Here is a 72,089-nt window from a genome sequence, read left to right as displayed (position 1 = left end):
GTGTAGATTTGGTTTTGCATTTGTATTCATGACAGGTTGATGCCAATGATAGAACTGTTCTAGAATCTAGATCAAATGATTGATTCCTTGAATTCCTTGGTAGTGTTAATAAGGATTGAGGAAATTTCAATACAAACCGGAATACATTCTATGTGAAGTTTGGTAAGGTCAGTGAGAGTGTGGCGGAGGAGGGAGACTACACAGCACATTTCCGTACATTGTTCTCTTGGAAGAGTAATATGGTCTTAGTTCATTTGTGCTTTCAAATGATGTGGTACGTATTTCCCGTGTTGATATGGGAGCGACAAAAAAAAAATATTTAGCGCCCCTCAATTTAAAAACCCGGCTCCGCCACTGATTCCAGTCAAACTTCTGGTCATATTCAAGATGCTAAGTTACTGACGTATCAGCTCATTAATTTGAATACTTGTTGAAAGATCAGTTTGAGTTTAAGATGAGTTTAAGATTTTTGCTTTATCCATATCATTGCATTGTGGGAAGGATACAAACCTCGGTTTCTTTGTCAGATAACCTGAGCTGAGCTGACTATTAGATTTATGATAAGATAATAAAAGAGATACAAGAGAATTAAAGTGGTTCGGTCACTCGACCTACATCCACTGATGAAACCCCATAGGGATGATTGTTTATTGATCAATAGTAGTACATATTGAGATATCTTTACAATTACATTATGTTTCCTATTTATAGGAGTAATAGGAATCAGTAAATCCTAAGACTAGCTAGATTAAGCTTATGTAACTAGATTACACAATCTTGTTACTGACTTGATATTCTCGTTACTGACTTGGTTTTCCAATCTTGTCATTGACTTGCTGGCATGCCATATATTCCAACACTGACATATGTATTGTGCAAATGCAAACAACTTAATGTAGAGCTTTAGACGAATGGAAGATAGCAAAGATGGAACATATAAGCATCATTGGTAATCATTGGAAAACGAAAAAGTATCAGGGGGTTAGTCGTGGGAGAGTTCGAGAGATTTTAATGTATTTGGGTTTTCTCCTGTTAGTTCTGAGGGAGTTTGAGGAAGTCTCTCCAAATCCCCGTTAGTCGTGGGGGAGTTTAGAGGAGTCTCCTAAACTCCCTAGAAAACACCTGTTAGTCGCTGGGGAGTTTAAAAAAAGCTCTTGAACTCTCTGTTAGTCATAAAACCCTACAATATTAGGGGGTTGGTTTCTTTGGGGAGTTTGAAGGAGTTTTTAGTGTATTTTGGTCTCACAACCAAATTTGGTTCAAAATCTTTCTTTTCAAATCATACGGATTTCTCAAATCTCAGCAACAAAAATGTTGTTCCCAACATGATGAAATGATTATCAGATGATGGCCATTATGATACGGTGAAACATCTCTATGAAAATATTAAGATAGTGATCTAGAGTTCATGAAAACGTGTGGATATATAGATTTGTTTAGATCTACATATCCCGTAAGATGCACCAGCAAAAAAAAATGTAGAAGTCTTCACAATTAGCGCTTCCCTGAGTTGAATTACATTACCACTTCTGCAACCACCGTCAAAACTATTTTCTCACCACCACCATCACCACCTATAACCAACCACTATTCCCTTAACCACTCCAAATAAGAACCCTAATTTCAGAAAAAGGGAGTTAGAATTGTATGGAGACCGTTAAATTGAAGGGGAAATAAATTATCTCGTTGCACAAAATAACATACTATTGATACAGAGATATGATCATTTTCATTTATTTTTTTTCTTTTGATTAAAGATCAATGTTATTTGCAAATGAGGGTTTATTATTTCCTAAAAGAGAATGAGTTAGGAGTGAAATCTCTCAAACTCCCCCAAACTCCCTCTAATAAACTCTCTCAAACTCCCTACACTCCGCCAAACTCACTGAACTCAAAAGCACCAAACTCTCTCAAACTCCCTACACTCTCTCAAACTCTCTCAAAATTCCTGAGATTTAAAATACACTCAACTCCCCGGAAATCACTCGAGGACTAACCCCTGATACATATATATGCGTTCTTTCTTCCCACAAACTTGACTGTAGGACTAGGACATATAGCAGACGACTAAATCATATAAAACCAAAATAAATTTCTTTTTTTCAAATTCAATCCCAAGCAAAATAGATCATTGAGTTTGCTAATCCCGACTCCTCGAACGTTTGCTTGCTTTCGAAGTCAAGAATCTTTGATGCACCTGGGATGGCTTGAGTCAGCTGGAAAGGCCGAGACTCTGCTTCGTCAAGCTGGGAGCTACAGAAAGACCATAACAACTGAAGCGGATCTGTTCGAAGGAAATTCCGCTGAAGTCTACGTCCATCAGGAAGGCGAACTCCAACTCTGCAGAGAAGTGCTTTCTCCACCATTGGCTCTTCAGGGAGATCAGGATATGTAACCTTCTTGCTTGAGGAGGTTACTGGTTCGTCAATCATCAATTCATCTATGTCAATAGAAGCTGGAGCTACAGGTACTGTGGCTTCTTGTTTTTCACTAGTCTGGGAGGTTTCGGATGGACGTTTAGGATACAGTTGAGCGTAATGATGTTTAGGACCTGCATCCATGAAAGGTGCTAAATCCTCCAACAACTGCACAGCTTCAACCATTCCGGTCCATGATTTCACGTTTTGCCCTGTGATTGGGTCCAAAACAAGGATTGCAGGAAAAGATGTCAACTTATAATAGGTGCACAACTTCTGACCTTCAGTAACATCATCATAAACTTGCCAAAAGATGAAATTAGCGCCGATAGTCTGGGCGACAGCTTCGTTTCCCCATGTATGCAGGTCAAGCTCATGAGAGCTGAATTCTTTTTTAGACTGCACATTTACAATCAACCACCGGTCTTGTGTTTCAGCAACTTGTTTTGCCACATGGAAAGTATTCTGCCAAGCACCACCACCACTATCCTCATTATCATCTTCATCTTGATAGGAGTTATCACTTTGACTAGAACCCCAAAGACCACCACGCACGTCTTGACTATAATATAACCTAACTGCGTCTTCAACCTTCCAGTTTGTTGCTTGTAAATAATCTACAGCAGTCTTGACCGTCTGCCCAGCAACAACTTCAAGAAACGAAGAAACCAAAGGCTGTTGTTGCTCATCAACTTCAATTTTCTTCTCCGTCTCCATCTCCATCTCAATCTCTTCCACTTCATCTTCCTCATCAGCATGATTCTCCTCCTCTTTCTCATCATCATCACTCACCCACTCTTCCTCCTCCTTTTCCTCCTCATCATCAGTCTCCCACTCTTGCTCATCAATATCAATAATCTTCATCTTTTTCTTTTTCTTATCAAGAGCACTCTCGTGCTCATCAATATCAATAATCTTCATCTTTTTCTTTTTCTTATCAAGAGCACTCTCGTGCTCATCAATATCAATAATCTTCATCTTTTTCTTATGAACAGCACTCTTTTGCTCATCAATATTATCGCTATTCTCCATCACTTGTATTCTTGTATTCACTAAGAAAAAAACCTAACTCTGCAAAACAAAAAAAGCAGGCACCAATTGAAGTGTTGATTCGCTCTATATATTTATAGACTTAAATAAAGAGGCAGCCTCACGTAAAAGTAAACCTAAACGAAATTAAATCGCGACTCGGAAATCTCTTATATAAACTTTTCAATCCCGACTTACGGGGAACGTAGGAATTACCTATAGGTATTAATATAGTGATACTAATTAGTGGCAGGTCCACCCACTAAAGTCCATTAACCGGAGGTCCATAATTAAAAGAAAACATAAAAATGGACCCAATTTTTTTAAGCCCAGGTCCTTTACACGTGCGGAACCTATTAAGTAGATATTTAGATTTCCCGAAATAGCCTTCTACTATAACACAAATATAATCTAGGTTTTTTCATTTTTCTTTCCATGCTCAGATCCGTTTTTCTCTCTCCCTCTCATCTTCTCTGCTACTGCCTCTTACGAAATCTTTTCTCCAATTCATTTTTTTATGAAGATTGCTTACGAAGATCTTTCGTGGTTTCCAGGTAATTTTCTCTCTTATTATGCGTACGTAATCTTCTCTCCATTTTCTTTTTGTTTCTCAACTGAAACATGAAGATCTGATCGAGTTCGTGACGTTTTCATCTTCGTATAATGGATGCTTGATTGTTCTTTTAGGATTTTTAATATCTAATCGTTTTATGAATGCTTGATTGTTTATTTTATTTTTATGAAAATATTTCAGATCTAGATGAATAATCACGTCTTTTGTTCATTTCTTCAGTAGATTTGATTATATCAGTTTCATCTTGTTGGTTTTAGATTTGTTTGAGTTTGTTTTTGTGTATGAATCGACAGTACATATCTGCAGTACTGACAAAAACCTAGCTTTACAAAGTTTTTTTATTTGATTCAGAATTACATATACAAAATATATAAATAAAAGTGTTTCAATTCTGTTTTTGCATAGATTCGTTAGTTGTTTTTGACATACAACTGTTTTTAGATTATGAATCAGCAGTACATATATGTCATACTGAAAAATACTGCTTTGATTTTGTTAGTTTTTTATAGTATTATCACTTTTTTTTGTCTGATCCAGAAGTATATATATGAAATACTGAAATAAAAGTGTTCAGATTCTGATTTTTCATATATACATTCATTACTGCTTTGGTTTGTTATTGTTTTTTATAGAATTTTATCACTTTTGTTGTTTAATCCAGGAGTATATATATGGAATACTGAGATAAAAGCTTTTTTCAGAAGTACATATACGTCATACTGGAAAATATTGCTTTTGATTTTCTCACTTTTCAGAAGTACATATATGGCATACTGAAAAATACAACAGTACATAGATGGCATAGTGAAAATTTTGTTAATTTTTACGGTTTTGTTGCCTTTTTTTTTGTTTTATCCAGAAGTACGTATATGGAATACTGAAATACAAGAGTTTCAGAAGTACACATATTGCATACTGAAAAATAATGAAGTACATATATGGCATGTCGAAGAATATTGATTTGATTTTTTTATTTATTTTATAGTTTTATTACTATTTTTGTTTGATCCAAAAGTACATATATGGAATACTGAAATAAAAGTGTGCAATTCTGTTTTTCACAGATTCATTACTTATTTTTGACAGAAAATTTATTTTTAAGTTATGAATCAGCAGTACGTATATGGTATACTGAAAATTATTGCTTTGATTTTGCTATTTTTATAGTTTTATCTTCTTCTTCTCCTTTTTAATTCGGAAGTACATATATGGAATACTGAAACAAAAGTGTTTCAGTTCTGCTTTTTCATAGATTCATGACTTTTCTTTGACATGCAGTTGATTTTTAGATTATGAATGCAATAGTACATATATGACATACTGAAAAATACTGCTTTGATTTGGTTTTGGATTCTCTGAAATCGATTTCCGAATGTTATAGCCTAATAAATATTGAACCTTTTTTTGCAGGTGGTGTTTGTATGGGAAATTAAAGGAGAAATGAGAGTGTGGGATACAAGTCTATTGCTAGTTTGTTTGTTTTTATAAATAGTTTTATCATTTTTTTGTATAATCCAGAAGTACGTATACGGAATGCTGAAATAAAAGTGTTTCAGTACTGTAATTTTATAGATTCATTACTTGTTTTTGACATGCAGTTGATTTTTAGATTATGAATCAGCAGTACATATATAGAATACTGAAACATACTGCTTTGGTTTTGTTATTCTTTATAGTTTTATAAAAAAAATTTTTTTGATCCACAAGTATATGTATATGGAATACTGAAATAAAAGTGTTTGATTTTGTTTTTCATTGACTTATTACTTGTTTTTAACATGCATTTGTTTTTTAGATTATAGATCAGCAGTACATATATGGAATACTGAGAAATATGTTGTTTCACACGTGTTTAGTTGTAGGTTATAGTAGTCATTTTTTTGATTTAAAAAACTTTGGACCTTATGATAAGGATAAAATCCGATTGGACCATATTATAAATAATTATATGGGCCTAGGACCAAACAACAAATTTTCCACGCGGAATTTCATGCCCAGGTGTCATGACTTGCTAAATTTAGGCAGACGGCCGCGTACTCCATGGGCAATGGGTGGCTCTATAGACATCACATGGTCAAACCGGGTACGGGTAAATCATTGACTGAGAAAAAATCATTTGTGATAAAAACTAAAATAATGCACGGGCACAACATTTCAAAAGAAACACCAGTCATTGATTAGGTAGTGAAATAGATATATCTTGAATTTTTCTTTCTGGTAAGATTGAGAGGTTCATCAAAATTTGATGAAATCATGGAGACACCAACACTCGTAAAGCTTGGAAATGGTTTGTCAGTACCAAGTGTTCAGGAATTGGCTAAACAGACGCTTGCAGAAATTCCATCCCGATACATATGCACCGACAAGAACCCGTTGACTACCGGTGCATCTGTGGTAGCTCATGAGACAGTTCCGGTCATGAATTTGCAAAATTTACTGTCTCCAGAGCCTGTAATCGGAAAATTAGAGTTGGATAAGCTTCATTCTGTTTGCAAAGAATGGGGTTTCTTTCAGGTATGTCAATATTGATTGTGTGTAATAGTAGACTATATAGTGCTAATCTGATTTATATATATCAGGTGGTAAACCATGGAGTTAACGATTCATTGGTGGATAATGTAAAATCAGAAATTGAAGGTTTTTTCAACCTTCCGGCGAATGAGAAACTTAAATATGGACAGAAAGAAGGAGACTTTGAAGGATTTGGACAGCATTTTGTTGTATCGGAGGACCAAAAACTTGATTGGGCAGACGTGTTTTACATTGTCACTCTTCCACTCCGTTTAAGGAAGCCTCATTTGTTTCCAGAACTCCCTCTGCCTCTCAGGTTAGTATTTTTACCGGAAGTTCATACTCCAAGGCCGTCCGACCGACATGGGTTTGTGAATTGGTTACCTGTATTGTAAATCCAAACATGCTAAAATGGTAGATGGAATATATATATATGCTAAATTGGTTACCTGTATTGTAAATCTCTGATTAACCCGGTTTTATGCAGGGAGACGTTGGAATCTTATTCATCAGAGTTGAATAAACTATCCATGGTTCTCTTAGAGATGATGGAAAAAGCTCTAAAATTGGTTGAGACGAAGGGTATCACAGAGTTTTTTGAAGATGGGTTCCAGCAAATGAGGATGAATTATTATCCTCCTTGTCCTCGACCGGAGCTTGTAACCGGTCTTACGTCACATTCGGATTTTGGTGGTCTGACTGACTATCCTCCTTCAACTCAATGAAGTGAAGGATTACAAATTAGAAAAGAAGAGAGGTGGATTTCAGTCAAACCTCTGCCTAATGCGTTCATAGTGAATGTTGGAGACGTTTTGGAGGTATTTAGGCAACCACATATATATGGCTTACTGGTATACTGGTTTTGACAACATTGCTTAATGTTTTTCGTTTACAGATAATGTCTAATGGAATTTATCGGAGCGTGGATCACCGGGCAGTAATAAACTCAACAAAGGTGAGGCTGTCAGTCGCAACATTCCATGATCCTAAACTAGAGTCGGAAATAGGCCCGATATCGAGCTTGATCACACCAGAGACACCTGCTTTATTCAAAAGAGGTGTGTTTGAGGATCTTCTCAAGGAAATGTTTTTAAGGAAACTCGACGGGAAATCATTTCTTGACTGCATGAGGATTGCAAAAAGCGAAGAATGCAACAATCGTGTATAATTGGAGCCACATACGTACAACGAATATAAGTTGCTTTTGCAAATTTCGCAATGTGCTTAATTTTTATTGAAATGTACCTTTACTACCAGTAACTGAAAATGAGCTTTCTTGACGATTATGAGCTCTTTAAGAAAAGATGTGACCAAATTTATCTATAATCAGATGAAGAACTCAATGGAGAGTCTAGCCATCTACATCAATATGCAATTTAGAAGTGACACAAAAATAATACTACCTCCGTTTCAGGAAAAGTGATACTTTCACTTTTTCAGTTTGACCTATTTTTAGGCAAAAAAAATAAAAAAATCAAATGAAAATATCACTTTTCCTGAAACGGGAGAGTAACACAAATTAGTACCAAAAATTTGAAGGGGAGGAAATACATTAAGATACCAAATTACCAATGACAAAATTGATTGGTGAACCTTCCGTTCCAGATGGTCGACGAACTAGTTGGGTCGGCTCGATCCACTAATTCATGTGTTAGTGTAAAAACCCGAGGTGCCATGAAAAGATCTTACGATTCCTACCCATCCTACTTTCCTATATTATTGCAGCTAGTACTCTGAATTCAGAGTCACACCCATTGAACACCTATTAAACTAAAATGCTTAAAAAAAGAAAATCTTGAATTCGTGATTGAATATTAGCTCTAAAATCTTTATTTCTTTATCAATCCCGGATGCTACAAAACAGAGACAATAGTATCAAAAATGTCAAAAGAAAAACAACAATAAAAACTTTAGTAACTTGAAGCAAAAAGTAAAAAAAATAAATACAAAGGATCCCAATGCTATCAAGGATTCACTCACCAAATTGTCTACTTAAGGAAGGTCCATCTGGACAGTTAATCAATTTTGCTAAATCAGGAATTTTTTTTAACAAAAATACTGCACTAGACATTGCTGACAGCATAAGTGAGGCCATGCATATCCAAAGAATCAACAACACTGATACATACTTGGGCTCCCCTCTCTTCACCAACAGAAGTAAGATTCAAGCTTTCAAGCCTTGTGTAGAAAAATTGAAACACAGATTTGCTGGCTGGAAAACTAACTTATCAACTGCTGGAAAAGTTACTATGATACAAAGGGACTTCTTCTAGAATAAAGAACAATATAATTCTAAAGTATTATTCTACTTTGCCTAGGATGTTGTTAACAACCAAAGGATTCAAGGGGATTGGGATTTAAGAATATGGAATATTTCAACTTGGCCATGATTTCCAAAATTGCCCGGAGATTAATTGAAGAACCAGACTCTCTCTGAAGCAGTACTATGAAGGCTTCTCATTACCCATAACAAGAAGTTATCAGAGTGGATACAACGCCAAAAAGCATTGATTCTTGGATATGGAAAGGAATTCCGGAAGGCGTTTCAGAAATTCAAAAATACTACATCTGGAGGATTGGGAATGGTACTAAAGTTCACATCTGGGAGGATAGATGGATTGCCAACTATCCTGACATTATTCGAAAAACCCCTCACTGCCCTTCCATCCTCAAAACAGTAAATCAACTCTTCAATAACCAAGGATAATGGGACACTGACATCCTAGCTCTCTGGTTTTCCCAAGATATTCAACACCTCATTACCCAAACCCTCCATTACTCTAATGTTGAAGACATTGTAAGGTGGAATCTTCCTACTACTAGCAAATTTACTGTCAAAGCTCTATATGACAAGCAAATTAATGACAAGTATGCCAATGATCATCGCATAGCCCCATGGAAGAAGTATGGCATCCTTCCAACCAATACCAAGTCATCTAGCATCTTGAGCTACATTGATCCCATATGCACTTTTTGCATTCAGGTGCTGAAGACATTACTCATGTTCTCTTGGCTTATCCAGCTGCCTCTGAGGTTTAGGCTAAACTGTTTGGAGATCATCATCATCTTTTTACTGCACACAGATCTTTTCATGACTGGTTGAACAGTTGGTTTCATCATAACAATAGCACTGCAAGTTGGAATGCTACCTATACTACCATATGTTGGTTCATCTGGAAAGCCATATGTGATTGGGTTTTTAGGAATATTACTCCTACTGCGGCTGCTAATGCTCTGAAAATCATGCAACATCTATGCAATTTCTCTATAGTGAATCATAACCTGGACATATTCTAAACAACCTCTACCATCAGGAAAAGACCAATGATCAGAGCCCAAGAATTAGCAGTCTGAGCAACTATCCTAAAGAAAAAATTTGGAATCACTATTAGCATATAAATACTGGATGTAAACCATAACATAGATAATAGTAATGTACCATCGTATACTAACTTTGCGTTTATGGCAATGTCTTCCACATGCCAATGCATGGGAGCAAGGAACATCAAAGACACTACAATTGGACTCAGTAGAGCAGGAAGAGAAAGTAGAGGATCTCATTTAGAACTGACCTGGGCAAGGACATGCGGCAGACAAACATCAACTTTGCAACAGAGGAAGAAGATGTATTACAAGCCATTCAAACAGGATACAAACTAGAAATTCAGAAAAGATTTCAGGGAGGATATACTCAAGGTGATGATAGGAACAATGAAGCAATTGAATTTGTCTTAGGCAGACTTATCAAAATAGCTCCGCAACAAAACACTACTGTTGCTAACTTAGCTAGATTATCTAGTCACTCTACTTTACTGCAAAACTTTAACTGGAAAGACTAGTCTCCAGTCTCTTTTGGATGCTTTACAGTCTCCTACAAACCATATTCATAAGGATAACTCTAATAGCTATAATCCTATTTTGAGGGGACACTCTGGTGCTAGACATAGCCCAGATGAGTACCCAGTTGTAACCATGAGTAGGCAGCTCAACTGAGCTTCCTGTCTCATTTTTCTATAAATAAGAAAAAGAAAAGGAAGATCCCTCTTCTCAGGTAGACTTATAGCAAGTTCAATGATTATTTGACTGCAGCAGGTCACCAGATGAAAGAAATTTGAGATTAGAGTGAAACTTGATTTTGTATAATAGTACAAAAAGAGAAACGTGACCAAGAATATACCTGGTCTCTGACAAAAGAAGAGGCACGGCTGTCAACCTCATTAACCGTGGAAAGTAGATCTTGCCCTCGACAGATGAAGCTTTGCCCGTCAAAAATATAGGAAATGAGCTAATTTGGTTTCTGTAAACTGCCACAGCTGTCTCAAAATCATACACAAAAACACGGCCAAGCTTATTTGTAAACATAAATAGTAGATATCACAACACTGGTACAGTTATACGACTATGAAGTAATTAGTGAATACAATATAAGAAATTACTTGAATTGAAACACGAAAATTATCCACGAAACCTGGAGGTAAGAAAAGATCTGCTTGTTCTTTAAAAATGCTTGTTTGGCCGTTGCAAATATCCAAAGATCAAAAACATGAAAGAGGGTTTAAACTAATTGGGATAAAGACAATGTTAGGTGCAGGACTAATTGCTAGATATATAATCCATAAAACTAAAAAGAAATGAAGCCAAACAATGTGCAAATTGACAAGGTCTGGAAAAAGGTGAGGAAAGATAGATCATGATACTTTGTACTATATCTTCTTGTTATTTTGTGACTCATGCAAAGCATGCTGCATTTAATCAACCATGCAGATAGAATATCGTGAGCGTGAATCGGGCGATTGAATCGCTTACAAATCGGGTACCGAGTTTCAAAATTCAAGATTCAGATCTGTGATTTTTAATCATGGATAACATGGAAAAATCTTTAATTGAAGGAGCTGTCGAACCAGGAGGGTATAATCTTAACTTAAACACAAGTCATGTTCAATATGGTGTCCAAATGGAGGAGATTCAAGACCATATGAGAAATGAAGGTATGGAAGGGAATATGAAGGGGAATCCTGTGAAAGACTAAATTTCATACAAAGATGCTTTTATTAATTCAACAGAAAGATAGAGTAATAGTTTTCAAGAGTGGGGTATTGAAGATTTAGAATCAAATCTGGATAATTTGAACATTGAAGGGGAAATACCGATTGAACATATATTGAAATTGATTTACAGACCAAAAAGAGAATCATTGAACCATGGAAGTATTGTCTTATAGGGAAGGTTGTAGGGAAAACTGTTGGATACAAGTATATATCTGCTAAGACAAGGGAGATGTGGAAATTGGTTGGAAAAATGCAGATTTTGGATATGGGATGTGATTTTTTTATGTTCAAATTCGAAAAAACTGAAGATTTTAAACATGCGTTACTTGAAGGTCCGTGGTTTATCAATGGAAGACATTTACCTATGAGAAGATGGACTACTAATTTTAAGCCATCTATAGCATCAATTGATAAAACAGTTGTTTGGGAAAGATTGCCAGAGCTGCCATTAGATTATTTTGACAAGGAATTGTTATACAAGGTGGCTGGAAAACTGGGGACTCCGATTAAAATCGATAACATTACTGAATTTGTGTTAAGGGAAAGGTTTGCCAGAACCTGTGTTGAGGTGGATACCGATCATCCATTGAAGCATTCTGTGAGGATTGGGGGATTGATACAGAAAATTGAATATGAGGGTGTAGGACTCATTTGCTTCAATTGTGGCAAAATGTCCCATAGGAAGGACAATTTTCCTATGAATGTTTGTACTAAAAATGTTAATCATGATGATGCAGGTACTAAAGTTCCAATTGAGAAGGTAGATGCTTATGGTCCATGGATGCTGGTAACAAAGAAGAGTCAGAAAGGTAACACAAAGGCAGGTAATCATACTAGTGTGCAGACTACTGAGGCCAATAAGAATGGTAACATGACATGTCAAAAAGGGTTTGTCGCTAATAGTTTTGTTATGTTACAGAATGTTGACAGTGAGTTTAATCATGAGAGTAATAATAGTGATGTTATTAGGGATAACAGACATGCATACCCTTTAAGACAGAATGGTGGAGTCTCTTCAAGTGCTTCCCAATCTGTATTTAAGGAGAGAGATAATTATCCACTACGTGCAAACCAAATGAGTGGTACCAGTCTTCAGTTACAAAATCCCATTATTTAAAGAAGGCATAATTCTGTGCATGATAAGGAAATGCCCACCAATTTAGTGGGAATTACAGATAAAGTAAAGAACGGAATTAATGTTGAGCATGTTAAGAGGAATGGAAATATTAATGATTTCATGAGAATAAATAATTGAAAATACGGGGGTCGAACAACCTCATCCAATATTTCGCTTGGCAATCTGTATGGACTAACTTCGATATATTTTCAAGAGAATCAACTAGGCAGTTAGATTCAATCTTAAGAAAGATATATCAAGGAGTTAAATATCTCTATCTCTAATTCAATCTGAAATCAGCAGATAGAAATATGCGAGCCCGATTGAATATAAGAGATGAAAACTTGAATGATACCAAAGACCAAATTTTCAAGGATCAATCAATTTCAATCAACAACCAAAGGTTGGATTTCCAAATTGATCGATTCAACGCACAACCTGTGATATTTCTATTATATAACAAAATATAATGCGAAAAAGAAATAACACAGAAACCATAAATTTTGTTAACGAAGAAACCGCAAATGCAGAAAAATCCTGGGACCTAGTCCATTTTGAACACCACACTGCATTAAGCCGATACAGACTCTATCCTACTACAAACTAACTTCGGTCTGGACTGTAGTTGAACCCTAATCAATCTCATAAAGATTCAAGGTATAGTTGCGCTCTTTACGTCTCTGATCCTAGCAGGATACTACGCACTTGATTCCCGTAGTAGATCTCACCCACAACCAAGAGTTGCTACGACCCAAAGTCGAAGACTTTAATAAACAAATCTGTCTCACACAGAAAAGTCTACGATAATAGATAAATTTGTCTCCCACATAAATACCTACGAGTTTTTGTTCCGTCTTTTGATAAATCAAGGTGAACAGGAACCAATTGATAATCCAGACTTATATTCTCGAAGAACGGCCTAGAATTATCAATTACCTCACAATAATCTTAATCGACTAGCGAAACAAGATATTGTGGAATCACAAACGATGAGACGAAGATGTTTTTGACTTCTTTTCTATCTTTCCTAACGGAGATATCAATCTCAAGCAAATATTGCGATTGTACTCGTACGATAGATACAACAAGATCAGATCACGCAACTGCAGAGAAAATAGTTGGGTTTGGCTTCACAATCCCAATGAAGTCTTTAAGTCGTTAACCTACAGGGTCTCGAGAAGAAATCAAAGGTTAAAGGAGAATCGACTCTATCTATGCAACTAGTATCACACAAGAAGTGTGGGGATTAGGTTTCCCAGTTGGTAGAGTTCTCCTTTACATAGTTTTCAAATCAGGGTTTGCAATCTAAGTTACCTTGGTAATAAAGAATTCAATATTCACCGTTAGATAAAAACTTGATTAGATTCAAGATAATATCTTTCAACCGTTAGATTGAACTTATCTTTTCATACACAAATGAAATGCACGTTCATTTAGGTTTGGGTAACCGTACCTAAACATGTACACTTAGTTGGTTTAAGAATAGTTAACCGATGGTTATCCATATGAGCACTTTCATTTCAACCATATTCATCTTCACCACAACTAGTTCAAATGACTTCAAAAGAACTAGTTAGAGAGTTGTTCAATGGCTTAGATCTCATAGAAGTACAAGACACAATTGAAGTAAAATCGGTTTGATTCACTTGAATCGATTCATGAACTTTATAGCCACGGTTTACAAAGATTGCATTCCTTATTTTATAAATGTTTAAGTTCATGAACGGACCGATCTTAGAAAGTAACACACTTAAGTATAATGACTACTCCATATGAAGCTTCCCGACCTTCGGATCAGGTTTATATTAAACGTTGTCCCTCTGATAGATTTTATCATCATGGAGACAAACACCATACCTTTTTATAACAATGATTTTTATTAGTCGGTATCCTAAACCAACATAGAATATATTGTAGTTATGGGAGAAACGTTGTCCGTCTGATAAATTTTATCATCATGGATACAAACACCATTGATAGGGTGTAGAATACATCCTATTTATTATCTATTGTTTATGCTTTCTCTGTTATTTTTCTTGTAAATTATGTATTTTACGCATGTTTTTGAGTTATTAGGTATTTGGAGTCGCACGGAGGAAAAGAAGAATAAATCACCCAATTTGTGCGAAATGGGCAATATTGTCATTTCATAGGCGACTCAATTAATGAAGAATTTTCTAGAATCATCTAGACTCATGGATTTGAAGAATTGAGCTTGGATTTGGAAAGAGAAAATGGAAGATTTGAGAAAGACTTAAAATTGGAATTAGGATCAAATTGGGAAAGTGGTGTTATTATGGAATGAGGATTCTATTCCTAAGAGGATTGATAGGAAATTGAAGCCTATAAATAGAGAAGTTCTCTACATAACTTTTTACACTTACACACACAATACTTCTCTTTTCTTTATTCTTTGTGTGAACTCCTTAGCATGAGTAGATAATTTTATTGATTGAGGATAAATTCCTAGTTCTTGATATGTTTTGAGTTTTGGTTTAAATCTACTTTGAACTTTTCACATGATTATCGTTTGTTTTTACTAATAGGAATGTTTATACATTCATGGTTGATTGATAGGTCGTTTAGGAATGCATACTAAATTGATTTGTTAATTGATCTAAAGCTAGTGAAAGTTAGGGGATAGTAATCGTTTCTTGACTCTTTACATAAGTAGCAAACACGAGACCTTGCGGAGGGATTACGTTGAGCAATTGTGTGTGGAGACAACGTTAGCAAGTAGACCTTGAGCTAAGAGTCTAACTACTATATAAACCTAATAAATTCATAAATCTTAATGCGTTTAACTAAATTACATCTTGAGTGAGCTACTACTAGGTGGTTTGGTGAATAGAATCCGGTAGTCGAGAACTTCCGTATCTGGTGATACTAGGGATTTAGGGGTTTAGCACTGAGCTAGCTTCTTTACCTACGGTTGGTGATAATCTGTGACTAATAAAAAGTGGAAAAGAACATAACTTGAATCATTGTTTTGCAACGAAGAAGGATTCCCTGATCTAATCTCCATTATTGATTTCAACTTTATCTTTTTAATTGCTTTGTTTATTCTTTTACTTTATAAAATCTAAAACCCCCTTTTTTGTGACATTATAAGACAACTAAAACCTCTTGCTCCTCGTGGAAATGATCCTTACTATCGCTATATTACTTGTTAATTAGTGAGAAAAATATTAATTAATTTTTTGTGGTTACGACACGCATCAAATTTTAGTGCCGCTGCCGGGGAGCAGCGGAGCAGCTTTAGTTGTTTTTATTTTAGTTTTATTTTTTGTTTTTAACTTTTTTTTCTAGATTTTTTATTTCAGGTACCAGTTTTCCATGTATGGTGGACAAGAGCAAGCATATTACAACAATCAATACGGTTTTCAACCTCAACATTATGTCAACTTCCAACCATCTTTAGGATACAATCAAAACCAATCTTTTGGCTATGATCAATTTCCTACAAAAATTTATGGATATTCTCATACATATCAACAACCTTGTAGTAGGTATGTAAGTCAAGCACCAAGGTGGGGTAAGTCTACTTCTAATTGGCTTCATTCGAGTTGTATGCAGATTATGAAAGAATTGCAAGATATGCGACAAATACTAGATCAACTTGACCGTGATAAAAAGAACGTCGCACAAACCAATTTCTTCAACACTTTTTCTAATCCGACTCTGAATCGTAGTTATGATCATTCACCAATTCAAAGGGAAGAGTCCTGGGAAAGAGAACCTATTGTAGCCAACAGTGGTAAGCGTGTGAACGTCAAGAAACTTGCACAGAAATTATACAAGTTGGAAGATGATGGAACTTCGGAAGAGGTTATCGCAGAAATTAGTAGGACCATTCATATGGAACTTAAACGACGTCTGGATAAAGGTTATGAAACCGATGAAGATTCTTATTATGGTGAGTCTGAAAGTGAAGATGATTTTGTTGAAAAGGACAAACCTTTGGAGACTTTTGATGACGCTAGTGTAGCTTACTCGAGCCTTGATATTAATAATTATCAATTACCTATTCAAAAGGTAGAGCTTGAGGAAGATGCAATTAGTGCTTTTAAAAAATTCCTTAGGGAAAGAAATGAGTCCGGGGTAGTGTATGAGCGTTGCAACAATGAGGAAGTTATTCCAACTCCGGATCATAATAACGATCCTTCACCTATTCAAAAGGAGGAGATTGGGTGTGACTTACCTATTGTTATAAAAGGTGTAACACCCTCACAAGATCTTACAATTTATACCGATGAAAATCATTTTAGTGAATGGCCTGATTCCAATGATGAGAATGTTGAAGAGATGATGCTAGAGGAAGAAACCAAATTCATTGATTTTTTGGAAGACCCAATTAAATCTTCCAATGATTTTAATGATGCGAAGACTTTGGTAAGAAAACGACGAAGAATGGTTGCAAGGTTTGATAGATGACCATGATATACAAGAGGTAAGTAATTCACTTGAATTTTTTAAGGATGAAGAGGATTCCGTAATACAAGAGATTGTGCAAGGTTTGTCTAACTCTTTGCATATTGATTCTTCTCCTTTACCTCTTATTGGTTTGAATGTATGTGCTTCGAAAGTATTTTTGGATAATTTTGTTTCTAGATATCCACCATTGGAAACACTTGATGCTAACACTATGCAGGTTTGCCAAGAGGAATACATGGAAGTTCCCAAATTCTATGTTCTTTATACACAACCAAGTGTGGACAAGAATAAGTGTGGGGGAAGTTTCTATCGAGCGATAATTTCACTATTGTTTTCTTGTGCTAACATTTGTATGGAGTTATTGTTTGCAAAACAGGTATTGTGGGTGGATCCCCAAATTTTCAGATTGTTAGTATATGGGGAGTGAATCTTACAAGAAGCCAAGTCGGGTCGTCGACTTTAAAACAAGCGCTTAATGGGAGGCAATCCATAGGTTTTGTATTTCTTATCCTTTTTTTTTTTTTGTTTATTTATTTTTTCTTGTTCCATATCATGTTAGGATTTCCCACCTTTACTTTACTTGGACGATTCAATTACATTGAGGACAATGTAAGGTTTAAGTGTGGGGGAGTGGTTAAGCATTTATTTATAAAAAAAAGAATAATTGCATAAAACCTCCAACTTGTAGAGATTTTAGAGTCACTAGCATACTTCTAGGTATGTTTACATAGAGAATTCTGACCGACATAACTGAACTTGGAAGTGTTAGGGAACTACGTTCGGATTTCTTGCTTGTTAGAGTGTTAAATAATGGATTTAATCATGCCGGTGATGCAGATTAGGAGCAGGGAGACATGCATTATTAGAGTTGCTGATCAATCATTAGTGGAGACTACCCTATTTATATCATGCGAGGCACCGGCCAGATTTTTTTTTATAAATAACTAAAGAGCTTTTTTTTGAGTGTGTGTCACCGTACGTTAATTCCGGGTAGAATGGTGAGCTACCCAACCTCCCACCAATAGAAGCATTACTATTTGATCTCTTGAGTGCTAATTTTGTCAATCATGAGGGTGACATCTATAGATGAAATCCTCCTTCTTGTAGTTCGATTTACAGTTAGCACCATTCTCTCTCTCAACAACAACGGATCCATAGAAACACCATCATCATCAACAAGGGAGCGACATCAAAATCTATAAGGAAAGTTGAAAACGTTCAAGGTTTACAAGCAACGGAACAAGAAAGGAGTAAATTTCATATCCAAGTAAAGCAACATATAATGAGCGGATTTTTATATATACATGTTGAAGACTTACATATAAGGAGCGTAATTTTATATCCAAGTTGAAGACTTATTTATAAGAGAAAAGAAAAGCAAAAGGTGAGAATTATTGAAGTTTATGATTTCGAGACGATACAAGTTGTGAAGAATCAAGTGGTAAAGTACTTTTCCCAAGGCCATGGTTTGTTTTGTATTTCATCTCTCTAAAAAAAAATGATGGCAAGAGAAAGTTTTGTTTTTATTTATTTAATAAGTCGTGGGGAAGGAAAATCTATAAGGAAGTTTCAAGCGACAAGGATTTTGAGGAAGAAAGTTACAAATTGTCAAGGAATTTCGAAGCTCGAGCATTTATCATCAATAGTTGAAGCTGAAGACGAAGATGAATACGAGGAGTGGAAGACGTTTCTATTGGATGCCGTAAGAGTGGTGTAATCATAATTTGCGATCGGATGTGAAGGTGAGTAAGTAATATCATCCTCGATAATAGTGGTTGATTTCCTTTCTTAGAGATCGTCAGAAAAATGGTTTTTCAAAATGTTAAAAGATGTGGGTTTTTAAAATATTTCGGAAGTTGTCCTTCCCACCATTCAACGTGTTGCAGGATTTTTCTCTTCATTCCAACCTGCACACATGTGAGAACCATAAAAGTACGTCCTTTGAGTGCAATTTTATAAAACTCTTTTTGGTGAGGCAGAAGTCGAGGCGAAATGCTTATTGATCGCTCTCAAACATGCGTTCTCTCATTATGGTGTGGTTATTTCTCACTCAACATTTAAGAATGAGAATATGTTCTTTAGTATTTCTAACTTCTTATTACTAGCATGCAGAAACTCTATGTCTTCATATCTCTTTGGATGCTTGGGACGCTGGAAAGCTTTGAAATTGTAAGTTTTAGTTTGATTTGCTCGAGGACTAGCAAAGTCTAAGTGTGGGAATTTGATAGGGTGTAAAATACATCCTATTTATTATCTATTGTTTATGCTTTCTCTGCTATTTTTCTTGTAAATTATGTATTTTAGGCATGTTTTTGAGTTATTAGGTATTTGGAGTCGCACGGAGGAAAAGAAGAAGAAATCACCCAATTTGTGCGAAATGGGCAATATTGTCATTTCATAGGCGACTCAATTAATGAAGAATTTTCTAGACTCATCTAGACTCATGGGTTTGAAGAATTGGGCTTGGATTTGGAAAGAGAAAATGGAAGATTTGAGAAAGACTTAAAATTGGAATTAGGCTCAAATTGGGAAAGTGGTGTTATTATGGAATGAGGATTCTATTCCTAAGAGGATTGATAGGAAATTGAAGCCTATAAATAGAGAAGTTCTCTACATAACTGTTTACACTTACACACACAACACTTCTCTTTTCTTTATTCTTTGTGTGAACTCCTTAGCATGAGTATCTAATTTTATTGATTGAGGATGAATTCCTAGTTCTTGATATGTTTTGAGTTTTTTTTAAATCTACTTTGAAGTTTTCACATGATTATCGTTTGTTTTTACTAATAGGAATGTTTATACATTCATGGTTGATTGATAGGTCGTTTAGGATGCATACTAAATTGATTTTTTAATTGATCTAAAGCTAGTGAAAGATAGGGAATAAGTAATCGCTTCTTGACACTTTACATAAGTAGCAAACACGAGACCTTGCGGAGGGATTACGTTGAGCAATTGTGCGTGGAAACAACGTTAACAAGTAGACCTTGAGCTAAGAGTCTAACTACTAATATAAACCTAATAAATTCATAAATCTTAATGCGTTTAACGAAATTACATCTTGAGTGAGCTACTACTAGGTGGTTTGGTGAATAGAATCCGGTAGTCGAGAACTTCCGTATCTGGTGATACTAGGGATTTAGGGGTTTAGCACTGAGCTAGCTGCTTTACCTACGGTTGGTGATAATCTGTGACTAATAAAAAGTGGAAAAGAACATAACTTGAATCATTGTTTTGCAACGAAGAAGGATTCCCTGATCTAATCTCCATTATTGATTTCAACTTTATCTTTTTAATTGCTTTGTTTATTCTTTTACTTTATAAAATCTAAAACCCCCTTTTTTGTGACATTATAAGACAACTAAAACCTCTTGCTCCTCGTGGAAATGATCCTTACTATCGCTATATTACTTGTTAATTAGTGAGAAAAATATTAATTAATTTGTTGTGGTTACGTCACGCATCAACCATACCTTTTTATAACAATGATTTTTATTAGTCGGTATCCTAAACCAACATAGAATATATTGTAGTTATGGGAGAATTGCTGCTTTTCTCCACTGTATTAACAATTTCATATGCATACATTGTTTCAAACAAATAATTTGTGCTACTAATCCCTTATCTTGGTTTTATCCATCGGCCTTATTTTTGGTTTCTTTTGTTGGCCTCTTATTTATTATTGTTTCGGTCTATTTAACTTTTTCCTAGTCTGAATCCTAAAACACCTCAGAATGTGTGGCTAATATGGGAGAATAACTGCTCTTCTCCACTGATTCAACAAATCATATTCCTACATTGTTTCAAACAAACAAACAAAAAATCATGCTACTAATCCCTTGACAGGGTTTGAACTATCAATCTCGTTTTTTCTTTTATTTTTGTTTGTTGTTCTTTGTGTTTTTTATCTTTTGTTTATTATTTTATATTTTATTAGTCTGTATCCTAAACCACCATAAAATATATAGCAGTTATGGGAGAATTACTGCTCTTCTCCGCTGCGTTCACAGTTTTATATGCATACATTATTTCAAACAAATAAACTTTGCTACTAATCCCTTATTTGGGTTTTATCTATCCACTTTATTTTTGGTTTCCCTTGTTGGTCTTTTTTTATTCTTTTGGTTATTTTTATTTTTTTGTACTTGTCCAAATACTAAAACAACTTAGAATGAATGAGTAATGTGGGAGAATAAGTGCTCTTCTCCACTATCATATGCTTAAATTATTTGTGCTACTAATACCTTGACAGGGTTTGATTTATCGATATCGTGTTTTGTTTTGTTTTATTTTTTGTTCTTTGTTCTTGTTGGTTTTGGGTTTTTTTTTTTTAATTAGTCGATATACTAAACCACCTTACAATATATTAAAATCATGGGAGAATTGCTGCTCTTCTCCACTGTATTGACAGTTTCATATGCATATATTTTTTCAAACAAATAAACTATGTTATTAATCCCTTGTCCGTGCTTTATCTAACGACCTTAGTTTTGGTTCCTCTTGTTGACCTTTACTTTTTTTTCCTAGTCTGAATCCTAAAATACTCAGAATGTATATGGGAGCATAACTGCTCTTCTCCACCGTGTTGACAGTTTCATATGCATACATTGTTTCAAACAAATGATTTGTGCTATTAATACCTTGTCTAGGTTTTATCTATCGTCCTTATTTTTGGTTTCTCTTGTAGGATTTTATTTATTAAATAAAAAAAGTGGAAAATAAGTAAAAAACGTTAAAAACACTAAATAAAAAAGTTAAAAGTCATTAATTTAGCAATAACAAGAAAGAGTTTATTGAAACAACTTGAAACCAATGCACAGGTTGAAACCATGAAAGCTTCGTCTCCTACTCATATCAAATCACCATATGCTTTCTCTCCATCTGAAGAACATCGTTCTTGGATGACAAGATTTAATCTTTGTTTCTTTGATGATTATTGTGATAATTGTGATTTATTCACGGTTGATACTCAGATTATTCTAGGTTTTATCCGTCATCCTTATTTTTGGTTTCTCTTGTAGGCCTTTTATTTATTATTGTTTCGGTCTTTTTTTTTCCTAGTCTGAATCCTAAAACACCTCAGAATGTATGGCTAATATGGGAGAATAACTGCTCTTCTCCACTGATTCGACAGATCATATGCATACATTGTTTCAAACAAACAAACAAATCATGCTACTAATCCCTTGGCAGAGTTTGATCTATCGATCTCGTGTTTTTTTTTACTTTTTTTTCTTTAATCTTTGTGGTTTTTGTCTTTTTTTATTATTTTATTTTTAGTAGTCGGTATCCTAAATCACCATAGAATATATTGTAGTTATGAGAGAATTGATGCTCTTCTCCACGGTATTGACAATTTCATATGCATACATTGTTTCAAATAAATAATTTGTGCTACTAATCCCTTGTTTGGGTTTTATCCATCGGCCTTATTTTTAGTTTTTCTTGTTGGCCTCTTATTTATTATTGTTTCGGTCTTTTTTTTCCTAGTCTGGATCCTAAAACACCTTCAGAATGTGTGGTTAATATGAGAGAATAACTGCTCTTCTCCACTGTATTTACAGTTTCATATGCATACATTGTTTCAAACAAATAATTTGTGCTACTAATACCTTATCTAGGTTTTATATATCGGCCTTATTTTTGGTTTCTCTTGTAGGCCTTTTATTTATTATTGTTTCAGTGTTTTTTTTTCTTCCTTTTTTCCTAGTCTGAATCCTAAAACACCTCAGAATGTGTGTCTAATATGGGACAATAACTGCTCTTCTCCATTAATTCGACAGATCATATGTATATATTGTATCAAACAAACAAAGCTACTAATCCCTTGGCAGAGTTTGACCTATCGATCTCGTTTTTTTTTTTTAACTTTTTGTTCTTTTATCTTTGTGGTTTTTGTCTTTTTTTTTATTTATTTATTTTCATTAGTCGGTATCCTAAACCACCATAGAATATATTGTAGTTATGAGAGAATAACTTCTCTTCTCCACTGTTTCGACAGTGTCATATGCTTAAATTATTTGTGCTACTAATCCCTTGACAGGGTTTGACCTATCAATCTCGTTTTTGTTTTATTTTTTGTTCTTTGTTCTTGGTGGTTTTTTTTTTTTTTTATTATTCGGTATCCTAAACAACCTTAGAATATATTGAAATCATGGGAGAATTGCTGCTCTTCTCCATTGTATTGATAGTTTCATATGCAAATGTTAGAGCATTGCTCGTTCGAACTCGCATGCGTTGCTATCTCAAGCATGTTTGTCAATGTTAGTGATCAAAACTATAAGTCTTGATTTCTAGTTTATAATAGCTAAGTCTCGGACTAGGATAGAAAGTGTAGGTTAGCTCAAGGACTTAATGAAGATTCATCATACAATAAGAAGAACTACTCAAGGAACCGGTGGAACTTTCCGACAAAAAGGTATGTGAAGACTTGAACTTATCTGTCACTCAAAAGTCTATCTACTCTATGTCCTACTATTTGAGACAAGAAGTCGTATGCTATATATATAGACTTGGATTATACGCATTTGGTATTTCGAGCCAAGTATACCTCGCCAATATATATCTCGAAATATGTGTTGGTAAGCTTTTCTCTTTAACCGAGTTTATCTTTACCTTGTAACGAAAGTCATAATATGTTTCAATCATCTTGAAAATTTCTTTGACGAGAAATGGTGTAACAACTGTATAACGTCCTCTAAGAATGTTTCAATGATTGAAATGCGAGTTTAGATTACATAACCAATGGTGGACATAAGCATTGTTGTGGAAACACATTTATGTATAAGTCATATTCCTTGAACCAAAGTTTGCGAACTTTGTTGATCAAGAGAACCGGAAGAATGGCATGATCCAAGTCCGCGAACTGCCGAACTTCTCAAACCCGAGAATTTCTGCTGGAGTTGACAAACTACTTGCGTGAAGCTAAGTTCGTGAACTCAGTCCGCGAACCGACGAAGTTCTCAAACCCGAGAATTTCTGCTAGAGTTTGTAAACTTTGCCCGGTAACTTAAGTCCGCGAACCTAGTCTGCGAATTTGAGAAGGTTATATATCTGAAAATGATTTCTGAACTTAAACTTTAAAAAGACTAAGGAATGCAGTTTGCAAAACGTGGCTATAAAAGTTCATGAACCGATTCAAGTGAATCAAATCATCTTTTCCTTGCAATTGAACAACTCTCTAACTAATTCATTTTGAAGTCATTCGAACTAGTTATGGTGAAGAAGAACATGGTTGATATGAAATGCTCATATGGCTAACCTTTTGGTTAACTATTGTTGAACCAACAAGTGCATACGTTTGGGTACGGTTAACAAACCTAGAAGCGTGCATTGTCAAGTGTGTGTAACAAGCTAAGTTTTAGATCTAGCGGTTGAGAAGTATTAGCTTGAATCTAAATCAGGTTTTCATCTAACGGTGAATATTGAATACTTTGTTAATAAGCTAACATTGATTGCAAACCCTGATTTCAAAGACTATATAAAGGAGACATCTAGTATTGTGCAAAACTAATCCCCACACCTCACGTGTGATACTAGTTTGCATACTAGAGTCGATTCTCCTTTAACCTTTGTTTTTCTTATTCTAAAACCAGGTTAACGACTTAAATACTTCATTGGGATTGTGAATCCAGATCGATACTACTTTTATCGTAGTTGTGTGATCTGATCTTACATCTTCTATCGTACGAGTACAATCAAATTGATTGGCTTGAGATTGATATCTCCGATACTCAAGATATAAAAACTAATCACAAACATCTTCGTCTCATTGTTTGTGATTCCGCAACATCTTGTTTCGCTACCATATGATTAAGATTTTTGTGAGGTGATTGATAACTCTAGGCTGTTCTTCGGGAATATAAGACCGGATTATCAATTGGTTCCTGTTCACCTTGATTATTATCAAAAAATGGAACAAAACCTTTAGGGTTTATCTGTGGTAGACAGATTGATATTTTGATAGACTTGTCTGTAGGAGAAAGATGTGTTTATTGTCAAAGCCTGCGATTTTGGGTCGTAGCAACTCGTAGTTGTGGGTGAGATCAGCTAAGGGAATCAAGTGCGCAGTATCCTACTGGGATCAGAGGCGTAGGAGCATAACTGTACCTTGGATCAGTGGGAGATTGATTGGGGTTCAACTACATTCCAGTCCGAAGTTATATTGGAGTAGGCTAGTGTCTGTACCGGCTTAATACAGTGTGTGTTCAATCTGGACTAGGTCCCGGGGTTTTTCTGCATTTGCGTATTTGAAGGTAACTCCAGTAAAAAGGATGCTAGGCTTCAAAACCTTAATTTTGATTAGGAAAACCTTCGTATGGAAGATGAGGATACATTTGATGAGTTTAATCACAAAGTTTCTGAAATTGTTAATGCATCCTTTGCATTGGGTAAAACTATTCCTGAAAAGGACATTGTGATGAAAATTCTCAGATCGATGCCATCTAGATACGAGTCTAAGAAGCATGCCATCATTGAGGGAAATAACCTTGATAATCTTTCCAGAAATACATTGGTTGGAAAGCTAAAGATCTTTGATCATGATCATACATCCAAAATCGGAAAGGATGTTGCCTTTAAAGCACAGAAGAACACTAAGTTACTTGGTAAAAGTAAAAGTGTTTATGTCTTTGAGAATGATCAGTCTGAGGGAGATTTTTCGGATGAAGATCTTGAAAAATAAGTCTCCTTGATCACAATACAGTTTAGGGATCTTCTATTAAAGAGAAGTAAACGGTTTTCAATAGACAAACCTAGGCCGTCAGATAAACCTCACAATCGCGTCCCTCCTAAAAACAGGGATGCTGAAGAGGCTGATGACGAGAACATGCCAAAGTGCTTTAAGTGCAAAGGTTTTGGTCATTTTGCAAACGAGTGCCCAAATCGTAGAAAATACACTGGGAACAAAGGTATTGCTGTAACACTTGATGAGATGTCTGAGATCTATGATTCTGATGAAGATAGGAAATCAAGTGTTGGTATTCTATGTGAAAACATTGATTTTGATAATTGTAGCAATACATATATCAACCTTGATGGTTCCGGTGAAGAAGAGAATCTAATCAAGCTGAAAGAATCAATTGACCCATCCTTTGGAAACTCTGTTTGTAATGTTTCAGGATCTACTATGTGTCAGGCTACTTTCGCACTACAGATGCCTGAATACTATCCAAGTTTGACGTGCTCGTTTTGTTCTCAGAAGGGTCATGAACTATCAAGATGTTACAAGTACAAACATCACGTGAGGCACGCCAACAAACTTCAACGAAGAGCAAATCGATTGGCAAGGAATCTTAAACTTGCTCAGAAGACTGCTGAGGTATGTAGGATTTTATCTACGTCTAAGAATTTGGTTTCCAAAGACAAAATAAGACCATTAGAGAAGAAAGTATGGTCAAATCGCTTTGATAGACAGAAATCTGAGGATTCCTCTCTAGAGGAAAATGGTGGACAAATTTTTGTTCACCACAACACAAATTGATTGTGTTGTTAGGTAAATCTTGTCTCATGTGCCTGATCAAAAGAGACAAGGTCGTGTTCCAATCAAGCTTTAGGAAAAGTTTTTCTTCTTCTTTTCTTAGTTGTTTGTCTATCAAAAAAAAGAAAGGGTTATTATCGACAATTCTACTCTTTATAGGGTTTAGAGTTGGGCATCCACAAACCTTTTTAAAGGTTGCGAACCCTACATTCCTTTTTCCTCTCTGATATCTTTTATATCTTAAGACTGCTTGATGAGATTGTGAATTCCACTCACAAAAAACAGTTGTTTATAATTGTTCTCTAAGCATCATGTATTTGAATGGAAAAGATGTCAATGTGATTGTTAAGCCATCAATCAAGGAAAAAGAGAAATCTCCAGTAACTCCTTCCTTGAAAAGAAAGAGGAGGAATACAAGAAAGCCAAGGGCTGTCCCTTCTAACTCTCAGAAGTTTTCCGATGTTATTGATGAGTTTAAGGAAGTAATAAAGGAGACTATTGAAATAAATGCTTGCATTTTAAGATCTTTGTAAATTCGGAAGGCCCTGGTTCGACAGCATCAGCCAAGACGGTTTGTTGGTATTGACTCCTTCCTACACGAACTTTATATTCCAATGGCTGTTGATGACGAGGAGTTCGGGAATGATAAGGAATTTCTCAAAGATATTGTTGCGTAGTATGTCTTTTTTTTGGTTTAGTTGGAAGAATAACTAGTGCTTTGAATAGAAATGATTGTGACTACACATAGCTATTATTTTCATCTTCTTATTTCTTTTTTAGGTTTATTAGTTTAAATTCTAAAAATATTTGGAGGATGCTGTTTTGCAGTATTAATCTTTATGATTTGATATATTGCAATTTGTTATGGGATATTGGTGTTTACGTCCGTGAACTATGTTTATCCCATACTTTGTCAAAAGTAAAGTCGTTCGTGTTCGGTATTCACGTACTGGTAAAAGAATGAATGGACTTTTGGCAAATACAAAAGTTAAGCCTATATTTTCAATCTTGATGGAAGATAGGTTAAAATCTTTTGTTTTCAAGGATTATGTCTATTATTGTCGTTATGCAAATAGTGATTGAAGATAGAATGAATCCTTGTGTATTCCGTAGTATTTATCATCCCTGATCCATATTTTATGTATTATTGTGAGGCTCCGTAATGTATCTTATGTGGAGCATTATACAACCAAGTTGGTTTTCTTAGCTTAGTTGTTGTTCCGTGAGATATGTTATGTCGAGCATATTGAACTAAATTAATCATCTTGTTTAGTTATTTAGTTATTGCTCCGTAATTATTCTTATGTCGAGCAAAACAAATGACAATTAAATTGATTACTTTTGTAATTAGTTTGGTTGTGTATTCCAATTATATTAATTATGGGTTCTCTTGTAATTAATCTAGTTGATATTTTCGTGACTCCATAAGGTTTTTTTGTGTTGAGTATATGAACGGTTAAGCTAATCATTGTCTTATGGTTAACTTAGTCGTAGCTCCGTAAGTTATCTTATGTTGAGCACAATCAATTGAATTGATCACTTTTTGTGTTTAATTTGGTTGCGTATCCCGATTAAATTAATAATGGGTTTACTTGTGATTGATTTGATTGAGTTTTTGGATATATAAAATCATTCTCATGGTTTTTGGTGTCCAATAAAAATCTTTTTTTTTTGTTGAAATTAAGGTCGCTCTTGTTGTTCTTTCGGGAATAATATCAAATGGGGGAGAGTTCTTTTGAACTGGTGCTTAATGGTCATATCTTAACGGGTGTGCGGCTGTGGAATTTTAGAGGGGTTATCTTGTATCTTTAAACTCCTTGATGAATGCATTTAACTTCGGCTCTATGATTGCATCTAAATTAGTTGGTATGTATTTTTTCTTTTAGTCATGAAATGTCTCTTTCGTAAATTTCATTATGATCCCGTTCTTGTACCTTTGCCAATTTTATTGACAAAAAGAGGGAGAATTAATATGTAGTTCACACTACAAATACATATGGTTTTCGGATCATTGTGTAAGGGGGAATGGTTTCCATGTGAGATGGAGTATTGACTAAGGGGGAGTGATACATATCACCATAGTATTATTGTTGAAGTTGTGATACAATTGGACTTTGACACTGTGTAATAATACTATGACACTATATATAACAATGATCGAGACCGATGCTTTCTCATTATTATAACTACGGATCTTCAACGGCAGTGATGCTAAACTTACAACCTTTGGGATCATTGGAGTACTTGGAAGTGACGAAGATTTCGAGGAATGTTAAATATTAGACTTGTGGAGTAGGAGCTACTAAAGTTTATTTATCTTCTTTTGTATTCCATATGTATTAATAGTTTTGTCACTAAAATTGACAAAGGGGGAGATTGTCAGAGCATTGCTTGGTCGAACTCGCATGCGTTGATATCTCAAGCATATTTGTCAATGTTAGTGATCAAAACTATAAGTCTTGATTTCTAGTTTATTATAGCTAAGTCTCGGACTAGGATAAAAAGTATAGTTGAGCTCAAGGACTTCATGGAGATTCATCATACAAGAAGAAGAACTACTCAAGGAACCGGTTGAACTTCTCGACAAAAAGGTATGTGAAGACTTGAACTCATTTGTCACTCAAAAGTCTATCTACTCTATCTCCTACTCTTTGAGACAAGAATTCGTATGCTATATATATAGACTTGGATTATACACATTTGGTATTTCAATCCGAGTATACCTCGCCTATCTATATCTCGAAATATGTATTGGTAAGCTTTTCGCTTTAACCGAGTTTATTTTTACCATGTGACGAAAGTCATAATATGTTTCAATCATCTTGAAAATTTCTTTGACAAGAAATGGTGTAACAAATGTATAACGTCCTCTAAGAATGTTTCAATGATTGAAATGAGAGTTTAGATTACATAACCAATGGTGGACATAAGCATTGTTGTGGAATCACATTTATGTATAAGTCCTATTCCTTGAACCAAAGTTTGCGAACCTTGTTGATCAAGAGAACCGGAAGAATGGCATGAGCCAAGTCCGCGAACTCAGTCCGCGTACTGCCGAAGTTCTCAAACCCGAGAATTTCTGCTGGAGTTGACAAACTACTTGCGTGAAGCTAAGTCCGCGGACCCAGTCCGCGAACCGGCGAAGTTCTCAAACCCGAGAATTTCTGCTAGAGTTTGTAAACTCTGCCCGGTAACTTAAGTCCGCGAATCTAGTTTGCGAACTTGAGAAGGTTATATATCTGAAGATGATTTCTGAACTTAAACTTTAAAAATACTAAGGAATGCAGTTTGTAAACCGTGGCTATGAAAGTTCATGAACTGAATCAAGTGAATCAAATCATCTTTGCTTCAATTGTGTCTTGTGTAGTACATGAGATTTCCTTGCAATTGAACAACTCTCTAACTAGTTCATTTTTAAGTAATTTGAACTAGGTATGGTGAAGAAGAACATGGTTGATATGAAATGCTCATATGGCTAACCTTTTGGTTAATTATTGTTGAACCAACAAGTGCATACGCTTGGGTTCGGTTAACAAAACTAAAAGCGTGCATTGTCAAGTGTGTGTAACAAGCTAACTTTTCCATCTAACAGTTGAGAAATATTAGCTTGAATCTAAATCATATTTTTATCTAACGGTGAATATTGAATGCATTGTTACTAAGCTGACATTGATTGCAAATCCTGATTTGAAAGACTATATAAAGGAGACATCTAGTATTGTGCAAAACTAATCCCCACACCTCACGTGTGATACTAGTTTGTATACTAGAGTGGATTATACTTTAACCTTTGGTTTTCTTCTTCTAAAACCAGGTTAACGACTTAAATACTTCATTGAGATTGTGAAGCCAGACCGATACTACTTTTATCGTAGTTGTGTGATCTGATCTTGTATCTTCTATCGTACGAGTACAATCAGATTGATTGGCTTGAGATTAATATCTCTGATAGGCAAGATATAAAAAGTAATCACAAACATCTTCGTCTCATTCTTTGTGATTCCACAACATCTTGTTTAGCTACCATACGATTAAGATTGTTGTGAGATGATTGATAACTCTAGGTTGTTCTTCGGGAATATAAGACCGGATTATCAATTGGTTCCTGTTCACCTTGATTATTATCAAAAGACGGAACAAAAACTTTAAGGTTTATCTGTGGTAGACAGACTGATCCTTTGATAGACTTGTTTGTGGGAGAAAGATGTGTTTATTGTCAAAGCCGACGATTTTGGGTCGTAGCAACTCTTAGTTATGGGTGAGATCAGCTAAGGGAATCAAGTGCACAATATCCTGCTGGTATCAGAGGCGTATGAGCATAACTGTACCTTGGATCAGTGAGAGATTTATTGGGGTTCAACTACAGTCCATTCCGAAGTTAGCTTGAAGTAGTCTAGTGTCTGTAGCGTCTTAATACAGTGTGTGTTCAATCTGGACTAGGTCCCGGGGTTTTTATGCATTTGCGGTTTCCTCGTTAGCAAAATTTCTGGTTCTGTGTTATTTCAATTTCCGTATTATATTATTTTATCTTTATAATTGAATTAATACAGGTTGTGCGTCAGATCATCAATTAGAGTAATCCAACCTTTGGTTGTTGATTGTCATTGATTGATCCTTGGATATTGGTCTTTGGTACCATCCAAGTTATTCCTTGCATTTGATTAGAACTCGCAGTTCCTGCTTGACTAAATCAAATCAACAAGAGAGATATAAACTCGTTGATATACTTTTAATTGATTGAGTCTTGTTAATTCTCTTAAAAGTATATTCGAGTTTGTCCATACAGATTGCTAAGCGTAATATTGGGTGGTGTTGTTAGACCTACGCTTTTTTCAATTGGTATCAGAGCAGGCAAACACGTTTAAGACCTTACAAGTCTGTGTTTGTAGCGATCTGACTCTATGTACAAAGGTGTTATCACTAATAACGTACCACTAGTCTTCAATGACTCTAATTACTTATGGTGGAAAATTTCTATGCGTGCTTTTCTTCAAGCGCGTGATTTGCAATCATGGGTATATGTTGTTAATGGCTATGATGCTCCCGTTGTGGCAGTTGGAGATGTAAAAGTTCCCAAGAATATTGGTGAATATAATCCTGCCGAGATATTTGCTGCGAAGCAAAATTCCGACGGTTTGAATTCCATCATACATGCCATTACCCCAAATCTCCAGCACCATGTATCAAATTGCACTAGGTCTACATATGTGATAGACACATTTTTGTGTCTAATTTGATCTCAATACTATATATTGTTTGCACTCGATTTTGTACTAATTTTGTTATTTTATGTATTTGTAGGTATTTTTTGGAAATAAATATTTTTGGAAAATTCGGCTCGAAAAGTTGATTTTGGCACCCGGAGGACACGTGTTATTCGGACTCCCAAGTTTGGATAAGGGGTAACCTAATTACTAAGGGGCACCCCCAGGTCACCCCCAAGGCATCTGCTATTCACACCCCAGAACTGGATAGGGGGACACCCTTCTTCAAAATTCAAATTCTGAAAATTGGCGGGAAAATGTTCACAGTTCAGGAGAGATTTCGATCGAGAAAATGAAGGAGTTGTAGGTCGATTCAATGACTGAAATTTGATAGAGAGATGTGATATAGGTTAAGGAACACATTTTGGGCAGTGGGTTTGATCGGAATTGGCTGGAAAACGCGTGATGATTCACACACCCAAAACAGAGCACGTGTACTGTAACACGAGCAAAATTGAAGTTCTTGTGTGCATGGAGGAGTTCTACTAGCATTGGACGAGTGCTGATGCATGGAGAAGGCAATTGGGAGTGTGCAGGAAGCAAGAGTACGTAAGAATCTTCTATTTTTGGCAATTATTCCCTATTTTTGGACAGCGGCAATAATGAAGATTATCTCGAGTTATGGCGAGATTAAACGCAGTTGTTGGGTATAAAAGGACCCCTTGGATTTATTAGAGAGGCTGTCGAGAGTTGGGAGAAGAGAGGAGAGCCACAGAAGCAGAAATCAAGAGTTGATCAAACTCTGTTTCTGCTGCTGCTGATGATGAAGAACACCAAGAACGCGAAGAACAGACTCGCAGCAGCAGCCGTTTATCAACAGTGAAAGAGACTCAAGGCGTTGTTCGTAGGTGTGGGTCTTAGAGATTCAGTAACAATAGCACCTCTGCTGTGTCGTTTATTTTGGACGCCTTTTGTGGGTCGCAGAATCTTGTTTAATACTATTTACTTATCTTTCTCTTCATTGTAAAATACTTTTGAGCATCAATGAAATTCTTTGAGAGGTTTTCCAACATGATGAGCTAAACCCAACACTGGGACGACGGAGGAGGCCGTGTTTCATCCATGTGGTAATTTAAATTAATTCTTTATTTACTTTTTGCACCAATTTTAATTGAAATAAGATTTTAAATTAATTACTTGTGATTTCATTTGATGGAGTATGCTTAGTCCTAGGGGTTTTTGATATGCCATTCTTAAGAAATACAAGTAATATTTTATAAAATCTATCTTGGCAATAAACTAGAGTTAATATTTGTTTTGTTTTGAACTATAATCGCCTAGAATTAAATTCTGAACCACTTGAAAATGAAAAATGGCCGAATCTTTAGTCCCAGTAACTCTCTACCAATTTGTCAATATTTGTATATATATTTTTAAATCTAAAAATCCATTACCTTCACAAGTTCGAGTTTGAACGATACCCCTTACCACTACAACTACAACCCACAGAAAATCTATAATCAATATGCTTGGGATATCTTAGAAACCGTATTTGAAGGTAACTCCAGTGAAAAGGAAGATATGATTCAAAAACTTAATTACGATTGGGAGAACCTTCGTATGGCAGATGAGGATACATTTGATGAGTTTAATCACAAAGTTTCTGAAATTGTTAATGCATTTGTTGGATTGGGTAAAACTTCCTGAAAAGGACATTGTGATGAAAATTCTCAGACCGCTTCCATCTAGATATGAGTCTAAGAAGCATGCCATCGTTGGGGGAAATAACCTTGATAATCTTTCCGGAAAAAAATTGGTTGGAAAGCTAAAGATCTTTGATCATAAGCATACATCCAAAATCGGAAAGGATGTTTCCTTTAAAGCACAGAAGAACACTAAGTTACATGGTAAAACTAAAAAGTGTTTATGTCTCTGAGGATGATCAGTCTGAGGGTGATTTTTCGGATGAAGATCTTGACAAATCAGTCTCCTTGATCACAAGAAAATTTAGGGATCTTCTATTGAAGAGAAGTAAACGGTTTCCAATAGGTAAACCTAGGTCGTCAGATAAACTTCACAATCGCGTCCCTCCTAAAAACAGGGATGCTGAAGAGGATGATGACGAGGACATGCCACAGTGCTTTAAGTGTAAAGGTTTTGGTCATTTTTCAAACGAGTTCCCAAATCGTAGAAAATACACTGGGAACAAAGGTCTTGCTATAACACTTGATGAGATGTCTGAGATCTATGATTCTGATGAAGATATGAAATCAAGTGTTGGTATTCTATGTGAAAACATTGATTTTGATAATTGTAGCAATACATATATCAACCTTGATGGTTTCAATGAAGAAGAGAATCCAATCAAGCTGGAAGAATCAATTGACACATCATTTGGAAACTCTGTTTGTAATGTTTCAGGATCTACTATGTGTCTGGCTGCTTTCACACCACAGATGACTGAATACTATCCAAGTTTGACGTACTCGTTTTGTTCTCAGAAGGGTCATGAACTATCAAGATGTTACAAGTACAAACATCACGTGAGGCACGCCAACAAACTTCAACGAAGAGCAAATCGATTGGCAAGGAAGCTTAAACTTGCTCAGAAGACTGCTGAGGTATGTAGGATTTTATCTTCGTATAAGAAGTTGGTTTCCAAAGACAAAATAAGACCATTAGAGAAGAAAGTATGGACAAATCTCTTTGATAGACAAAAGTATGAGGATTCCTCTCTAGAGGAAAATGGTGGACAAATTGTTGTTCACCACAACACAAATTGATTGTGTTGTTAGGTAAATCTTGTCTCATGTGCCTGATCAAAAGAGACAAGGTTGTGCACCAATCAGGCTTTAGGAAAAGTTTTTCTTCTTCTTTTATTAGTTGTTTGTCTATCGAAATAAAAGAAAGGGTTATTACCGACAATTCTACTCTTTATAGGGTTTAGAGTTAGGCATCCACAAACCTGTTTAAAGGTTGCGAACCCTACATTCCTTTTTCCTCTCTGATATATTTTATATCTTAAGACTGCGTGATGAGATTGTGAATTCCACTCACAAAAACCAGTTGTTTATAATTGTTCTTTAAGAATCAGATCTTTGGATGGAAAATATGTCAATATGATTGTGAAGCCATCAATCAAGGAAAAAGAGAAATCTCCAGTAACTCCTTCCTTGAAAAGAAAGAGGAGGAATACAAGAAAGACAAGGGTTGTCCCTTCTAACTTTCAGAAGTTTTCCGATGTTCTTGATGAGTTGAAGGAAGTAAGAAAAGAGATTATAGAAATAAAGGCTTGCATTTTAAGATCTTTGGAAATTCAGAAGGCCCTGGTTCGACATCATCAGCTAAGACAGTTTGTTGGTATTGACTCCTTCCTCCATGAACCTTATATTCCAATGGATGTTGATGAAAAGGAGTTCGGGAATGATAAGGAATTTCTCAAAGATATTGTTGCCTAGTATGTCTTCTTTTTGGTTTAGTTGGAAGAATAACTAGTGCTTTGAATAGGAATGATTGTGACTACACATAACTATTATTTTCATCTTCTTATACTTTTTTAGGTTTATTGGTTAATTCTAAAAATATTTGGAGGATGATGTTTTGCAGTATTAATCTTTATGATTTGATATATTGCAATTTGTTATGGGATACTGATGAGTGCTAAAAAGTGCACATTTCTATATATTTTTCTTGGCATTTAACTCATCTTTTGTGCATTAATTCTACATTTTATCCCATATTCTGTATTTTCTTTGTTTTCAAGAATAAATATTTTTATTAACTAATTTTGCATTTTTAGGTAATAAATAAAGTTTGGATGAATAGCGGAGCGGAAAAGAGCAGAAAAGTGGTGAAAAGCCAGGAGGAATTACACAAGGAAACCGGGAAGAATGTTGTGCACAAGACCAGAAGGATGAAAATGGGCTCACAAATGAAGAAATTGTTCTTAAAGAAGAAGTGGGCTCAAGATTGTTTAAGCCCAAACACATTTCCTAAACCCAAACCCATTTTCTAAGCCTAAAATTAATACCCAAACCCGTGTCCCTCTTAACCGTCAGATTGGATCCATTCCATCATCCAATGGTCGCTTCATCACAGTGCATCAAACTCTGAAGCTCCTGTCTAATACTACAGCACCTAACTCCATCTGGAGCCATCAGTTTTGTTGTGTCTCACAATCCTACGGTCGCTGCAAGCATTGCCATCTCAGCCGATAGATTCGATCCAGATGTGTCGATCCAACGCTTTAACTCACTGGACATCGAATTCTGATACATCCGCTCAACACCCTAGTACCTAACCCTATTCCTACCCAACCAAACACCCCCCTCACTCTTTTCCATCGAATCCTTCTTCTCTTTCTCCCTCACCCTCTACAACACCACCATACCCTGCCGCACCACCATCATCACCACCACCTTCCTCAACTGCCACAACCACCACCAAAATCCATCATGTCTATTACCTAACGAAACCCCATCTATTTCCCCTTCTTTCTAGCCAGCTATCATACCAATTTCTCTCCTAGGGTTTCAGAGACAGGAAAGAAGAGAAATTGATAAAATAGCTCGATCTAGAGGAGCAGTTGGAACAGGAGATGGAGAAGGAAGAGCAGAGGAAGGATGGGTCGAAGACATGGGAACGAATCATCCCATCAAATTAGGTAAATCAGTAACCCTAATTTCTGCTGTTTTTGAGGATTTGGGGAAAACTTGTGTAGAACCCTAATTAAAGCTTGTAACTATAAATATGATGTGTGGGTGTGTGTTAGAGGACATGCCTGGACTAGCCAGTGCACCACCAAGAGGACTGGACTAGCCAGTTCCTCAATTTTTCATGTTCTGTTTTTGGTTCACTTTCAAATTCAGTTTTATTTTCACATATTCATCATGTTTTAATTTATCACTTGCTAAGGTTGAGATGAAGCTTCCGTGATAATGCTAGTTAGTTAATGTGTAGACAATGTTCTTGTGTTCTGAAACTGTGTAGGACAGTTATAATTTAAGCATTTCATCACATTGCTCTCACGTTGTATGTCAAGCATACATTGTAGTTAGGATAACCCTGTGATTGATGGTGCTGCAACTCATGATTAATGTTTATTGTTCAAACCTTAGACTAGTTGTGCTTTAATCAGACAGTTAGTGCTATGGAAGAACATTTTAGCTGTAATTAGATTATCCTTTAGGAAGGTTTAATCATCTAAGTGGCTTATCTGCGGGTAGTTGCAGTGTGAGAGCCCCAATTACTACTAGGACTAGACTTAACTTAATGACCCTAAATCCTTCTCTTAAAACCACCTCTTTGATAAGCAGCAGGCTCGAACCTCCACTGCTATCTAGATAGTTAGATGAGGCTAGAATCTCACTAATATCTAAACAAGGGGCAAGAACATGAGTTAGCATTGAAAATTGACTTAGCATAGGTTAGAGGTGGAATCAAAAGCCTTAGTGATTAAGCCTAGAGTCACTGTTTCTTTCCCTCACTGCCTCACTGCTTCACTGCCACTGTTACCTTTGCTTCATTGTCTTTATTTTACTTCACTGCCTTGCCTTTGGCTACTGCCTTTGTTCTCTGTTAAGCTTAGAAAACAGTTTAGGAAACTTCAACTTACACACCCTAGTCCCTGTGGATTCGACCCGTATTTGCACAAGCTACAACCGACACCGTGCACTTGCGGTTATAACATGTAGGCTTCTTATTCTCTTATTTCATACATCTTTCAAAGCCTACCAGATACTGGTGTTTACATCCGTGAACTATGTTTGTCCCATACTTTATCAAAAGTAAAGTCATTCGTGTTCGGTATTCACGTACTGGTAAAAGAATGAATGGACTTTTGGCAAATACAAAAGTTAAGCCTATATTGAAATTAACAGTTGATGAGAAAAATAGTTTGTGAACAACAACTATATAACGTCCTCTAAGAAAATTTCAATGATTGAAATTAAGAGTTGATGAGATAACCATCTTTGGATATAAGCATATATGGTGTGTTCGCACATTAATGTATAAATCCATAAACCGGGAACCAAGTGTATGCATGTGTGTAAATACAAAATTGGTGAAGGAGACAGCATAAGTATGCGTACCCGTACGCATACTGGTAGAGGTTTTCGAACCGAAAATATCTGTTGCGTTTAGGAATTACAAACTCCTAAACTACTCACCTTAATTATGCGTACCCCTACGCATACTAGAGGAAGTTTTCGAACCGAAAATATCTGCTGGGTTTGGGAATTACAAACTCCTAAACTAGTCACCTTAAGTATGCGTACCCGTACGCATACTGGCGGAAGTTTTCGAACCGAGAATCTCTGCTGAGTTTGGAAACTTAACAAACTCAAATCCGTTTGCTTAAGTACGTATACCCGTACGCATACTTAGGTTGGTTATTTGTTAAGTCGTTCTGTTCATGAACTTAAACATTTAAATCTTAAAGAATGCAATCTTAGCACACCGTGGCTATAATGTTCATGATTGATTCAAGTGAATCAAACCGATTTGGTTTCGGTTGTGTTCTTCTACGCAATTGAAAAACTCTTTAACTAGTTTCATTTGATTCATTTGAACTAGTTATGGATAATATGAATAAGGTTAATATGAGTGTAAACATATGGGTAACCTCGGTTAACTAATTGTTGAGCCAACATGAGTGTATACGTTTGGGTACGGTTACATAAACCTAAATGAGGGTACATTTCATTTGTGTGTAACAAGCTAAGTTCGATCTAACGACTGAAATATATTATCTTGGTTGAATCAGGTTTTTCATCTAACGATGATTATTGAATGCTTTGTTACCAAGGTAACTTGGATTGCAAACCCTGGTTTTAAAACTATATAAAGGAGAACTCTAATAACTGGGAAACCTAATCCCCACACCTCCTGTGTGATACTAGTTGTATTGCTAGAGTCGATTCTCCTTTAACCTTAGGTTTCTTCTCGAGACCCTGCAGGTTAACGACTTGAAGACTTCATTGGTATTGTGAAGCCAAACCGATACTAATTCTCTTGTAGTTGTGTGATCTGATCTTGTTGTTTCTATCGTACGAGTACAATTGTAAAATTGTCTTGAGATTTATATCTCTGATGGGAAATATTGAAAAGTAATCACACGCATCTTTCTTCTCATTGTTTGTGATTCTACAATATCTGTTTCGCTAGTCGATTAAGATTATTGTGAGGTGATTGATAATAATGAGCTGTTCTACGGGAATATATGTCTAGTTTATCAATTGGTTCATGTTCACCTTGATTTATCAAAAGATGGAACAAAAAATCTTGAGTATTTCTATGGGAGACAGATTTATTCAATCCTATAGACTTTTCTGTGTGAGACAGATTTGTTTATCAAGTCTTCGAATTTGGGTCGTAGCAACTCTTGGTTGTGGGTGAGATCAGCTAATGGAATCAAGTGCATAGTATTCTGCTGGGATCAGAGACACAAGGAGCGCAACTGTACCTTGAATCAGTGTGAGATTGATTCGGGTTCAACTACAGTCCAGTCCGAAGTTAATTGGTAGTAGGCTAGTGTTTTTAGCGGCTTAATACAGTGTGGTGTTCAAACTAGACTAGGTCCCGGGGTTTTTCCAAATTTGCGATTTCCTCGTAAACAAAATTATGGTGTCTGTGTTATTTCTTTTCCGCATTATATTTTGCTATATAATTGAAATATCACAGGTTGTGCTTTAGATCAATCAATTAGAATATCCAACCTTTGGTTGTTGATTTACATTGATTGAAACTTGGATGTTGGTCTTTGGTACCATCCAAGTTATCTCTCTTGTATTTAATTAGACTCGCAGATTTCTATTTGCTTGAGTAAGAATTAAGTCGAGATATCGAGATATTACACTCTTTGATATACTTTATTCTAGATTGAGTCTGACTGTTTAATTGATTCTCTAGATAGTGTATTGGAGTAAGTCCACTCATATTGCCAAACGAATTGTTGGATGTGGTTGTTAGACCCCCGCATTTTCACATTTGATCAAGAATGTTTAGCACAATATTCTGAATGTCATGAGTATTAAAACTTATCATTCGAGTGTCATCATTGTGACTATCTTTTGATAATTTCCTGGTTGTCTTTAGATAAGACTTTGGAATCCATTTAGAAATGTATGGCTAATATGGGAGAACAACTGCTCTTCTCCACTGTATTGACAGTTTCATATGCACACATTGTTTCAAACAAATAATTTGTTCTACTAATACCTTGTCTAGGTCTTTATCTATCGACCTTATTTTTGATTTCTCTTGTAGGCTTTTGATTTATTATTGTTTCGGAGTTTTTTTATTTTCTTAGTCTGAATCCTAAACCACCTAAGAATGTGTGTCTAATACGGGAGAATAACTTCTCTTCTCCACTGATTCGGAAGATCATATGCATATGTTGTTTCAAAAAACAAACAAATCGTGCTACTAATCCCTTGGCAGGGTTTGACCTATCGATCTCGTATTTGTTTTACTTTTGTTCTTCAATCTTTGTGGTTTTTGTCTTTTTTTTTTTATTAGTCGGTATTCTTAACCACCATAGAATATATTGTAGTTATTGGAGAATTGCTGCACTTATCCACTGCATTGACAATTTCATATGCATACATCATTTTAAACAAATAATTTGTGCTACTAATCCCTTGCCTGAGTTTTATCCATCGGCTTTTTTTTGGTTTCTGTTTTTGGCCTCTTATTTATTATTGTTTCAATCAAATAATTTGTGCTATTAATACCTTGTCTAGGTTTTATCTATCGTCCTTATTTTTGGTTTCTCTTGAAGGCCTTTTAATTATTATTGTTTCGGTGTTTTTTTTTTCTTAGTCTGAATCCTAAAGTACCTCAGAATGTATGGCTAATACGGGAGAATTGCTGCTCTTCTCCACTGATTCGACAGATCATATGCATACATTGTTTCAGACAAACAAATAAATCATGCTACTAATCCCTTGGAAGAGTTTGACCTATCGATCTCGTTCTTTGTTTTACTTTTTGTTCTTTAATCTTTGTTGTTTTTGTCTTTTTTTTATTACTTTATTTTTATTAGTCGGTATCCTAAACCACCATAGAATATATCATAGCTATGAGAGAATTACTACTCTTCTCCACTGCATTCAAAATTTCATATGCATACATTGTTTCAAAAAAATAATTTGTGCTACTAATCCCTTGTGTGAGTTTTATCCATCGGATTTTTTTTTTTGGTTTCTCTTGTTGGCCTCTTATTTATTATTTTTTTTGTCATTTTTATTCCTAGTAAGAATCCTAAAACACATCAGAATATGTGGCTAATATGGGAGAATAACTGCTCTTCTCCACTGATTCAACAAATCATATGCATACATTGCTTCAAACAAACAAACAAATCGTGCTACTAATCCCTTGACATGGTTTGACCTATCGATCTCGATTTCGTTTGGGGAGATTTGCTGCTCTTCCCCACTGCATTCACAGTTTCATATAAATACATTGTTTCAAAAAAATAAACTTTGCTAATAACCCTTTGTTTGGTTTTTATCTATCCGCTTAATTTTTGGTGTCTCTTGTTGGTCTTTTTTTAATTGTTTTGGTTTTTTTTACTAGTCCAAATACTAAAACAACTAAGAATAAATGGGTAATGTGTGAGAATAACTGCTATTCTCCACTGTATCGACAGTATCATATACTTGAATTGTTTATGTTACTAATCTCTTGACAGGGTTTGATCTGACGATCTTGTTTTTTGTTTTATTTTTCGTTCTTTGTTTTTGGTGGTTTTAGTCCTTTTTTTTAATTAGTCGGTATCCTAGACCACCTTAGAATATATTGAAATCCGTGGATAATTGCTGCTCTTCTCCACTGTATTGACAATTTCATATCCATTCATTGTTTCAAACAAATAAACTATGTTATTAATCCCTAGTCTGTGCTTTATCTAATGGACGTATTTTTGGTTGCTCTTGTTGGCCTTTCTTTTTTTATTGTTCTGTTATTTTTTTTCCTAGTCTGAATCCCAAAATTCTCAGAATATATGGGAGAATAACTGCTCTTCTCCACCGTATTGACAGTTTCATACGTATAACAAAAAATCTGTACTACTAATACTTCGTCTAGGTTTTATCCATCGACTTTATTTTTGATTTCTATTGTAGGCTTTTTATTAATTATTGTTTCGGCGTGTTTTTTTCTTTTCATAATCTGAATCCTAAAACACCTCAAAATGTGTTTCTAATATGGGAGAATAACTGCTCTTCTCCACTGATTCGACAGATCATATATATGCATATATTGTTTCAAACAAACAAACAAATCATGCTACTAGTCCTTGGATGAGTTTGACCTATCGATCTCGATTTTTTTTTTACTTTTTGTTTTTTAATCTTTGTGGTTTTGGTCTCTTTTCTTTTATTATTTTTATTTGTCGGTATCCTAAACCACCATAAAATTACCATTGTAGTTGTGTGAGAATTGCTGCTTTTATCCACTGTATTGACAATTTCGTATGCATACATTGTTTGAAACAAATAATTTGTGCTACTAATCCCTTGTTTGAGTTTTATCCATCGGTCTTATTTTTGGTTTCTCTTGTTGGCCGCTTATTTATTATTGTTTCAGTCTTTTTTTCTTTCTTTGTCTTAATCCTAAAACACCTCAGAATGTATGGATAATATAAGAGAATAAATACCCTTCTCCACTGCATTCACAGTTTCATATGCATACATTATTTCAAACAAATAAACTTTGCTACTAATCCCTTGTCTGTGTTTTACCTAGCGGCCTTATTTTTGGTTTCTCTTGTTGGCCTTTCTTTTTTTTTATTGTTCTCGTCTCTTTTTTTTTCCTAGTCTGAATCCTAAAATGCTCAGAATGTATGGCTAATATGGGAGAATAACTGCTCTTATCCACCGTATTGACAGTTTCATATGCATACATTGTGTGAAACAAATAATATGTTCTACTAATACCTTGTCTAGGTTTTATCTATCGGCCATATTTTATGTTTCTCTTGTAGGCCTTTTACTTATTATTGTTTCGATCTATTTTTTCCCTAGTCCGAATCCTAAAACACCTCAGAATGTATGGCTAATATGGGAGAACAACTGCTCTTCTCCACTGTATAGACAGTTTCATATGCATACATTGTTTCAAACAAATAATTTGTGCTACTAATACCTTGCCTAGGTTTTTATGTATCAGCCTTATTTTTGATTTCTCTTGTAGGCCTTTCATTTATTATTGTTTCAGCGTTTTTTTAGTCTAAATCCCAAATGACCTCAGGATGTGTATCTAATATGGGAGAATAACTTTTCTTCTCCACTGATTCAACACATCATATGCATATATTATTTTGTTTCAAACAAATAATTTGTGCTATTAATACCTTGTCTAGGTTTTGTCTATCGTCCTTATTTTTGGTTTCTCTTGTAGGCCATTTATTTATTATTGTTTCGGTATTTTTTTTCCTAGTTTGAATCCTAAAATACCTCAGAATGTATGGCTAATATAGGAGAATAACTGCTCTTCTCCACTGATTCGACAGATCATATGCGTACATTGTTCCAAACAAACAAATAAATCATGCTACTAATCCCTTGGAAGAGTTTGACATATCGATCTCGTCTTTTTTTTACTTTTTATTTTTTAATCTTTGTGGTTTTTATCATTTTTTTTATTATTTTATTTTTATTAGTCGGTATCCTAAACCACTATAGAATATATTATAGTGGTTTAGAGAATTGCTGCTCTTCTCCACTGCATTGACAATTTCATATGCATACATTGTTTCAAACAAATAATTTGTGCTACTAATCCCTTGTGTGAGTTTTATCCATCGGCTTTTTTTTTTTTGGTTTCTCTTGTTGGCCCATTATTTATTATTGTTTTGGTCATTTTTATTTCTAGTCTGAATCCTAAAACACATCAGAATGTGTGGCTAATATGGGAGAATAACTGCTCTTCTCCACTGATTCAACAAATCATATGCATACATTGCTTCAAAAAAACAATCAAATCGTTCTACTAATCCCTTGACATGGTTTGACCTATCGATCTCCTTTTTCGTTTTGGGGGATTTGCTGCTCTCCCCCACTGCATTCACAATTTCATATGAATACATTGTTTCAAAAAATAAACTTTGCTATGCTTGGGTTTTATCTATCCGCTTTATTTTTGGTGTCTTTTGTTGGTCTTTTTTTTATTGTTTTGGTTAATTTTTTTTACTAGTCCAAATACTAAAACAACTAAAAATAAATGGGTAATGTGTGAGAATAACTGCTATTCTCCACTGTATCGACAGTATCATATGCTTGAATTGTTTGTGTTACTAATCCCTTTACAGGGTTTGATCTGAGGTCTCGATTTTTGTTTTATTTTTCGTTCTTTGTTTTTGGTGGTTTTAGTCCTTTTTTTTTTAATTAGTCGGTATCCTAGATCACCGTAGAATATATTGAAATTCGGAGAAAATTGCTGCTCTTCTCCACTGTATTGACAATTTCATATCCATTCATTGTTTCAAACAAATAAACTATGTTATTAATCCCTAGTCTGTGCTTTATCTAACGGCCGTATTTTTGGTTGCTCTTGTTGGCCTTTTTTTTTATTGTTCTGGTATTTTTTTCCTAGTCTGAATCCTAAAATACTCAGAATGTATGGGAGAATAACTGCTCTTCTCCACCGTATTGACAGTTTCATATGTATACATTGTTTCAAACAAATAATTTGTGCTGCTAATACTTCGTCTAGGTTTTAGCTATCGGCTTTATTTTTTATTTCTATTGTAGGCCTTTTATTTATTCAGCGTTTTTTCATAGTCTGAATCCTAAAACACCTCAAAATGTGTGTCTAATATGGGAGAATAACTGCTCTTCTCCACTGATTCGACAGATCATATATATGCATATATTGTTTCAAACAAACAAATAAATCATGCTACTAGTCCTTGGCAGAGTTTGACCTATCGATCTCGATTTTTGTTTTACTTTTTGTTCTTTAATCTTTGTGGTTTTGTTCTCTTTTCTTTTATTATTTTTTATTAATTTTATTTTTCGGTATCCTAAACCATCAAAGAATACATTATAGTTATGGGAGAATTGCTGCTCTTCTCCACTGTATTGAGAATTACATATGCATACATTTTTCAAACAAATAATTTGAGCTACTAATCCCTTGTCTGAGTTTCATCCATCGGCCTTATTTATTGTTTCTCTTGTTGGTCTCTTATTTATTATTGTTTACGTGTTTTTTTTTCCTTGTCTTAATCCTAAAACACCTCAGAATGTATTGCTAATATGGGAGAATAAATGATGTTCTCCACCGCATTCACAGTTTCATATGCATACATTATTTCAAACAAATAAACTTTTCTACTAATCCTTTGTTTGGGTTTTATCTATTCGCTTTATTTTTGGTTTTTTTTGTTGGTTTTTTGTTTTTATTGTTTTGGTTGTTTTTATTTTTTTGTACTAGTCCAAATACTAAAACAACTTAGAATGAATGGGTAATGTGGTGTATCAACAGTATTATATGCTTAAATTGTTTGTGCTACTAATCCGTTGACAGGGTTTGATCTATCGATCTCGTGTTTTTTTTTTATTTTTTGGGTTTTTTGTTTTTGGAGGTTTTTATTTTATTTTATATTTTTTTTCTAATCAGTAGGTATCCTAAACCACCTTAGAATATATTGAAATCAAGGGAGAATTGCTTCTCTTCTCCATTGTATTGACAGTTTCATATACATACAGTTTTTCAAACAAATAAACTATGTTATTAATCCCTTGTTTGTGCTTTATCTATCGACCTTATTTTTGGTTTCTCTTGTTGTCCTTTCTTTTTTTTATTGTTCTGGTTTCTTTTTTTTTTCCTAGTCTGAATCCTAAAATACTCATAATGTATGGCTAATATGGGAGAATAATTGCTCTTCTCCACCGTATTGACAGTTTCATATGCATACATTGTTTGAAACTAATAATCTGTGCTACTAATACCTTGTCTAGGTTTTATCTATCAGCCTTATTTTTTGTTTCTCTTGTAGGCCTTTTACTTATTATTGTTTCGATCTTTTTTTTTTCCTACTCCAAATCCTAAAACACCTCAGAATGTATGGCCAATATGGGAGAATAACTTCCCTTCTCTACTGTATTGACAGTTTCATATGCACACATTGTTTCAAACAAATAATTTGTGCTACTAATACCTTGTCTAGGTTTTCATCTATCGTCCTTATTTTTGGTTTCTCTTGTAAGCCTTTCATTTATTAATGTTTCGCCCTTTTTTTTAGTCTGAATCCTAAAACACCTCAGAATGTGTGTCTAACATGGGAGAATAACTGCTCTTCTCCACTGATTCGACAGATCATATGCATATATTGTTTCAAACAAACAAACAAATCGTGCTACTAATTCCTTGGTAGAGTTTGATTTATTGATCTCGTTTTTGTTTTACTTTTCTTCTTAATCTTTGTGGTTTTTGTATTTTTTTTATTATTTTATTTTTATTAGTCGGTATCCTAAACCACCATAGAATATATTATACTTATGGGAGAATTGTTGTTCTTCTCCACTGTATTGACAATTTTATATGCATACATTGTTTCAAACAAATAATTTGTGCTACTAATCCATTGTTTGACTTTTATCCATCGGCCTTATTTTTGGTTTCTCTTGTTGGCCTCTTATTTATTATTGTTTTTTTCTTTTTATTCGTAGTCTGAATCCTAATGTGTGTGTCTAATATGGGAGAATAACTTCTCTTCTCCAGTGATTCAACCGATCATATCCATACATTGCTTCAAACAAAAAAACAAATCGTGTTGCTGATCCCTTGAAAGGGTTTGACCTATCGATCTCGTTTTGGGAGATTTGCTGCTCTTTCCCACTGCATCCGCAGTTTCATATGCATACATTGTTCTAAAGCTATGTAATCTTAAACCTCTAAATTGTTTGATTTTTTTTTTAATTCCTCTAAATACAAGTATGATGATGTTAAATATGATTAGGATGGTTATACAATTATTTGAGTCATGTGACAAAGTTTGCTACTAGTATTTCAAGGAACCAAGGTTCGTACGATCCATCAATATATATAGTCAGTTGAGTTTAACAGCTTTACCTGAAAACACTTAAGAAATTTGGAAATTTCACCCACTTGATACGCGTCCTAGTTGTCATCCTTATTGAAAATGCGGGTGTACCAAAATACACGACCAACTTTTTCTTAGGAAATCTTTATGGACAAACTCAATATTCAATTCCAAGAGTTCAATTTAATGAATCTCAATCAAGAAACAATATTTATAGTTATATCTCTAACTCTAAAAACAAAACGTTTACATACATAAGCCCGTGAACCTGATTTCTGGGTAAGAGTACTTGGGTGATTCCAAAGATCAATTTCCCAAGTAATCAATCAAGTCGTATCCAAAAAAACAAGGTCGGATGTATCTACTATGATTAATTTAAGTACAACCTGTGATATTTCAATTATATGGATAAACAATATAATACGGAAAATAAATAACACAAACACCAAAAGTTTTGTTAAGGAGGAAGTCGCAAATACAGAAAAACCCTGGGGCCAAGTCCAGATTGAACACCAAACTGTATTAAGCTGCTACAGACACTAGCATACTACCAATTAACTTCGAATTGTAATGTAGTTGAGACTGAATTAAACCCTCCCAACAGTTCAGTTACAGTCGTGCACGCCTCTTGAATCCTAGCAAGTCTCTGCGCAATTGATTCCCTTATCTTATAACACACCAACTAAGAGTTGTTTAACCTCAATTGAAAACTTTAAACCAATCTTCCTCCCACATATTAAGCCTATATATGGTTTCCTTTACGTTCAAAAATATTTTGATCAAGGTGTTTGAAAACCGATAGCAAAAGACAAAGTCTAGCTAACCTCAGAATCCGGACTCATGCAACCCGAAGTGCATCCTAGATTATTATTCGCCTTGAAAGTATAAAACTTGTAGAATCAACAAAGTCTGAGACAAAGAGAACTTTGATGATTACTTTCTATCTTGATTGACGGAGCAAGCTCAACAGTAAAACAATATTATGATACTCGAGATATCATGATAAACATAAGTTGTACCTGGCTTCACGAATCCCAATGAAGCCTTTGTATTCGTTGAAACCCAAAAAGGGTTTTAGGAAGATGACGAATGTAGTTATAACTAGGAGACATAAAAAGTAATGTCAGGATTCAAAGATCCCGTTGATACTTTGATCTAGTTTGAGTGACCCTTATATCAGAAGAGAAGGATCTCAAGAATAATCAAACTAGGTGCAATCAAAGTTACAACAACCGTTAGTAAATCAAATCAATAATCGAAAACTAAAATAAAAATGCAATTATCTAGTTTCCCACTAACGGTACTCGTAGAGATTTTTGATCCCACATAAGTCTTTAAACGCGGTCGTAAGAGATTTTTCCTAATTATGATACTTTCCTCTCCAAAGACGGCTCCACTAGAAACTATATGAGTGAAGTTTGGCTGGCTCTTATGATAGTTTGCAAGAAATGCAAACTCAATTATTTGTAGACCAAGGTTGTTTGGAAAACAAGGAAATTCCAAAACCGGAAATGTTCTCAAGATATTCATATTAAAGTGCATAAATTCGGTTTTACTATTTCCACTTAAATGCCAAACCATATTTCCGAAAACTCTCATAGAAAACTTCTATTATTAGTCTAGCATATTAACTAATAGAATTTTCCAGAGGAAATGCTTTAATTGCTGGTAATTAAAACATATATTATGAAAATCATAATTAAATGCTTTTCAATTTTTGGGTATGATGTCATCTTGAGTATCAAGAAATATATTTGAACAATTAATGACAAAAGTTGTGTACATGTTCAAATAATGTCGACATCTAGAAGCTTCTCATCTTAGCAAACCCAAAACCCTAATTCACACACATCCTGAAGAAAAATGTGAACCATGGAAACTTGGTTTTTCTCATGGAACCGATTATACCATCACTCAAAATATGTTGTGACCGGTTATAACATGATTCTCAAGATAGGTTGTAATCGGTTTACAACTTACTCCACAAAGTATCTTGTGACCAGTTACACCTTGCTTCCCGAAGTAGCTTGTAACCGGTTATTCCTTGCCTCCGAAAGGCATCTTGTGACCTATTAGAACTAACTTCCAAATTCATCTTTTTGTGACCGGTTATACCTTGGATTCCAAAGTTACTTGTGACCAGTTATAACTTGTATTCCAATATAGCTTGTGATCGGTTACACCATGATTTCCAAAGTTACTTGTGACCGATTACAACTAGCTATATATTATAGGCTATGACCGGTTAAACCACAACTCCCAACCCAAGTTAAGATTGGTTCTACCTAGTCATGTTTATATTGATCAATAAAAATATTCAATGAAGAACCGGATCATTGTAGTGATCTACACTACAAATTAACACAGAAACAAGTCATGATCTCTAAGGATAGAGAAAGATTGGGGAGAAAATAAGGTTTTAGAGAGAAAAGATAGTTTTTGATTATTATTCTTCATACCTAGGTAATACATCAGGATTGTCCTTATAAGGACTGATTACAACTCCATAAGTTGCACATGCATCGCACGAGCCACAAAGACAGAAATACACTAATCTTATGGATAAAACTGCCCCAAGGCTAAAACATAAAAGAAAGGTAAATGGATACTCCTGACAACTGAGGTTTATGACAAATCCCACTCCTTAAAATTATCCTTGTCCTCAAGGATATGAAATGAGATCGACCTTCGGAGGACACAACGGTGGCATACTTGCAGCTCCATCTCGAATAATTGTAAACTTCATAAACTTGAATATCAAGGTACATAAAAATTAAACCATTCTTCTGAAAGTAAGCATCAAGCTTAGTTGTAGTTCCCCTTCCGAATTAGTTGATGTTGTAGCTTCAAAAATGATCAATACACTTGAGTATTCCGAGCTTAATTCTAGCACAGAAAATTGGTCGTTCCCAGCCTTTACTGAGAAGATAACTTCTTTACTGTTGTGAATCAGCTCAAGCTTCTTATCTTTCTCAACTGATGAAGTAGTCAGCTCAAGTTTGTGCGTAATGAGTCTGTTGATGTGACCTTCAACTGAATCATTAGATGGATTAATAGTGCGTGTTGAGGATTCCTGAAATGTATTTGCTGGCAGCATAGAGTCAACATTCATTTCTTTCTCTCCTGTTGCGATGCCATTAGACTTGGAGAGCTTAAGTTTCTACAAATTTTGTTGGTAATTCACGATATCGTACGCAACTGCCAGCGCGACATACTTGTCTGGACTCTTTCTTCCGACAGTTCTGAATAACTTATGCCAACACCATCGACCAAGAAGGAACTCAGTACTATTATCGGTAGATAATTTATGTAATGCAGTGACAAGAATTACCTTGAACTCCCCAGATTCAAGCATAGCAATCCTGTTGATGTGGTACTTAACTGAGTTATGAGCTATAGCTGCAACATGAGTTGAGAATTTGTGAAATTGATTTTTTAACATGGAGTTAACAATCTCTTCTTTACCCTGTAGTGTTGTGTCATTAGATGTGGAGAGGTCCAGTACCTGGTAGTGTTGTTTGTGAGCTACAGGGTCTTGTAAATGTGGTAGTATCCTGTTGAATATCCAAATACCCACTTCCATATTCTTGTAAATACTACCTCGCACAAACCAAAATAACTGTCTAATGCTAACAGCAAAAGTCTTCTCAAACTCAGGTTTATAATAAGACACACAAATAAATATGTTGTTGTATAACGACGGAAGGGAATAACATGTTATTAAACCTGCAACAGAGCTTGACCCTTTTTCGCCTTCAGCACGAACAATACAAGTACCTGAAATGAACATGATTAACTCCAGCCTGAAGTTTTTCGGATTGACACAAAAACCACTTTCTATTTCCAAACAACACGTAGTACTCGAAGATAAAAAATTCTATTTTGTCCATCCCATGGCCGAGAAATAATTCTCAGTAATGTGTACCAACTCAGTTAAATCAAACTTCCTCTGTACCTTGTTTCTACCAAGTATATCACCAGAAAAAACTCCATTTGCTTCTATGAGACTGTATATTTGGTTTACTATGATTGTTAACTTCAAAACTATAACTCCTAGCCGAGTAAAAGAACAATCAACTTCCTTAAATATTTCTTCCAACAATTCATGTCCACTGATTTAACCAATACTGGCCTTAGTGGGTATTCCCTTGATTTCCATTCTTCTTTCCCAGCACTTCACTCCTCTATAAGCCCTCTTGAGCTTCAAGAGTTCAATGTCTCTACACAACTATGGATACCATCACAAGAGAATAGACATGGAACCAAGGAACACAATCTTCTAGTTTATACACCATAATCACTTGTGAAGACCACACAACTGTGGGATGATAAACTTGCCTACAAAACTGATTTATTAACCAACCTTCATGAGTGGAAGTAAACTCAAAAAAGCAATGGAATCCAGGTGACAGTTTTTCCCGAATCCATAGTTGAAGAAGCACAAAACCACTATCACCATTAAGACTCCATCTATGAAGAGTGGGCTTGTAGCCGACTAGCTGTAGTGCATTGCTAGATTCGTTTTTCCCTGCGACATGAAGTCTCAATCTAGTACAAAGAATATTAATTTGTTGCCATATTTCATGAAACAACCCACAAGCATCCTGACTATCACCGTTTTCAAAAAACAAGGACATATTTGAATTTGCAAACAACAATTCTAAACCATAACTTAGTTCTAAATCAGATTATGAACAACGTCGTCATAGTAATTTTGCATTGAAACAACCACATGAAGAACAATAATATCAGAAGTAAGTATAATTGAGCTGAATTTAGAACCTCTCTAAAATAATAAGGATACTGATGAAACATTTTTCCTCCATCAAATACCTTTTGAGTAATATCCAGACCACAATATGAATATTCTCCCCTACTTGCATACATAAGAACCAACTCCAAGGTATTGCGTCCCCTGTAGTCTGGTAAATTCTGAGACAAGTCTGAACTTGCTTTAATTAAAACCTTTGAATAAGAATTCCACAAACTGGTCTCATGCTTTGTATCTCGAGCAAACAACAGATGGCCAGAAGCATAACTGGTGTTACAATATCTGTCTGACATTTTCGCAAACATATTCCTACCATAACAACTGTCACCACCTTCATCGCATACAAACACAACTGAATTCATAAATATGGAATCCAATTGGTACCCATGTTGAAGAATAATCTCATAAAAAGATTTCTCATCATATTTTTCTAGTGAAATAACCAAACATGAAGCAAGAATCCCATGACAGAACTCAAAATTTCTCCTAGCAAAATAAGAATACATCTCACTGACTAACAATTTTGTACCGAGATCAAAAAGCATACGGCCATAATCAAAATCAGGTAAAATAGCATACAAAGACTCACTTGAATTCACACTCAAGAGTTTAGAACAATTCCCATAAACGAAATTTAACTTTGAAACAAGGTCATCATTGTATTTATTCCTTATATTACACCCTTCCAACTTTCTTTCTCTATCAAATATCGTTCGAGTATAATTAGCAGTAGATGCATCATTACCAAAAGAAGTAATCTGATTTAAGTGAGGAAAAGAGTACAACCTGATAAAATTGATGAAGTATGATAGTATTTGATGTAGGTTATTATCTGTAATAAACTTCCACCCTTCAAATTGTCTAAATGCATCATTAGAATTCTGATTCAGTATGTTGAGGTCCTTCATACTATTGTAGTACCTTGAGAATCGATAATAACATTAAGAAAATTATGTTCAGAATTGAAGGGTTTACCCTCTTGGTAGTCGAGAAACGTCGAATATCCTCTGTAGTTTAGAACTTCACCAACATCACCAGCTCCATCGATTGTTGAACAATTAGGTATGAGACAATAAAAAAAAAATCATCCTTAGCTGAGGAATTATAAGAATTTCGAGTGACCCTTTTTAACGAGCTGTAATCTTCTACCTCACTATATGTAACTCTTCTAACTTCTTCTACCGGACGAGGAGTTGAAGAATTTTGAATGAATTCTCTTAACGAACTCGAATCGCCTAGATCAAATGAAATTGATTCCAAATTGACATCAATTTCGTTCTCAATTATCTTGGATAGAATAGGCTCAGCACCAATTAAATCGATGTTCTCAGAACCATATTTTAATTTTCCAGCATCAACTATCAATTTTGAATCGATACCCCGACCCTCAATTCCATCAGTGAACCTTAGTCGACTGTTGAAAACCCTTTTCAAGTCAGCTTGTGAATTAGAACCTGATGATGTTTCCTGTAAATCATCACCAGATCCAATTTTATTCTTCCACAAACTTTCTTCAAGAGCCTTCAATTTCTCATCTAAGATCGTCTTTACGGAAGAGAGGAGTGCAGTTTCAAACTTAATCATGATAGCAGTCTCAGAATCGACTGATCTGATACCAATTGTAGTGATCTACGATACAAATAAGCACAGAAACAAGTCATGTTCTCTGAGGATATAGATAGATTGTGGAGAACAGAAGGTTTTAGATAGAAAAGATAGTTTTTTTATTATATTATTCTTCATACCAAACTAATACATCAGGACTGTCCTTATAAAGACTGAATTACAACTCCATAAGTTGCACGTGTACCGCACGAGCCACAAAAACAGAAATACATTAATCCTATGGATAAAACTGCCCCAGGGCTAAAACATAAAAGAAAGGTAAATGGATGCCCCTTGAAAACTGAGGTTTATGAAAATCAACACATCGTGATTTCCCTTTCGATTTTGAAACAAGTTCATACATCTACTTCCTCAAACTAATGTAATGATACATGGTTGTCTAGGATGAAATCACACCTATATTATGCACACATAATCAAGTAACTATATACAATAGATTATGTCAATGTTGTATTTACGAAGTTCAAAAGATAAGCGTCATACTTCGTAATATAATTTCTTAATATTTTGATCATACTATTATGACCAAGTCTAACACTAGAGTTTCATATGTATATATCTAGGCATGTTATGTTTTCAATCTAAAACAACTTGAAAGATACGTTAGGAAGGGAAACAAGGTCAAGTCAATATTACTAACCTCAAGAGAAAGGATGATGTCATCATCACAGTCGTTACTTCTTCACTTTCGTCAGATCTTCGGAGTTGTACGTCTTAACATTCCTAGACTTTCTAGTCTAACCAAAATGAAGTTGACTCTAGTATTTAATCAGGCGACTCTAGATGAGTTTTGATACTAAAATATGATAACCAACCTTGACATACCAACGCTTGGTGGGTTCAACTGAGTTATGCTCTAACACACGTTATAGTAAAGCAAGATATTTATCTCGAGATTTATAAACTCTGGACCTCCGTTCATAACCCTCCATGCCATGTAGCAACGCAATAAATACATCTTCTTCTTTTTTATTAATTTTGTTTTTTGAGATATCTACCGCTGCCCTTCGTTCACTAGAACATTCCATCTCGGTCATGTTTGTCGTTCCATTACTACTTTCTTCATACAAATTAATACTCTTGAATGGATCACATACTTCTTCACAACCAATAAATAACAAAATTGCTTCTTCAAGCTTCCAACACGTTACACCCAAATATTTTTTAACAGTTTCGACCGACTGACCAACAACAACTTCAAGAAATGAAGCAACCAAAGGTTCTTTATCGTGGAAATTATATTATGCTCCATTGCATAAAAAAATAAACTTTTCTTCTTTTTCAACAATAGCAAAGAAAACTAAGTAACTAATCGGGTATCAATTGAGGGTGTAGGTATAGACTTTTGGTTGTCTATTTATAGTCTTTTCTTTACAACAAATTTCCAACTTTAAATTTTATAAAATTAAGGAAAGCGTAACCAAAATTGGATTAAGAAGTTAAGGTGTTGATGGTAAGATAATCAAAGTTGTCTCAAACACCTCTCAACCTACCATGTGCAGAAATGGGTATTACTATCGTTTGTTTTTATTTTATTTTTATACAAGAAAAAAAATTTATTTATAGAGAATGTATGGCTATATTTGGTTTATCCATAAGGATTACATCTCCAATTTCATGAGGAAGAACCTTATCATACTCAAAAAAAGACATAGTAGTTCTGTTTTGTTTGCCAGGAAATCTGTTACACCAATTTTAAATCTCCTAATAAGACTAAAAGACCAACCAACATGACTTTCCAAAATAAAATTTATGTCGAGAATTAGTCCATAGTTCCACCAATGAACATATCATGTTTGTTCATTAATATATTTAACTAAAGCCTCATTATCAGACTCCAAACTACTGATGTTAATCCTTTGCTTATAACACAGCGCATCGCATCATTTATCGCAAGGCATTTCAGTTGTTCCACTTCATGGTCTTCAATCAACCCTCCATTAAAGCATATTCCTTTTGCTCCTTTGCAATCACCTGCAAAATCTCTCATAATTAGACCAATGCCACTATTAAAAGTTTCGTTGACAAAGGAGGAACCTATATTAATCTTGTAGCAATCTCTATCTGGGGGATTCCAAGATGGTACCTAAAAAACAGAGGGGATCGAAGACACGTTACAATAATTAAGAGATAAATAATGACTACTTAGACTGAGGATTCATTCAATAGAGAGATTCCTATTAGGCTTAATATTTTGAAAAACAAGGCTACACCTATCTTTCCATATAAACAAGATAGTTATAATCAGGTGGCAAAGATTTTTCACAACATCATCATTCCCATCTATCTGCTGCTGAGAAGCAGTATCGAACCAACTCATAATCCAGTGTAATAAATTATCATGCCTAGACAGAACATTATTTATATTCACATTAATACCTATCCATGCAGATTTAACATATTCACTAGGCCTGAAAATATCATCCCGATATTCGAAATCCGTTTCCGAGTATTCGAGATCCTACAGGATTTTATCCGTTTTATCAAATATCAGATATCATATCAGATGTTTCTCCTTAACATGTAGGAATCGTATTAGACTTCATCCGTTTGTTAACATCCGATACTCAATATAACAGGGACGTACTTGTAATTTTCTATCACAAATTATCTAGAAAAAACAAGACAAAGTCAAACTCCAACAACAACAGCAGTAGAAATAAGAGAGTAAAAGTGAAACCAAATTAGGTTTTGGTTGATGAATTGGGAGGAAATTTAAAGAGTAAACAGAGATGAATGAAAATGGCGGAATTAGTAGTATGGAGAATGAATACAAATACATACATCATAAACACGATGAAATGAGATATCAGTGTAGTTCTGCTCTTGTTAAACACATCAAAGATCCTCTTCATCTTGTAAGATCTCCAACTCTTCTTCTTCTTTAGAATCATCACTTTATAGATCATGCAACTTCTTCATCAATTTTGCTTGTTTTGACTTAAATTTTGTTTGTTCTTTTAAATTGTAATTTTGATTTGAATCTAACTTGTTAGTTCTCTGTTTTCTGGATTTTTGAATTGAAGCTGAGGTTAGGTGATCTCTGGAGCTGTTATTAATGATTAATTTGATTTCGGTTATAAAGTTTTTGATTAATCTGTACTAGTATGAAACCAGATATTATCTTATAGCTTAGGTTATCGGAATCTATATTTTATTTTGATATCCCATATGATATTATCGGATATCCGATATCGGTTAACCTACCAGATACAAATTTCTAAATATTCGACGGATATTCATTTGTTGACAACTCTAATGTTGACAATCCATAATGAGATAATTATATGTTTCTATGAGGAAATTACAAAATTCACAATGAAGATCAATATATTTTTTATATCTAGAGATCTTACTTCTAGTGGTAACAATATCTTTCAAGCATTTCTAGACAAACAGTTTAACTTTATGTGGGAGCTTAGTTCTACATAAAGCTATCCAAACAAAACTGGGAATCAGATGATTTCTAACAATTGCATTAGTTATACTACTAAGGATGTTATAGGCACTCTTAACAGATAAAACTCCTTTTTTATCAGGAGCCCATATGAGTGTATCAACACCCATCTGATGGACACGCGTAGAAAGAATTTTAGAAGCAATTTCAACCGGAAAAACATTATTGATCAAAACATCAATCCAAGTTCTTGTACCAGCTATAAAAAGATCAGAAACCACAATAAGAGATTGAGTGATATCCAAATATGCAATTGGAATAACAGGAAAGTCCATCCCAAGAAGCCAACAATCTAACCAAATATGAATCTTGGTTCCACATCTAACACAACAAAAACTATTTATTTATTTATTATATTTCTGCATTTATGTATACCCTTCCATATACAAGAACTTGTGTCACTAATCTTATCTTGATTTTAGGAAACTAATATGTCTGAAATATTTAGCCTCCATAATTTGAATCCACATATCATCTCTTTCAGTATTGAGCTCCCAAGCCATCTTACAAATAAGAGCTTGGCTAAACAATTCTAGATTTCTAAAGCCAAGGCCACCTAAATCCTTCAAATTTTTCATATTATACCAAGCAATAAACTTAATACCCTTATTAACTATATGATCCCACCTGAAATTCCTCTGGAGTGAATGCAATTTCGTTAACAATAGTCATATTAAGAGCTTTAGCTATATTAAAATAAGCTTCAGGACTAAGATTACCACTAAAATGCACACAAAATTTATCAAAATTTACCAGTTGACCAGAATACTTACCAAAGTTATGCAAAATATCTTAAAGAAAACAATCAATATGATTCATACTAGCATCACAAAAAATGAGGGTATCATCTGCAAAAAGTAGATGGGTTATAGAGGAAGCTCTCCTAGAAACTTTCACACCTCTAATGACACCATTTCTCTCAGCATTCATAGAACTTTTGGATAAAAATTCCATGGCAATGATGAAAATATAAGGAGACAAGGGGTCTCCTTGTCTTATACCCATATTAGGATTAAACTGTTCACATGGAGAGTCATAAAGAAGAATACTAATACTAATGGTGGATACATTGACAAATTAGGTTGCAAAAGTTTTTACTAAAACCAAAATTTCAAGGACTTTAATAAGAAAGTCCCGTTCAAGCCTATCAAATGTCTTTGACAGATCAAGTTTTAAAGCCATAGTGCTAGAAAATCCCTTCTTATGTTTCATGGTATGAATCATTTCATGAGAAACAATAATTGAAAAAGCGGGGGTACAACAACCACACCCAATATCTCGCTTAGCAATATGTATGGAAAAACTCAAATATACTTTCTAGAGAATCAACTTGACAGTCATACTCAATCTAGATAAAAAGTATATCAAAGAGTTTATATCTCAATCTCTCGATTTGATATATAATCAAGCAAATAGAAATCTGCGAGTCTTTATCAAATACTAGAGAGATAACTTGGAAGGTACCAAAGACCAATATCCAAGTGTCAATCAATTTAAATGAACAACCAAAAGGTCGGATATTCTAATTGATTGAACAACGCACAACTTGTGATATTTCAATTATATAACAAAATATAATGCGGAAAAGAAATAATAAAGACACCAGAATTTTGTCAACGAAGAAACCGCAAATGCAGAAAAACCCCTGGACCTAGTCCAGATTGAACACACACTGTATTAAGCTGCTACAGACATTAGCCTACTCCAAATTAACTTCGGTCCGGACTGTAGTTGAACCCCAAACAATCTCACACTGATCGAGGTATAGTTATGCTCCTACATCTCTGATCCCAGTAGGATACTACGTACTTGATTCCCTTAGATGATCTCACCCACAACTAAGAGTTGCTACGACCCAAAGTCGAAGACTTTAATAAACAAATTTGTATCACACAGAAAAGTCTACGGTAATAGATAAATCCGTCTCCCACGAATATATCTACGAGTTTTTTTCTGTCTTTTAATAAATCAAAGTGAACAGGAACCAATCGATAACCCAGACTTATATATATTCCCGAAGAACAACCTAGTATTATAAATCACCTCACAATAATCTTAGTCGACGCAGCGAAAAAAGATATTGCGGAATCACAAACGATGAGACGAAGTGTTTGTGATTTCTTTTATATCTTGCCTATCAGAGATATCAATCTCAAGCCAATTATTACAATTGTACTCGTATGATAGAAACAGCAAGATCAGATCACCCAACTACAAGAAAAGTAGTATCGGTTTGGCATCACAATCCCAATGAAGTCTTTAAGTCGTTAACCTGGTTTTAGAAGAAGAAAACCAAAGGTTAAAGGAGAATCGACTCTAGCTTAGCACAACTAGTATCACACAGAAGGTGTGGGGATTAGGTTTCCCAGTTGCTAGAGTTCTCCCTTATATAGTCTTTCAAATCAGGGTTTGCAATCAATGTTAGCTTAGTAACAAAGCATTCAATATTCACCGTTAGATGAAAACCTGATTTAGATTCAAGATAATATATTTCAACCGTTAGATCGAAAACTAGCTTGTTACACACAAATGAAATGCACGTTTCTAGGCTTGTGTAACCGTACCCAAACTTGTACATTTGTTGGTTCCACAATAGTCAACCAAATGGTTAGCCATATAATCACTTTCATATCAACCATATTCTTCTTCACCATAACTAGTTCAAGTGACTCAAATGAACTAGTTAGAGAGTTGTTCAATTGTAAGAAAATCTTATGTATCTACACAAGACACAATTGAAGCAAAAACGATTCAATTCACTTGAATCGGTTTATGAACTATATAGCCACGGTTTGCAATTTTCATTCCTTAGTTTATATAAGAATAAGTTCACAAACATCGTTTTTAGATATAACCTACTCAAGTTCGCGTACTTAAGTTCCCGATGGAGTTCACAAACTCCAGCATACTCGGGTCGAGAACTTCCGCCAGTTCGCGGACTAGGCTCACGCCACTACTCCGTTTCTCTTTATTAACAAAGTTCGCAAACTTCGGTTAAAGGAATAAGAACTTATACATATATGTGTTTCCACAACAATGCTTATATCCTCCAACGGTTATATAATCTAAACTCTCATTTCAATCATTGGAACATTCTTAGAGGACGTTGATATTCTATAGTTGTTATTCACAAACTATTTTTCGTCAAAGTAAACAATTTTCAAAGTGATTGAAACTTGTCATGACTTTCGTCACTAGGTAAATATGAACTTTGTTAAAGCGAAAGCTTACCAACACATATTTCGAGAAATATATAGGCGAGATAAACTCGGCTCGAAATAGCAAATGTGTATAATCTAAGTCTATATAGCAAAACGACTTTTGTCTCAAGATAGGAGATAAATATACTTTTGAGTGATAGATAAGTTCAAATCTACACATATCTTTTAGTCGATGAAGATCCACCGGTACCTTGAGTAGTCCTTCGTCTTGTATGATGATTGCCATGGAGTTCTTGAGCTCAACTATACTTTCTATCCTAGTCCGAGACCTTACCTATAGTAGACTAGAAATCAAGACTTATAGTTTTGATCACTAACATTGACAAACATGCTTGAGATAGCAACGCATGCGATTTCGACCGAGAAATGCTCTAACAATAATATTAGCATGAATTTCCCTATCTGGAATAAAAACATCTTGATAAGAAAAAATAAGTTTCTTCAACATAGGCCTAATCTTGTTAGCTAGAATCTTAGACACAATTTTGTAAGAAACATTATAGAGACCTATTGGTCTAAAATCAGATTGCAATTTAGGATTCTTGGTCTTAGGAATGAGAGAAATGTAAGTTTTTTTTCAAGCTTTTATGCATAAAACCATATTCAAAGTATTTTTTTAACCACATCAATGACATCCCTACCTACTAGATACCACTGGGATTGATAGAATTCTGCTTGAAACCCATCAGGACCTGGAAAAATCCAAAAACATGCATACTTTTTACCATATTTTTAATTTTATCATCAATATCCATTGCAATAAAAAAAATCATTATCTACATCAACAATAATAGCAGGAATAATAACAAACCCATCATCAGGTAAACATGGATTAGAGGTAATACTAATATTTTTAAAATGTGCAGTGAGAATATTACTAATATCGGACCTGTCATTATACCAGGTACCAGCACAATCACAAAGAGTATTAATGTTATTGATATGCAGCCTTTTATCACAAGGGAGTGAAAATATCTAGTATTGGTACCCAAATCATAAATATTCTTATCCCTAGATTTTAATTTATAAAATTCACTTTGGATAGTATGCCAATTTTCTAAGTCATTAGTGAGAGCTTTCACTCTACTAATTTGTTCACTAGAACTAGATAGAATCACTTTGAGCGTTTTCTAGCTGAATCTGAATATTTTCGATGTTCTGATGGATATCACCAAACTCCATCTTGTTCCATTGAAATAAGGTTAACTTTGCACTTTGTTATTTAAGCTTAAGTTTACATGCATGGATACCATGCACATTCAAATTCCAAGCAGAATCCATAGTGGCTCTAAAAGAGTCATGATTAATCCAAGTACTGAAGAACTTGAACAAATATTTCTAGGAATATGATCAGTAATCAAGAGAACAGAACACTGATCAGACTCAATAAAATTAATGTGTAAAAGATTATCTTGAGAAAAATTTCATCACGAGGTGAGCAATGATCAACGGTGATGAACTAGGGGTAGACCATAGCATATTCACGTGAATATGTCTACATGTCATATTTGGATGAAGGGTCTACTCAGCATTAAATGCAACGGTAAAATGATCGGACGTATGTTCTTCTCTCATGTGGATTCAGTGACGTGGCGATCTCTGTCTAGAGAATCCAAACAGCTAATGAAGGTACTGGATTGACCAAAGACCATCATATCTTGATGGAGTTCAAGACAACAAAGATGTCCCTGATTCACTTGGAGCTATAAATACTCGGCCTCCTCACTAAAGAAGGGACATGGAATTATTAAGAGAGAAAACTCGATATAGCTTATATTTATATTGAATACTAAAAGATTTTGTTCCACCACTTGCTACTAGGCTTGATTTACTTTCTTTCGTAGCATTTAAAACGTTGTAACCACATTCCTAACCTTTAAAAAAATCATTACTTCTTATTCGTGGACGTAGGCGAAAGTCGAACCACGTAATCTCTCGTTTTGATTGCTTACTTAGTTGCATTTTTTTGTTTTTGATCGGTCAAGAGAAATTTCATTGAAAAAGAGGTACTTAAGCGGGGTACCTCAACTCAATAAAAACAATCGAAACAAAAAAAGGAAACCGATTTGGAAACCGGTTACCCAAGAAATTAAAAAAAAGAAGAAAAAAGGTAGAGAGAGTATAAAAGGGAGAGCATACAAGAATGCCCCTTTAGGCCCTCTCAAAGGGTACGATAGAAATACTAATCCCACATACAAACTACCATATTGGTTGTTAATCCTAGAATTTTGGTGTTTGATTCCGCCCAAAAGAAAGCTTGAATCTTGATATCTCTAATTATATTTACTAAATTTTTCCTTTTTTTGTTGAAGATCCTTTCATTTCTTTCCTTCAAAATGCACCACCATATTGCGGCCGGAAGATTGTCCCATATATGGTGAAGCCTCTTACTACCTCAATCATGACTCCAAGTTTGAATCGTTGAGTAAATATGATCATTGTAGCTCCAACGGAAATCACATCCATCAACAAAATAAGTCCAAATTCTTTTAATTCTCCAACACTCATAAAACAAGTGAGAGCTTGTTTCATCTTCTTCTTTCACAAAAACTACATGTCATATCCACTTCCATTCTCCTTTGAGCAAGTTTATCAATCATCATTAACTTTTCATGTGAGAGAATCCAAAGAAAGAAATTAACTTTATAAGGATATAACCGACTCCAAATAATTAATCTCGCTCGGGAAATCCATCACATTCGTTTCACTAAGAGAAATTACTTCATTCTTTACCGAGTATGCCTCCACCTTATTACTATCCCCAAACATCCACAATTTAGAGTCTACAACGCCTTCTTGTATATTAGACGATTCAAGTGATGACTTTATGGAAGAAACCTTCCTCAATATAGATTGATAATATCTTTCACGAGGCATAAACTTCCATTCGATGCCGTCACTAGTGCTTTTGTACAACCGAGCCACTACACACCCTTTGGTTCTTGAAGCTTCATAAGCTAACGGAAATCTATTACAAAACACACCATCACCGATCCACAAGTCTTCCTAAAATCTAGTTTCCTTCCCCGCACCAACCTTGAATCTTACATGTTTCTTAAAGTCTTCAAGATCATTGTAAATATTGTGCCACAAGCTACAACCCTTTGGCCCTTTTGGACGAAGAATTTCCCACCCCGTTGAAATTTCGCCAACTTTTTCCACAATTATTTTCCTCCAAAAAGCATCCTTTTCCGTTCCGAGTCTCTACCACCATTTTTTGAGAAGAGCTGAATTCATATGTTTAGACATTCGAATTCCAAGACCCCTAGTCTTTTTAGAATTCAAAACCGTGGACCACCGAATATTATGAATCCTTTTCTTATTTGAGTCATCATACCCTAAGAAAATTCTTACTATTCAATCAAGTTTATTTGTTATGGAGCATGGAGAAAGAAAAATCGGAAGGTAATAAATGAGTAAGCTAGCCAAAACACTTTTTATAAGAGACAACTTACCTCCTTTTGATATTGAACGCCTTTTCCAAGAATAAAGCCTTAAAGCACAAGATTTCAATATCTTCTCCACTTATGAAACCACTAACTTTATCACCCAAAGGAGACCAAGGTAAATACTTGGGAACTTTGATCTTTTACACCCTAACATACTCGCAAAGCCATCAACATCTTCATTAAGAGCGACATCGAACAAACAACTTTTTGAGAAATTAATCTTCAAACCCGATGTAAGCTCAAAACATAAGAGCAAATATCGGAGAGCATCCACTATCTCATGCTTCACATCAAGAAAAACAATGGTATCATCGGCAAATTGAAGGTGATTAACTTTGATTCCCCCATTTTCACCGAGAAACCCGAAATTTTACCAACTTCTTGTGCTTTACTCAACATATGACTCAACACTTCTCCGACGATGGTAAAAATAAATGGTGAAAGAGGATCACCTTGACGAAGTCCCTTACTACTACTAAAAAACCCATGAGCCGAGTCATTCACAAGAAACAAAATTTTCAATAAGATAAGCAATTTCGGATTCAAGCTCGCCAAACACCTACGAACCCCATTTTATGCAAAACTTCATTTAAAAAATTCCAATTCACGTTATCTAATCCCTTCTCAAAATATAACTTGCACACCAACCCCGAGTTTTTTTAGCGGAGTCTAGAATTCACACATCATTAGCTATCAACACTGCATCTAGGATATGACGACCTTTTATATAGCTAGATTGAGTTGGCGAAATTAAGATAGGGAGATATACCTTTAATCACCCCGCTAGAAATTTGGAGATGATCTTGTAAGCACTTCCTATAAGACTAATAGGTCGAAAGTCCTTGACCTCCTCAACACCAACCTTCTTAGGAATGAGAGAAATAAAATTGTTCTTTAAAGAGAGATCAAGAATATTATGATCGTGAATTTTTTTGAATACCTTCAATAAATCATCTTTAAGGAAGTCCCAGCCGACAATATAAAATTTCATAGGGAACCCATCCTAACCCCAAGCTCCATCAACACCCAAATCATGAATTGCTTTCTTTACTTAATTTTCACTAAACGGTCTCTCCAACCAAATTCTAGCATCATCGCCGATTCGCTTTGAACACATATCTTTAATTCTTGGTCTATCATTTGAATCTTCCTTGAAAGATTTTTCAAAGTGATTTGCGATGCCTTCTTTGATTTCATCTTTATTCCTGGTTCATCTACCATTGATGCGAAGATTATTGATGTTGTTAATATCTCTATGACCATTCATCACACGGTGAAAATGTTTGGTATTTCTATCACCATCACGAATCCCTTTGACTCTTGATTTTTGTTGAAGCAATATTTCTTTACGTCTATGGGCCGTCTCGAACTCAACTCTAGCCTTGGAAAGCATGTCTTTTTCGGCCATTGTAAGATCCCTCTCATCACCAAGATCATCCAAAAATTTAGGCTTGTCAAGAGCCGTATCAAAGTCTTGATCAATACTCCCAAAAACATCTTTGTTCCACGACTTCAATTTTTGTTTCAAAGCATTTAACTTCTTAGAAAAGCACTCGCTCACGGAACCTACAAAAAAGAAAGATTCCCACCATTTTTTCATCAAAGAAATTATGTTAGTATTTTCAAGCCAAGCTAGTTGAAACCGAAAGGGACAAGAGAGCATAACTCAAGAGGAAAATGATCCGAAAAAGGTCTCGCAATCCGCTTTAAGATAAGATTTGGAAAATGCACCTCCCAATCGAGTGAGAATAGAAAGCGATAAATCTTGCTCTTCCTATTCGGTGGTCTACTCCAAGTATACTTCGTATCAGAAATAGGTAACTCCACGATATCGAGGTCATTGCAAAGTTTATCAAAAAATTTCATAGAATTGGAGGTTCTACTACATCCCTTTCTTTCTTCCATAACTCTTATTTTGTTAAAATCAACCCCGATACACCAAGGTAAACCATCCCAATAGCTCCGCCAAGTAACCAACTCCAAGCGAAATCGCTTTTTTTTTTCTTGCACATTACAAGGACCATAAGAGCCGGTAAGAACCCAACGAAAGTTATCTTCCAAGTTGCGACAAGAGATACTTATCGTGAAAATACCTTCAGGAAAATTATCAACTTCTATCAAATCCGTATTCCAAACAATCAATATACCCCCGGATCTTCCATAAGAATTTAAAGCAATCCATCTACAAGGCGTCGGACCCCAACATTGACGCACAATAAAATCGGAGCAAATGTTAAGCTTGGTTTCTTGAATAATAATAATTGTAGGCTTCCACCGCTTCACAAGCTTTTTCAACTTCGACCGTTTATCCGGATCCCTGAGGCCACTTACGTTCCAAGATACTATGTTAAACATTATAAACAAATACAACCCAAGAGAACAAAACCCCAAAGAAACAACTTAACAAGCCTTCGCTACGGATTCATCTTTGAAATCATTCGCATGAGAGAGTTTCGTTTTCGTAACAAAGGCAATTTCATTTTTAGATAACACAATTCCGGAGTTATTAGCTGTGTATTTTAATTTTCTATGAAAAGCATTGAATTTTGCTGCAATTCCTTTTTGCATCATCACCGCATCATTAGGCTCGTCATCCTTGATTTTTGTACTACCGCTAGTATAAGAGGCAGCATCGTCGCTATCATCAACCACCAAGTCATTATTTGAACAGCCGATATGAGCCTCAGGAGTATCCTTTGCACCGATGGTAACATCTTCCCTAATAGACCCAGATGATATAGAGGATGAAGATACCCCATTAGACATTTTGCACTTTAACTGTTTTTTCAAATTTCTCAAGGAGGAAGAGTTCAAGCTAACAGAGTTGGAGCCAGTGGCGGAACCAGGTTTTCAGAATGAGGGGGCTAAAAAAATTTTTTTGCCACACCCAAATAAATGCGGGAGAACACATACCACTTCAGCTTCAAAGTACTAATGAAATAAGGACCAAATGCATGATTAATGCCTTGCAATAGATTTCCACTTCACAAAAGGTTGATCAACTGGAACTGGATCAAATGCATGTTTTCAAAGCGGACCAATCAAAGATTACACAGGAAAGATTGCAATGAAGCTTATATTGGACCCTGCCCAACAAAGTAACTATTGGTTAAAGTTTGCAGCTACTCTTGACTGAAAATACCAACCAAACACAAGGGACATTGAAATGAAGCTTATATGAAAGCCTTGCCCAACAAAGTAACTACAGTTTGAAGTATGGCAGTTAAGTTTTCATTTATTTTTTTTATTTCAAAATGGAACAAATTTCTTCCTCTACCATTTCACCCGCACCACCACCAACATTCCACCACCACTAACACCACCACACGACCACCACCACCACCAACGACCACCACCTACCAACCACCACCACCACCACCAGTCCGTCGCCACCGTCGCTACTGTACCACCACCACCAGTTCGCCACCACTACTGACGCCACCACCGCCACCATCATCGCCAGTCTACCGCCGTCACCATCAATCCGCCCCCGCCACCATCTGCCGCCGCCATTTCCACCTCCGCCGCTGCCACTGGTTTAAATATTTTGTATCAACAAAAGTAGTTGATCCAAATAAAAATATAATCAGCAGTAGAAGTTGATCCAACTTAGGGAATCAACAACTATAGTTGATCCAAAAAAAAATGAATCAACAATAAAAGTTGATCTAATTTAGGGGATCAACAACAGTAGTTGATCCAAAAAAACAAAAAGATCAACAACAGTAGTTGATCCAAAAAAACAAAAGGATCAACGATAGAAGTTGATCCAATTTAGGGGATCAACAACAATAGTTGATCTCCTAAACTGGATCAACAATGGAAGTTGATCCATGTAAATGAATTTAACAACCGAAGTTAACACAAAAAATTGACATACGAGTGAGTCAACTTGACGTGAGTCGAACACGCATCATTTATCATGGAATCAGTCATGCTACCATTACACCACACATTCAATATTTAAAGAATTTACATCTATAAAATGGAAGCATTTAAACAATCGAACAACAATAATTAGGAATTCAAAGCATGTGAAAAAAATCTAACAAGCATGTATCGGATTTAGCTTAATGTGTCGCTTGATTTCTACCAATCACAAGCTTGAATAAAAAAATCACCAGCTAGGGGTGGAAAAGGAGCTCGAACTTTATGTCTACTTAAATAGTGATACCATCAAATTCACCAGCAACTTTATGGAAAATAAAAGAAACTACATATTTAATCCTTGACTTGGAGAATGTAGAAATATTAAGTTCAGAAAATGGTAGAAATGTTGAAACATGTGTTGTGTCAAAAGACTATTGGAATTCAACTTAGTGTACAAATTATTAAGTTCAGAAAATTGAATTCACAAGAAAGGAACGATGACACTAACAATTAAAGAGTTGTACAGGACCAATCCTACCAACAAACTATACTCATCCCCATTCAAACGTTATTCATGAAAACCCTACAATTTTTAATGGGATCAACAACAATAGTTTTGATTCATAAAATGGGATCAACAACCGTTGTTGATCCCGTAAAAATGGCGTCAATAACAGAAATTGATCCATAAATAGGATCAATAACAATAATTGTTCCCATAAAAAAAATATAAATGCACAAAACTCTGACAAGCAAGAGATGATATACTGATTTATTAATGGTTTTTACACAAACCAAGTTCTGTACATGTCAATTCAACATTCCATCTAAAGCCACTATTCAAACACTTACTGCCACCTATAATTTTCATTAATAATGCAACCATAGTTCATCAAAGTCCTTAAAGATAGTAGTTCATAGTTCATACTAATCTAAACACGCACGCAGTTGCAAACGTATGCTAAACAAGGATTCAGGCTAGGTTGATTGAGTGCAGTAGTTTAAACAGAATAACCTTGTGTTACAAGAGTTTCATGGTATTTTGGAGCTTACCTCGTAACAATAGCCACAACAGTATCAAGGTTTTCTTTTGCAACCTTCTTAAGCCTACATAAAAAATAATCAAGTTGTCAGAAAAACCAGTTGGTTGAAATTATATCCTCCATTTTCCTCCATCAAACTCAATATCTCTGTTTCCTTATCTGAGATAATAAGCCACCAAAATTCATTAATCAAGGTAGTATTAGTACCAGTGCCTTAAGAACTGCATTCAACAATTAGATACATACAAGAAATTAAACCGAAATTTAGTACCACAAAGATTTAATTATATAAATAATTGAAGTATAATTGACAAATGTGTACATTTCGTAGATAGATTTAATGAGGGGAAGGTGTGATAACTGAAGGCTTAGTGCAATCCTCGTATTAATCTGCTTGCTTTAGTTATCATCAAAATTAAACTGGAATAAACAGTGCTAACCTCACTTACGGTCTAAAGAAGTCTATTCTTGCTATCTCTAATAATTGAAACACTTCCGATTTTCACTCGCATTCTAAGACACCCCCTCAAAATAACATAAGAACATATCGTGGACGTAACCCCAATTAAAAAAGATTGCCTGGTCATACTAATATCTCTAATTCAATTGAAGATATAACAATATCTCTAATTTCCTGCCATGTAAATAGAAATGACTCTGGAAACAAAACTACTTCAAAAACTGTATCTGCATTCCTCTGAATCCGTAATTGACAAGCATTGTCATCACTTGGGGTAGTTTATTTTGATCAATGGTTTACGAAACACCAAAATATGTAAATGGAAAATAAATAAATATGTGAAGACTTGCAAGAGAAGATCAAATTAAATATACACAATAAGCAATATGAGAAACTGAATTCTTGTCCACCACTACGAAGTCCACCAATTCCATCACCAACACAAAAGCATATCATACTCTAAAACCTAATCTTCCACTTCCACCAGCACCACCTCAAACTCCGTCTCCACAATTGCCAATTGCACCACCAACAGCGCATCCGACTCCAATTCTACTTTACCAATCAACAATATTAGTACCTGTAACACATGCAATGGTATTTACAACAAAAAACAATGAAATCAAAGTTTAACTATCTCTATATAATTTTGAAATCTAAGCTTAAATTTAGACCTAAATTTGTAGATCGGAATCTATAATAAAAATCGAATTACCAGAAATTGAATCCTAAGAAAAGATCTTTCTTGAATCTTAATGATGGACTGTTGATGATAATGATTTTATCTCGATCTCAGTTGATTCTTCGACTAATTTCCAACCAGAATTTTATTCCTCTCTCGATTATTCCACTGGAAACTCTTTTTCTCAAATGAAATTTCGTTACTAAAACATGTTCGAATTGACGATGGTGGCAGAGATGGTGGTGGCGGAGGTTATGGCTGGTGGTGGTGATAGAGGTGGTAGTGGTGGTGGTATCTGTTGTTTGAGAGAGTGAAAGAGAAAATTTCGATCTCAAAAGAAAAGAACGAAAACTAATCTATTATCGTTTAGAATGGTAATGGAAAGATGAAAAATCATTGATGGACCAAATGGACTTAAATATTATGGATTTCACTTAATTGGGACCTATGCCACTTAATTGGGGACTATGAATTTCTTCATCCCCCAAGAGAATAATAAAGGATGTCTAAAAAATTGTAAAATTACTAAATTAACCCTTAAAGAAACTTTAATTATTATAACACAAATACAAATATTAAATAATAATTTAATTAACAAATCCTAATTAATCAAAACTTATTTTATTTATCAATTTCCATCAAAATTAAAACTAAATCCTAATCAATCACAAACAACAATTAAAATCTAATTTCCTTCCCAAAAACAGACAATTCAAGTGATTAAGTTAAATCCCTTTAAACCATTCCATCTAAGAGATACTTTACAATGATTTACCTCTAAATAAATTCACTCATCAAGTTTTCTGAAAACCCACCCAGAATCGGTTTATATGTTCACCATAGTAATCTGATTCTGGCATCAATCGGTTTTTAATGTAAACCTTAATAACCCGATTCTGGGTTGATGTGATGAACATCAACAACAATCGGGTTGCATTAGTACACACATTAACCGATTCTGCATTCTTGTTCGGATCATTTTGGACCATATGTACTCCGATTGTTTAGTTGAGAATATTCGTATACCCATAATCAGACTACATTATCGTCAGTATAAACCGAATCAGAAAAAGCTGTAGCAAACTACCTCCAGAATCAGACTTTATAAACATTTTAGAAGTCCGATTCTGTTACAATTTTCATGAGTCCAAGTTACCCAAAAAAAAATAAAACCAATTTCATTCATTAGGCTTGGTTCAAGTTTGCAAAATATAATATAAGAAAGCGACAAAATATAAGAATTCAATATATCAAGTTTTTAACATAAGGAAAATACCCATTCCAACAAATGGAGACCATCGAATTGATCCGGATTGATCAATTCCTCCCATCGCCTCATGTTGGCATCGTATTTCTTTAGTCACTCCTTGCAGACCTCAGTGACCTTGTTAAACTTATCTACTGGTGGTAATGGACAATCATCACGTACTCTAAGACCGATATAATGTATGTTGTTATGGTTGAATAAAACAATTCGCTGATCCTTAAGTGATTCATCCTAAATGGTGTATTTTGGTGCGTATGTCTAACATGATCCCTTACCAAATAGATGAACAACGCAACTCCACGTTTCCTCCAAGAGATGACCACATAGAGGCATCTGCATCCAATGCTCTCGGGTAATTGGTGCATTCCCCTTTGACCCTTGTACTCTAGCAACCATTTTTTTTAAAATCACTTCTTCGTCTTGTCTTGTTTTTCCTTCCTTCATCATAGATATGTAAAAATCCTTGTATTCTTGTAGGCGGAAGGCCATCATCTTTCTAAAGTATTGACATTGGGTTAGGTTCTCATCGTCAGCCAAACTTATATGGCCTATTTGTTCCGACGCACCGTGATAACCACAATTCCCATCCGCATCCACATCTTCGGTGGATAACACATAGAGCTTAACGATTTCAGGAAGTTTATAGTAATACTCCTCGAATATAGTGTAACACGCTCGATGGGGTCTACCTCGTTCATCCCTGGGCGTGCTTCCATCACCAAGAGCGTCCCTTAGAGTCACCGTAGAATCCTTTTATCTTTCTTCTCCCTTCCATGCACGTAACCTTGATACTCGTGTTTTACTCGCTTGACTTTCTTGGGAAGGAGCAATTGGATCTTCATGTTGCGAAGGAACGATTGGATCCTCATGTTGCGAAGGAGCGTTTGTCCCGCTTTATCCCTTCTTTGGTCGACCCCTTTTCCTTTTATCCGATGCCTCTTCATTCTCAATGTGTGAATGAACGTTTGAAACATTCGTCTTCTCTTGTGCGCTACTTTCCACGCTTTCTCCCTTTTCCGGTCGATCAAAACAATGGCTGCATAACTTGTTACAGTTGCATAACTTGATATGCAGTCGTGAAAATTATTACATAATTCTTTATGCGTCTGTTTTTTTTTATTGGATTCAGGCATATACAACATTTTAGCGGCTGCATAGCCAAAATAATAAATGCATGAACAAAAAATAGAACTGCATAACATGTTATGCATCTTTTGTTGTGTATACATATTGTGTTATGCATTTTTTTGGTGTATGCATATTTTGTTATGCATAATGAACATGTAATCAATTTTCCAAATTTTTTCCTAAAATGATGACCACCTCCGATTTTTTCATGAAAAAAAAAATTGATATTGTTGTTTGTACTCGTT

The 72,089-nt window shown here is 35.0% G+C and overlaps 2 protein-coding genes, 1 long non-coding RNA gene and 1 pseudogene across 9 annotated transcripts; 1 reads left to right on the top strand and 3 right to left on the bottom strand.

Moving 5' to 3' along the window:
• Nucleotides 1-2,108: 2,108 nt before the first annotated feature.
• Nucleotides 2,109-3,449, bottom strand: LOC113290557 (plant UBX domain-containing protein 7-like). Its single transcript, XM_026540148.1, has 2 exons — nucleotides 3,308-3,449; nucleotides 2,109-3,187 (listed from the first exon to the last, which is right to left on the bottom strand). The coding sequence occupies exons 1-2, from the start codon at nucleotides 3,447-3,449 to the stop codon at nucleotides 2,109-2,111; spliced, it is 1,221 nt and encodes a 406-aa protein (XP_026395933.1).
• A 2,824-nt stretch (nucleotides 3,450-6,273) lies between these two features.
• LOC113287041 lies at nucleotides 6,274-7,780 on the top strand (annotated as a pseudogene).
• Nucleotides 7,781-49,595: 41,815 nt separating this feature from the next.
• Nucleotides 49,596-53,366, bottom strand: LOC113287042. Of its 7 annotated transcripts, none has more exons than XM_026535705.1 (3): nucleotides 50,376-53,366; nucleotides 50,202-50,269; nucleotides 49,596-50,120 (listed from the first exon to the last, which is right to left on the bottom strand). In XM_026535705.1, exon 1 carries the CDS (start codon nucleotides 52,547-52,549, stop codon nucleotides 51,554-51,556), a length of 996 nt encoding a protein of 331 aa, XP_026391490.1. In that variant the 5' UTR covers nucleotides 52,550-53,366; the 3' UTR covers nucleotides 49,596-50,120; nucleotides 50,202-50,269; nucleotides 50,376-51,553. The 7 variants fall into 7 exon arrangements, with proteins under 7 accessions (XP_026391490.1, XP_026391492.1, XP_026391491.1 ...); XM_026535707.1 differs by having other exon boundaries at nucleotides 49,596-50,112; XM_026535706.1 differs by having other exon boundaries at nucleotides 49,596-50,269; nucleotides 50,376-50,466; nucleotides 50,597-53,366.
• Nucleotides 53,367-66,326: 12,960 nt separating this feature from the next.
• LOC113287040 lies at nucleotides 66,327-69,880 on the bottom strand. Its single transcript, XR_003329674.1, has 3 exons — nucleotides 69,483-69,880; nucleotides 68,318-69,347; nucleotides 66,327-66,927 (listed from the first exon to the last, which is right to left on the bottom strand). It is a non-coding gene; the product is annotated as an uncharacterized LOC113287040 (long non-coding RNA).
• Between the last annotated feature and the right edge of the window lie 2,209 nt (nucleotides 69,881-72,089).

The sequence above is a fragment of the Papaver somniferum genome, chromosome 6, assembly GCF_003573695.1.
Source record: "Papaver somniferum cultivar HN1 chromosome 6, ASM357369v1, whole genome shotgun sequence".
Taxonomy (NCBI): Eukaryota; Viridiplantae; Streptophyta; class Magnoliopsida; order Ranunculales; family Papaveraceae; genus Papaver; species Papaver somniferum.
The sequence above is the reverse complement of the archived record's forward strand: the minus strand, read 5'-3'. Positions and strand labels throughout refer to the sequence as shown.

Excerpts from the sequence above, each read along its gene's own strand:
- LOC113290557 (XM_026540148.1), bottom strand. The coding sequence starts at position 3,449 with ATGGAGAATAGCGATAATATTGATGAGCAAAAGAGTGCTGTTCATAAG. Across the intron at positions 3,188-3,307 it reads TGATATTGATGAGCACGAGA|AGGAGGAGAATCATGCTGAT; the intron begins GTGCTCTTGATA and ends ATGATGAGAAAG.
- LOC113287042 (XM_026535701.1), bottom strand. The coding sequence starts at position 52,549 with ATGAAGGACCTCAACATACTGAATCAGAATTCTAATGATGCATTTAGA.